A 65,971-nucleotide genomic window follows, 5' to 3' on the forward strand; every position below is an offset into this window, starting at 1 on the left:
TGAGAGTTTTTGATTTTTCAAAGGAACAGCTAATATTTGGTGGAAGAAGTTATTATGGTGCACTGCTGTGTTGCACTTGGAGGTAAGTGTGAATGACTTGTGCAGTTTAATTGTTTGACATCTATACCCACATGCATTTGCCTTATTATTTCACTTCTACTATCACCATGTATCTACATCATTTGCTTCTTGTTGGCTATTTTAAACATGTTAATGAATTTAGTTGCCGTGGCTCTTTCTGATAAAGACTTCCTGAACTATATTACTTTTAGTCTCAAACAAGCACATCAATTGACTAGCATAAAGCAGTGCTGTTAGTGTGACTTACTGTATCATATGTATAAAATTATATTTTTATCTTCTATCTGCTTATTTGATGTTTTGTGGTACTTGCCAATCGTGCCTGTTCTTATTGGTGACTAAATTTGCTGGCTGCTCCTGCTCAGCCTCAATTCTCGCAGCTTGAAATATGTTGCTTCTGGAACATCAAATAATCATTAATTGACTTCCACCAGCCATAGATTGTCCATGCTTGTTGTAACTGGTGTCTTTTTATATGATCTGAAATATGTAGTTTTGGATGTCCACTTTACTTCGTATATGGTCTAATTACAATAATGCACTGTGAATCATAACAATAATTTTCTAGAATAGTTTCTTTCTGCAATTTATTTTTTTCTTGATGCCATGGTTAAATATCCTAGTTTCAGTGAAATTGCATCTTGCTTCATTCTGTTGATTATTTCTGATCACTGATTTTTTATCTGCAAATTGTTTTTATCACTGTTATATGGGTTCATCACACAAAATAACATTTCAGCCTCTGACCTAATTTCATGTTCTGTGTGTCTACAGCTCAGATGGAAAATATCTATTAACAGGTGGTGAAGATGACCTTGTGCAGGTATGGAGCATGGATGATAGAAAGATCGTTGCATGGGGTGAAGGACATAATTCCTGGGTAATGGTTTCACCTGCATTAAATTTTCTCAATGTTCCTTGTCAAACTTGTTTGTTGAGGATTGTGCTATTTTTTATCCTTGTGGCAGGTTAGTGGAGTTGCTTTTGATTCATATTGGTCTCCACCAAGTTCTGATGGAAATGGAGAAAATGTCTATCGCTTTGGTTCTGTTGGTCAGGTATGCCAAGTTTATATAGCTAGTTTAGTTTGGATTTTGAAATGCTACATCACAAACTTTGTGCATCGAAACCACGTTGTAATTGTAACAAACTCTACTTCTAACTAGGTTTACAGAAGGCTAAGATATTGTTTTTAAAATAAAAATAATAATGGACACCTGATATTGGAAAACTTGTCTTTCCATTTTCTTCCATTGCTGGATTACTATGAAACCTTATATTGATGAGCCTGGTCAGATTTGTGTAGTACACTGTTGAAATGTTTTCTCTCAGCTTTTTAAAACCTATGTATTTGGAGCCATTGTTATATTCTTGTTTTGAATATAAAGTTGATTTGGCTAGAACTTTTTTGATTTAATATCATTTCTTGAGCATACTAGGCTACTAGCATATGCTTAAATATAGTCAGTTGGCATTTTTCTTACGGCATGATTTATTCCTGGAGTAAAATTTCCATTGTGACATACTTGTAGGACACCCAGCTTCTTCTATGGGACCTGGCACTTGATGAGATAGTTGTCCCACTGCGTCATCCTTCATGTGCCTCGCCAACATTTAGCGTCGGAAGTCCTTCTGCACATTGGGACAACGCATGCCCTCCAACAGGTGTTCTTCAACCTTCTCCAAGAATGCGAGATGTTCCGAAGCTCTCACCCCTTGTTGCTCACCGAGTACATGCCGATCCCCTCTCTGGTCTGGTGTTCACTAATGAATCAATCCTCACCATCTGCCGTGAGGGCCTCATCAAAATCTGGGCCAGACCGGACCAGAGTGAAAACAACCAGCAATCAAATTCTTCAGAATTTGTTTTAGGCAGCCCTGTTCCAAAGGATAGGGCAATCACATCGTCCAATAAAGCAAGTGGCTCCAGCTTCAAGAAACCATCGTCAGTTCTTGTGACGTGATGAACCGACAGGATGTTTCTTGTGGGTGTTTTCCTCTGATTACCCTGGTCATAGGTGCTCACGCATCTTACTAGCATCGTGGTTAATGGGGGTGAAAGTGAAATTCTCAAAAGGAGGCTGCAGGTGGAGGTTCCCGGGCTTACAGCAATGCTAGTGTTGCCAGTTGTGTGGCGCGGACGAATAATGGAATATGCTCTTGTACAGATACATATACTTCATGATGAAATTGTATAAATTCACTGCGTGTGTTCCATAACGACCATGTATCCATTTTAGCTGGTGGATTGGCGGTATCCTTCCTAAGATTTGTCACTTTCTAGGAGACTTGTAAATTATGAACCATATTACTTAAAGAATGCTTTCGATCTCTCTTGGTGTATTACTATTCATTTTCTGTCTTCTCCAATTATAGAGGAAAACCATCATCGTACTTGCAGGATGTTTCTGTGTGATATCGACGATTGATCTAATCTTGCAAGTATAGTGGATTATAGTTATATTCATTCATTGAATATATACGTGGGCTTTCTATACGAAAGGAATTTAGATTACTGCCTTGGTGCCTTTGAATGAACTGGGCAATTGGTCCACATTTGAACTTTGAAATTCATCTTAGCTTTTCATTTTAGGCTATAAGTTATTTCTAAGAGTTTTGGAAGAGATTCATTGAAGTCACTCTTATCATTTGGTAAATTTTCACTCCACGACACAAAAATTTTGAAATTCACATTTTTGCAAATTCAAACATCTCATAAAAATACGGCATGTTACAATTAGATTTTATCCAATTGTAACCCTAGGTCGTCAGCCTATATAAGTCGGGCAAGGTGCCCCCCGAGGGTAATGCAATTCACCCTATCGCACGTTAACTTTTCACACCTATGATCAGCAATACAATCCACCAGAACACATGATGTAGGGTGTTACTCTCCGAAGGCCTGAACCTATCTAAATCTTGCGTCCCTGTGTTACTATTCGAGTTCTTGATCTTACGATCTCCTCCGCCTACAAATCTACTACCTGGGTAACCCGGTATGAATAAAAAAGAAAAGGCATATCCAAGGGACTAGACTTCCTCTGTTTTTTTTATTAAGTTTCTTTTTGAACGTAACTTTTCCTTGCATTCGATTAAGGGGGTGTTTGGATCCCCGAGCTAAACTTTAGCCTCTATCACATCGAATGTTTGACACTAATTAGGAGTATTAAACATAGGCTAATTACAAAACCAATTTTACAACGTCTAGGCTAAATCGCGAGACGAATCTATTAAGCCTAATTAGTCCATGATTTGATAATATGATACTACAGTAAATATTCGCTAATGGTGGATTAATTAGGTTTAATAGATTCTTCTCGCGATTTAGCCTAGGGCTTCTACAATTAGTTTTGTAATTGACTCATATTTAGTCCTCCTAATTAGCATCCGAATATCCGAAGCTGAGGATCCAAACACCCCTAACTTTTGTATGGTCTTTTGGACTTGGGCTCCACAGGCCCAACTAAAACAGCGCAGGCCCACCACCATGTCAGCAGAATAATATAATGCCACACCCAACCGCACCCGAGACCACCGCGATCCCCCCGCTTCCCCAGCCGCCGTCGCTGCCCAAAACTCCCAAACCCAGCCATCGCCGCCGCCCGCCACCCTTGGCCTCCGAATCTATCACCACAACACGACGGCGACGATCACCGACAGCCGCTACTGCCCCGTGGCATCTGAGATCCCGAGCACGGGGTGCTGGATCTGAATCCCGTCTCGATCCCCCCATCCCGTCACCCATTACCACGGTAGCGACCCCCCGTCTCCGGCGGTAGCCAAAACCTAGCCGGCACCATGCGACGCGGAGGCGGAGGTGGAGGCAGAGGAGGAGGAAGAGCGGCCCGAGGAGGCGGCGGCTATGGCCGCAGGGACACGCGCCCCGGCGGCGGCGCCTCCCGCGACGACCGGGATAGGCGCCCCGACTACCGCCCCCGCCGCACTCCGTCCCCGGACCGCCGCCCGCGCCGCCCTAGGGGCGAGGACGACTACCGCGACCCGCCCCGCAACGGCCGCATCGGCTATGGAGGCGGCGACCGCAGCCCGCTCCGGCGCGAGCGCACGGGCTACGACCACCGGCGCGCGTCGCCTCGCCGCGGGCGCGTGGAATACGAGGACCCCCGCGACCCGCCCGTCCGAGGGCCCAACAGGGACTACGGCGGCGACCGCCACCTCTCGCCCCGCGGGCCCAGGGAATACGGTGGAGATCGCCACGTCTCGCCCCGCGGGGCCAGGGACTACATAAGGGCACCCTACAACGAGGATCGCGACCGCTACGACCGCGATGGCCGGGGTGGGGATCAACGCTACGAGACGCCACCGGCCTACATGCTCCCCGACCATCCGTCCGACCTGGGCCGGCCATCCCTACGAGCCGGGAAGAATGAAAGGAACTACCTTGGCGGCTCTGGTGACCGTAGCCTTCTCAAGGGCGACCACCTTGAGGGCGGCCTGGGTCCCCGGAGCATCGGCAATGAGAGCGAGTTGTTTGGGGACGGTGGTGTGACGCTCAGAATTAGTGCGACTGAAATGGGAAGGACTACCGCCATGTACTCCCAAGACCGCAGGTCTCCCCTGCTCCGGAGGTCGCCGCCACCAAGGGCTGCGTTGTCTGCACCTATGTATCCCACTGTGCTGCCTGAAACTGGATTCTTGATGGGGGGATCTGCCATGAAGGCCAGTGAAGATTATGGTGCTGGAAACACCCAGCTGCTGCATGATGATGGCAGTTTTAAGCACCACAAGCATTCGCGTGACCCGTACATTGAGAGGAGTAAAGATATTGAGAGACATTATTCTGGCAGTAGGGATTTAGTTATTGAGAATGGTGGAGGAACTGAAAGGTTTTATTCTGCTGGGGATGTGACTACAGGGAGGGTTAGAGATACAGATAGGCTTTACTCTAGGGGTACACTTGAGCCTGACTTGGTGCCATGTACACAGTCGAAGTTTCTTGGCGATTCTTCCCCAGCCTTGCTTGCTAAGGACCATCCATACAGGATGCACACTGAACCTGTCTATGAGCCAAGCAACAGATACATTATGGATGGCCTTGGCAGGTCATCTCATGACTCACTAGGGCATGGAAGTGGTCATCGTCATAAGTTATCAGGAAGTCCATTAGAGCATGGCAGTGCTCATGGTGATGAAACATTACTGGATATTGCAAGGCAGTCACACCCTAAGCGTGCAATAAGAGCTGCATCCATGGAGTATGATGCACATGATGAACATGCCAGAAGGGATCCAATAAATGATGCATATGCTGCACCAGAGAACTTACGCGTGAATGCCTCACTGAATTCAAGGCACATATCAGCTGCACCATCTTTGAGAGGCATCAGGGATGAAAGGATTAACCACCATTTGAGGCTATCCCATAGGACTGAAGAGTTTGAGAGTAGTTTTGATGCCATGAATCGAGACACGGAGCACTTAAATAAGCATTCTTATGACGGTGATGCTTCCATACAGTACCCAACAGCAAGGGGCGGTAATGATCGCTACTCCCACTCCCCTGAATCCGAGCCCATTGGAATTGCGAGGCGACCAGCTCGTCATCATGAGTCTGCTTCATTTGAGAACTTAAGTGACCAAGAAGCTTCCCCTCTGGTTTCTAGGAAAAGATACAGAAGTCCCGCATATTTGTATCATGATGTGTATCATGCTGATGATGGGTTTGCAGGATGTGAGCACTATGATGACGATATGGATGCATATGTCCTACCCCCACCAAGAGTGTCAGGATATGACATGGTTGATGATGATGATGAATATGATATACCAGCTAACTGCAATGTTTTCTCAAGGCTTGCTTTGCCACATGAAAACAATGGGGAATGGACTGATGTGGATCAAGGAAACCATCCTCACTCTGACATTTTGACGTATGGGCGTCCAAAACACATTCCTATGTCTCAGAGGCTGTCCAGACCAAGTTCCCACTCACAATTCCAGGGAACTTTCATGCATGGAAGAGGAAGAGGAAGAGGAAGAGGAGGATTGACTAAGAGTGCAAAAAAGAGACTGAAAACTGGTCCTCATCAATTCCATGGTGGATATGTATCAGAGAAAAATGAATTTATTAAGCCAAATAAATTCTCTAAGTTGTCAGAAGATGATCCTAATGGTTCTGGAGTCAAGCATGAAGATGCTCCAGAGAATGATGTTCTTCCTGTGCAGAAAGATCCACCAGAAAGTTCAGACGAATTCAGTAAGCAGGTTCACCAAGCCTTCCTTAACTATGTGAAGATATTAAATGAGAGCCCAGCCATGCAGAAGAAATACCGTGAGGCTGCAAAGGGATCTTTGTCTTGCTGTGTCTGTGGCAGGTTTGTCTTTCTTTGCCTACACTAACGCTCTACGCGTTAAACAGTTCCTCCTATAAATTTGTTAGAAGTTGCCTATTGCTGATTTGGTGACTGAAAGTCTGAAATAGAGAAATCCATGGAAGAAAACGATATCTCGTGTAGTCACGTGAAACCTTGCCTCCATATGGTACAAAACTTTATTGACCCTATAGTCTAAAAGATTAACTTACTTTTTCATATTAATTTACTCTAGGAAACCAGGAGAAGGCTCTTCTTTATCTATAGAGCCCCCTCCTAGTTAAAGCAACTTATATGGTTTACTTAGGGCACTTTATTGCGTATATATATGCTATCATTAGGATGAAGTGGTTGGCAGAATTGAGTGTGCACAATGAGGATTGCGAGGGACCAAGACCCATCATGCGGATGTAATGGACTGTGGCAACTTATTGGTTCAGTTCACTCACATCTCTAATGCATGGTGCTGCTGTTTAAGGATTCCGACATTGAAACATTGGTGCCCAATGGTTTGAGCACTCCAACATTGGTCTGTGATGTGAATTGACGTTCTGTAAGGCGAGATCCAATGGTGATGCAGCTTATATGGAGTAATGCATTGCAGTCTTGCTGATGTATTTGGACAATATGGCTGGAAAAAAGTAAAAGTATAGCATTGTTCTGTTGATGAGACAACAACTCAGAATGTTGTTGCCAGTTTATAGCTAGTAGTGTTGTCAGAACTTCTTGTTGCTAATGTTTTGGTATCAAGAAGATGGCATTATGTGAGGTCAGGTGCACACATTGCCAAACTACTGTTTCTTAATGGACAACATGGACCAAACACATGGCAGACAACATGTGCAAATTTGGAGAACATTGGCTTGTTCAAGTTTCGAGAATACATGTGCGAATTTGGCAATATGTTTGCCTGTTTGGAGTAATAACCTTCATGGGCTCTTGGCTTCTTTATGAAGGCCTTGTTTATGAAGTCCTTAAGTATGCTTACTTCTTTAGATCGTATCTAGCTTACGGTTAAATTAGAAATTGAAAACCATCGTGTGCAAGTTTGTCAAATGAAGATGGCATCGGCTGGCACATATATTAGGTCTGAACTTCGAGGCATAGACCAGCAGCTGGGCTATGCAGGCTGTAAATAAATGGTTATCTTTAACCTTTAAGTAGGGGTGGTGTTCTTTATATAATTATCTGACCTTTTGATCTTTCTGGCCTGGTAAGTTGATCATGAATTCTTCTACTTTTGCATTTGAAATGCATGGAATGTCATTTAGTTTTACTTCGATAACAATACTGGTATAGTACCTATCAGCTCCATGTAGAATTGTAGATTACTGTACTTATTTCAAGTCTAAGGTTTTATATAATGTTTGTAGGGGTGCCAGAATACTCTGTACCACCTATAGAGATATATTCACAGAGCTATAGCTATCTATTGAAAACCATCTTTGTATTAGTCATTACCATGATCTTTCTAGGATTAAACAATTAACTACAACTGATTACTAAGTATGCTATAAATTTGATTATTCTTGCCCAAACCAGAGGTAGCTTATCTTTTCTTTCTTGAAAATTACATCAAATTTAATCTTCAGGGTGATGGCCAAATATTTTTTTCTTGAAGCAGCAGTATTGTTCTTTAAGTTAGTGCGGTAGAGATTTGGTTTGGTTATGGTCCTGAAGCATTTTAGTATGTTTCTGGATTACCTAAGCATTTTTTGGGACCAACTTGCTTACAAACTCTATCTTCAGATGATTTAGATTGCTACTAACCCTTTTTCTTCCACTTGATTTTGTGTGTAATTTTGTGGGCTATACCCTTGTGAATAATTTCAATTCTGCCAATGATTATAATGTGTCCAGAAGGATTGTCAAAACATATTTTCTCTTATCTGCGTAGTTTGATTGACTGAACATTTATGTGGAATCTCTAACCTGAAGAAATGCTCTGTTTATTTTGCTTTTTGTTTATTTCCTACACAGTGTTGCGAGGAAGTTCCCAGATCTTGATGCCTTGCTATCACATGCTTATGATACATCCAAAGCGGGGTTGAAGACAAAACACTTAGGGTTTCACAAAGCACTCTGTGTTTTGATGGGGTGGAATTGGCTTGTTGCTCCAGACACATCTAAAGCCCATCACTCCATTTCATCTGAGGAAGTAAATGTCATGAGGGGAGATCTCATGTTGTGGCCTCCAGTAGTTGTGATACATAACAGCTCAATCGTGAACAAGGCAAAGGATACTGAAGCAAAGGTTGTGTCCATGGAAGAAATTGAAGGCGTACTGGCAGGTTAGTTTCTGCTGAGCCTCAGAAGAACATACCTGTGCACTTGTTAACTTTTTGTTTATCAATATGGATACCTTAGGAATTATGATTGTGGCTAAATATGTTCTTATGTTGTCTTCTGTAGTATTTCCTTAAGATGTTATGAATTGACTGATACATTGGCTTATTTAGGCATACTTGTTTGTTCCTTTGTGATTATGGTAGTATTTTTGTAGCAAAATGAATGCATTTGTAATAATGCAGCTTTCTGAGAGGTTAATCTTTAGTTGTTAATAGCAGCCTTGTGCTATTGACTCCAATAGTTGTTCATGTTGTTTTGTTTATCCAGATATAGGGGTACCACGTGAGAAGGTGAAGGTTAGCCATGGAAGACCTGCTAATCAGAGTGTCTTCCTGGTGAAGTTCCAGCCAACAATATCTGGGTTTCAGGAAGCCATGAGAATCAACGACTATTTCTCCAGCAGAAACCACGGTAAGGAAGAGTTCCAGCAGATGAGAGATGGCAAAGGTAAGAAGGCTGCTCCTGTTGACAACCTGGAAGAGCTGCTGTATGCGCACATTGCGGTCGTCGAAGACCTGGTCTACCTAGATGAGGAAGCAAAGAGGAGATGCAAGATCAGGAGCAAGAAGGAAGTCGAGACCAGTGCAGACGCCACACTGAACTTAGAACCATGAAGTATCACGGATAAACTAGATTAGGTTATTACCAGGTTTACTAGGATCTGAACTGATCACGTGATCCACCTTTTGCTTAATCCTACGGCTGCTTGTACAACCAAGTGGCTGCAGTGTAAGAGCGCGCAAATTCTGCTTTTGCCATCAAGTGATGAAATCCCAGATGCATTTTGGTTTTTGACTTTTTGCCACTGGGACCCTTCACGTGGTAAAAACAAACCTTGGGAGTGTCCATTGGCAAAATGGTAGGATTACAGACCTTAATGGCAAAGGCAGAATTGCCTCGGTGAAGAATCTGTGGTTCTAAGATACATTGTACCGACTGGATGTTTGTGTTATTAAGTCCTTTTCATTTGTCGTTGATCTTTGCTTTTAGTCTCCTAAATTAAAGTTACTTTGTCGATTTATTGTTGTGATAATTTTACCATAAAAGGCTGTCAACTGGCTGAAACTCCCCTGAGGATGGATGGAATCCCAAGTCAGATTCCGTCCCAGCCCTCCAGTTGGCTGTGTTTTGAGAAATACCAACTTTGTCCCCACCCGAAACAGTGTTTGGCTCATTGATCGATAAATTACGCCAAGTAGAATATTTTCTCGATCTTTTAGGTTGCAAAACAAAATCACGCCAATCCAAACAAGAGAAGTTGCAGGGCCTGGCACTGGCAGCCGGAGCTAAACCCCGGTGTTCATGGAAGACGAGCTTGTGCGGCTGCGGTGGTTCGGTCCTCCTTTGTTCCTCTGCTTGTCGACACGATGTCGTTAGACGCTGAAGCCCCGAGATTGGTGTATGTGTATATGGCGCCAGCCGCAATGGATGGGAACGCCGACGTGCTCGACGCCTCTCCGTACCGCACCACCAGGTAGACCGAACCTTCCGGCGAGCTGACGTAGCAGTGGCACCACGGTCCAGCGCGCGTCACCGGGCTTGGCGAAGACGATGCTGGCCATCCCGTCCCTGAGGCAGAGCACGCGCGTGGAGTCGTCGAAGCCCGCGCCGTTGACCTCCGCGTGCGGATAATCGACGACGCCCGAGGGCCCGCTCCGGAGCGCCGGGGAGAGGCTAGGTGATCCGGCCTGCAGGGGGGCTTTTGCTATTGTCTTGTGCAGCGAGCAGGCAGGCCTTAGAGAGCACAATGGAATCTAGGTCAATTGCAAGTCCCAACTGCACTTGTTGAGAATCTTTTCTGTTGGTCTTCAAGATTGGTTTGTTTGTCCTGGAAAGCCGCTGTGATACGCATTTTTCATCTGCCTTGGTTAATTACTTAATTTTCGCCTTAGCTTTTTTCTGTCACCTGTCGGTGAAAATTATACGGGAGTCGTCGAAATATCTGTAGGTTGGCTGGGAAGTTTTTGGTGCAATCATGTTGGGCACATCACATACGCGTGCATAACACACTGAATCAGAAACTACCACCGGAAGGAATGTCACGTGCGTGCATCCAGAGACGGTGCTTGTGCTGCAGCTGATGATCAAGCCCCTTTTGCACTCCAAAGCAACTGGCAGCTCCAAGGATGGTGTAGCGGAAACGAGACGATGAGCCGCGAACAGGTTTTCGTTTCGTTTCGTTTTGAGCACGAAGTCCATGGCACGAGGGAGCCACATGCTGACGACCTCGTCTCTGTTCAGCTCTGGCCTTCCCGGCTTTTGGGCAGAAGCGCAGCAGCGGCCAGGGACAGAACAGTGGCTTTGGCTTGGCTTGCCGAGCCAACGGTCGGCACCTCACCCAAGAGGACAATGCACGGTGATTTAGGCCGCATAAATGCTTGCACAGCGTGCAAGAAACCCTCTTCTCCTTTGGGAACTCGAGACATATCCATGACGCAGTTATCTCCCCAAGACTCCAAACCAAATTATCAAAAAAGAAAACCCTCCAAACCAGAAAGCATATTTTACTACTACTCCATATGAAAAAAAATCAGTAGAGTTTAGCATCTGTCACATCGGATGTTTGGATGCTAATTAGGAGTATTAAATATAGTCTAATTATAAAATTAATTGCACAGATAGAGTCTAATTCGCGAGACGAATCTATTAAGCCTAATTAGTTCATGATTTGATAATGTGGTGCTACAGTAACCATTTGCTAATGACAGATTAATTAGGCTTAATAGATTCGTCTCGCGAATTAGCACAGAGTTATGCAATTAGTTTTATAATTAGCTCATATTTAGTCCTCCTAATTAGCATCCGAATATCCGATGTGATACTGCTAAAGTTTAGCACCTAGTATCCAAATACCCTTGTAATTCTTAAGAAAATCCATGCGCCGTCTCCATCCACCACCAGAGCCAAGAGAATTGCTTGGACGAAATATTGTTTCAGTAATCAGCAAATATGCCTAGTCCTAAAGGCTAAACCACTAGAGCCACCCCATCCAGGTGTGCGCTGCGAACTACCATCAGGTGTTGGTACTTGGTATTTTTTTTCCGCCTTGTTTAGTTACCTCAAAATCCTAACTTTGACACTATGTAAAAAGAAGATTTCCCATCACATCAAACTTACGGTACATGCATGTAGTACTGAATGTAGACGAAATCAAAAACTAATTGCACAGTTTGGTTGTACTTTGCGAGACGAATCTTTTGAGCCTAATTAGTCAATATTTGAACAATAATTCACAAATACAAACGAAACGCTACAGTATGCTACAGTGTTGGTGCAGTGATTTTAGTTGTCCAAAATCGGGCAACTAAACAGGACCTTAGTGTCAGGGGGTGTTTGGATAGGAGGGCTTAAAGTTTAGCCCTATCACATCAGATGTTCGGATGCTAATTAGGAGGACTAAATATGAGCTAATTATAAAAATAATAGCAGAACCCTAGGCTAAATCGCGAGATGAATCTATTAAGCCTAATTAATCCATCATTAGCGAATGGTTACTGTAGCACCACATTATCAAATCATGGACTAATTAGACTTAATAGATTCGTCTCGCGATTTAGCCTAGGGGTTGTACAATTAGTTTTATAATTAGTCTATGTTTAATACTCCTAATTAGTGTCAAAACATCCGATGTGATGGGTGCTAAAATTTAGCCCATACCTCCCAAACACCCCCTCACTGTCAGATGAATAACACCACTAGTTTGACGAGGAGACAGCAACAGGCAGAGCCAGAAGCAGAAGCACTCTCTCTTGGCAGTGGCTTCCACGGAGAGAGAGCAGCTGGTTTTGATTTGACGGTTTGCGCGCTAAACACCAACCAAAGCCTGCCCTCACAGTCCCAGGTCCACGCCCCCATCCGAGGACCGTTGAAAGTTTGCATCACCCACAAGGGAGCTCCGTCGAATCCTTGGATTCTCTGTGCCTGCGATCTTCAGGTGCACGCTTGTTTTCAAGGTTCTTGTCGGATGTCATATTTTCGTGAGAGCGTTCAACCGCAACCGGAAAAAGGCTATTTTATTCATGTATTGCTAAAAAAAAGGCTATTTCGTTTAAGTTGCCACCAAAATAAAAGACAGGAGCCACGAATTTCAAAATAGTTGGATAGTTAGTTATGAACGTCCCACGAAACTATCTGATCCGTATCTAAGGTTATGGTTTATGAGTAGTACGGAAGTCTAAACTTTGTTACCCAGCAGCATATAGAAAGAAAGAAATGTTGAACTGGAGTTATATTAGGTTACATGTCTTTATTATTCCAACGACTCGACCAGAACACTACAAGTACTCTAATAGACAATAGCAAAACATGTGACGTCAACATAGTTAACGGTCCCTTGCTCCACGTCGCTAAGCGCGAGAGAGCTAGATTTGCAATACGATGGTAGGATCTGTTTCACCTAACGTTTCTATTCAGAAAATTTTCTTTTCAAATCCATGATATGTTATTCATTTCAAATCCACGATATGTTATTCCTAGTTACGTCGGTCGCAGAACGTAATATCATATGAAACTGAAGTGTAGATTCTATACAGTCAAGATGAAGCACCAAAGTGCGCTACACGCAGCGAGGGCGCAAGCAATCAGGCTAGTGCCGCACAAGGCGATCCGAGGTCGTCGCACGACGCCACGTACGCGCACCGCCATTTGGCCACGCTGATTCCGGCGGTTACACACTACTAATTCCTGCGCACACGTTTTCCTTCCGCGTTTCTTCCCTTTTCGGCTTCCATCCTTCCAATCTGCTTCTCCCTCCCTCCTCTCGCCTCACCATCCCCTGCAGCTCCATTAATCCCTGCGCCCGTTTCCGCCCAACCTCCCCCCACCCCAGCTGAGCGAGCGGAGCTCACATGATCCCCACGCGCCGCCGCTGAGGGTCCCCCGCCCCCATGTCTCTCGCGGCGTCAATGCGCAAGCCCGCCGCCGCGTGGCGCCGCCCGGGCGCCCGCGGCGGCGGCGGACCGCGGGGGCGCGGCGTGGTCGTCCTGCTCCTCGCCCTCGCCTACGCCGCGGGGACGCTCATGTTCCTGCTCGCCGGGAGGCTTTCCGGCGGGGGTCCGGGCGTCGAGGTGGCCTCATCCTCCCCGCTCCAGCGGCCGCGGCGCCACGCGGCCCCGCCGCCCTCGCCGCCACAGCCCGGGTCGGTGTACCGCAGCCACCTCGTCTTCGAGCGGCTCTGGCCGTCCATGCGCGACGACGCCACGCTCGTCGCGTCCGCCTCCTCCCTCTCCTCCTCGGCCTCGTGGCGCCGCAGCATGGTGAGGCGCTGCTCCCCTTCCTATCTAGCGAGTAGCGACCACCCCTGTTTCTTCTTTGCTACGGGTATCATCGGTGCTCGCCGGCTTTTCTTGTGGGGGGGCGAAGCTTCAGTTCTCGCGTGCTTCTTTGCTCCGTCTCTTCCTGGGTTTTGCTGCAAGGATTAGTCCAACTATTCCGCGAATTTCGGCGTCCTTTACATGTTCCTGCTCGGAAAATAATAACGGGAGGGATGCGCATTGTTTTTCTTGTTTCGTCAGGTGGTGTTCTTGTTGTGAGTTCAGGGCCGAAGTAAATATAGGATGGTTCTTGGTTTCTTGGGCTTCGCCTTGTTTACTTCACCTTCGGTTCTGAGTGATCGATTCTACTGAGCATTTATTTACTAGTATATCATGTCTTTTTTCTTCTTTGCTTATGAACTAGATGTACTCTGAGTAACAACCTGTTGCATAGCTGTATGCTTTGCTAAACAAGGAACAGAATGTTTGTAGTTTAAGCCTCCTAAGATTCCAAAGGAAGAAATAATCTTTAGATCACAATACTGTGCCTCTTGAGAGCTTCAATTTTGGATGCAATTGGTTATCTGTCATTCAAATTTAACTGTTAAATCAATCTGGGAATGTGCCAAAAATGAACCCCTATTGGTAGGGAATGGACAATGTGGACTTCCCTGTAACGTCTGTACATGTAGAATAACTTGCTATTTTGCCTATTTTTTCCTCTTGTCGGAACCAATCTGTGCCCATCTTTAGACACGTTTGCTCTTATCAAATTCATGTTATATAACACTTTTATGTTGGTATTGTGCAGTTAATGACATCACAATATCAAAATTCTGGGGAGCCATGGATGCCTTGTGTCAACAGCAGGCTGATTCGATCAGGTTCCATTTTGAAAATCTTTGCTATGATTTCGTACATCATATGTACCCATTGAAATGATATACCTTATGGAATTCTTGGGCCACATAATCATGAGGAAACTGGATGACCTTTAAGTCAACACTGATAGTCTACATCACATTTTGGTTCTTTGCAGAGTTGCCGCCCTCAAATGGCTATCTCATGATTGAAGCAAATGGTGGTCTGAATCAACAACGACTTTCTGTAAGTACCAGGATTATTACTTTTTGAATAGATGTGTGCTCATTGTTCTGAGTAAGATATACCATGCCATTGCCTTAAATGAAAGTCCAGTGCCTTATAAATCTTTGATGCACCAATAAGTGGTTTTGGATGCACTTTATTCTACTGTGCTGGCATTCTTTAATAGTTGTATTATGAAAAATGAGTGAATTGGCAACAGCCTAGAATTTTTTCCATAAAAAGAAAGTTACTACCACCTTGCTTCTATATATGAGTGATTATGGACATCAGGGTGCACCAATGAGTGATTTTTGACAGTCATGTTATTGTCACATTTTACTTAACTGCGTTGGCTTTCTTCAATAGTTTTATTATGAAAATGAGGGAATTGGCAACAGCGTAGAGTTTCTTCCAGAAAAAGAAGTCACTCCTTCCTTTTATATATGGAGTTGGATAGTTCAATTAAGTTTTTGACATAAATGTGGCAAATCAGTGGTTTTAGATATTCTTATGTAAAAAAGGTCCTGCTATCTAGGACCCCCCCCCCCACCCCCCAAAAAAAAAAAAAAACAGTCTGAAGTACCCTCTTGGTTATCACATTAATGCTTATATGTCTGTTGTCATATATTTCTTCTCTCCATTTCTTAAAATCCTGCTGTGATCCGTACCCATTAGCTGTGATGCTAATCTATTATATTTCTGAAGTTCTTGGAGTCTTCACCCTAAGTTGCATAATAATTAACTCAGATTTTGCAATGCAGATCTGTGATGCTGTTGCTGTGGCCAGCTTGCTTAATGCAACTCTTGTGATCCCAACATTTCATCTGAATAGCGTTTGGCGTGATGCGAGGTAACTATTTGTCTGATTATCACATTGTTTCCTTACATATAAAATGCCCTTTTTATTTGTGACTTCCTATAATTTTGTTGGGAAATACTAGTTTAAGAGTCTGAAGTGAAAGGTTGTTAACATACAACATAAACTACAAACTTTAACATTTTGATTTGAGAATGATCATTGGTATTACTTCTGTACCTCTTGGTAAGCAGTTTCATGAGGATATGGAATCTGACCTGGTGTATTTCTTCCAGCAAATTTGGTGATATATTTGACGAAGATCATTTCATTGAGACACTCAGAGAACATGTAAGAGTTGTGAAGAAACTTCCTGAAGATGTTTTGCTGCGCTTCAATCATAATATCAGCAGCATACCAAATATGAGAACTAAAGCCTACTCATCACCGAACCACTATGTGCAAAAGGTGCTTCCAAAACTGCTGGAGTTAGGGTAAGGAATACATCCCCCCCACTCCACCTGGAATGAAGGAGAGCTTGATTTAACTGGGACAAAGCCAAGGCGCATGTTTCATTTTATTGTCTGTTCTGTGCAGGGTTGTGCGCATAGCCCCATTCTCAAATAGATTAGCCCAGTCAGTTCCATCGAACATCCAGGCCTTGAGGTGTTTGGTAAACTACCACGCACTGAGGTTTGCTGAACCAATAAGAAATCTTGCAGAGGATTTGGTTGGCCGAATGATGAAAAAGAGTTCTTTGACTGGTGGGAACTATGTTTCGGTGCATCTTCGCTTTGAAGAGGTTATTAATTCTCTCGTACATGTTCGCAATACGGTATTTTCTTCCATCCTACTGATACTGTGTACTTTTAGGATATGGTAGCCTTTTCGTGCTGTACATATGACGGTGGCTTGAAGGAGAAAACTGAAATGGACAATGCTCGTGAAAGGAGCTGGAGAGGCAAGTTTCGTCGACATGGTCGAGTGATAAATCCAGAGGCAAATAGAAGGGATGGAAAATGTCCTCTTACTCCTCTAGAGGTTAGACCTCCTTTTTTCTTTTTGTCTCCTTGTATTGTCCACTGTAAACACTTTCTATATCTACGCTGCTGTATGTGGATCATCTGATGGGAGTGCAGCATTTTATGTTGGACAGACAGTTGCATTTGTGTGCTGAATCATGTAGTCAGTATTTCAAAGTGTCCTAAAAATTGCTATAGGCTTGGTTTATCGCTTTTTTTTCCTGCTTTTCTGTATTCCGTTACCAAGCCAGTTTAGTCGGTTAAGCTTCAGTTTATTACTAAGTTGCCTTCTAAAATCATTTAAAAGGGTTTACTGGAGATGATGTCCTCACTGAATGGATTCTTGCAGGTTGGTATGATGCTACGAGGCATGGGATTTGACAATACCACCTCCCTGTACGTTGCTTCTGGTAAAATATACAATTCTGAAAAATACATGGCTCCGCTTCGCCAGATGTTCCCTCTTTTAGCGACAAAGGATTCTCTTGCTATACCTGTAGAGCTTGCTCAGTTCAAGGTATTACTTGCGCCAGCACTCTGTTTGTTTACTTGAATACACTGGAGAGCTGCATATCATTTCGTTAAAGAAGAGATGGAGTTATTTTTAACACTGAACGAGTATGCATGCATGCTTCTGTTCACCTTTACCACATACAAATTTGGAACAATATGTTAGTCTGAAGTATCTGTCTTGGTTGAGAACAGAAGTTAGATTGGGACCCCGCTCACCAACCTATTCTCTGCAGGGACACTCATCTCGTCTAGCAGCGTTAGATTACACTGTTTGCGTTCAGAGTGAAGTGTTTGTGACAACTCAAGGAGGAAACTTCCCTCACTTTCTGATGGGGCACAGGCGTTACCTGTTTAGAGGGAATTCAAAGACAATAAAACCTGACAAACGGAAGCTAGTTTTATCATTTGACGATCCCAATATCAGGTCAGTTGTTTGGAGCACTCACCATACGTTTCGATCAGTAACTATCAATCATTCACTTAATCCATAATTATAAGTGGTTAGCTCATCACTGGCTGCCAGTAGCTGTCAGATCACAGCAATTCGGTTTTCAACTTTGGCCATCTAGATGATAATTCTTTGATAAAACAATTGTTGAAGACTATGTTTTGACCAAAAAGTGGTCCGTTCTTGCTGTTGTTCTGGTTTTTACCTAATCAACTTCTTTAATTAGTATGCCTTCCCAACGGCCCATTGAACTAATCCCTGAATTTTTTTTTACACCAGAAGCCTTTCCTAGGTTTTACATTTCTGAATATATTGGTCCAGCCCACAATTTTGTAGCACACCTAAATTTTAATTCAGGCATAATTTTTTTAGGACTGTATTATTAAGATGAGTTGTTTTAATTTCCCTCGTGCAATTTCAGATGGGATCGCTTTAAGCAGAACATGCAGGAAATACTGCAGCACAGCGACGTAAGGAGCATTGCATTCAGGAAACCTAACGATTCCATATACACCTTCCCGATGCCTGATTGCATGTGTCAGCAAGATGGGTTGATATAGGTTTAGCATACATACGGATAGTATACCACACAAATTGGTGCAGGCAGGCATTTTGTACACTTTGTAACCTCTAGGGTAGTCACCATATAGCAAGATTGACTGGAAATTCGTTGAGTTTTGTTAGTACTAGGGAGGTAGATGAGCTGGGGAGTTAGTTTGGCTGTGGATGTTGAAATATTCCGTTGAATGTATATGTAAAGAGGACTACTAACTACAAAGAAAAGAGAGCTTCCTTCCTTAGCACAGTATTACTACTACTAGAGCCATTTTCCCGGTCTAGTTTGTAATTTTTTCCTGCCGGGATTGTATTTTTATCATCATGTTTCCTCAATTAGGTGCACACAATTGGGAAATTCGGTGCACACAATTTGTTATAAAGAAACTTGCGGTAGGTAATCAGATGCAAGGTCAGCCATGAAACGGCGAACTGCTAGAACATTGTATACTGCATGATCATTTGTACATACACACCAGGCAGCGTACATTTTGAAAAAAACGCAACAGGAGTCGGTTTACATCAAACTGCATTCTGCCATACCAATATTATACATGTGAGAAAGCAGAAAGCACACCACACCACACCACAAAGCCGCCCAATCTCAATAGCATCCTGATGCACTGTCAAACTGCCATGACTATCACATATAAAAACAATAATTCAGGCTGACTTCAGCAAGTTACACCTCCGGTGTCTACATGCTATTTGAATCTTCAGAAGATGGTGAGCTCAACCTTCTATCAGGCTATGCTGGTTCTGTTAGTTCTCCATTATTTTTCATTGGGCCTGTGTTGGGATGTTGGCTGTAGGCCTTAAAATAACCTGAAGCAACATCATATCATAAATGGTTGTAAACGATCCCAACCTGCATGAAGGGCAGAAGGAGTAGATTGTTGTGGGGCCGACACACTGGAACCCTCAGCGCATCAGGTCCTTGCTTATAGCTTCAACTTTCGGAGTCTTTGTAGATATTTGGCGAGCATAGAAGAAACAGTTTGTGATGGGCTTGTGGTTCACAAAGCTCCAATAGTAGTTGTTGAATGATCCGAATTCCCGAACTACCTACAGGTAAGCATTTCGAAAGTTAAACACAATAAATATAGAATAGACTCTTTATGTACTGATGCTCCAACAGCAGGGCTCTAGTTGACAAAATCCACTGCTATGGAATAAACCCTCAAGAATGATATTCTTGAGGGTTTATTGAATCTGCTAACCTGTACTGGGGCTAACAGGGTGAAGGCACATTCTAACTGTTAAGCCCCATCACCCACTCTTAATCTCTTATCCTAGTAAACTGAACTTCCAAACCCATTGTTTTGTAAACGTGAATTGTCCAACAAATGTTTGTTCTTGGATAGATGACACATAAATTGCCGAACACAAACAACGCATAATAAAAAAAATAGGCACACTGACATTCCTCCATCATAAGTACCTGATGCACTGATTGCATATTTGTAGGCATAGATAGAAGTATTTGGTAAATTTTCTCAGTAGTAGAAAAGGCGAGCAATTTATCATGTGCTACAAATTGCTATCCTCTAAAAACATAAAGCAAAAAAAAATGACAGCAGCTTAAATCCGAAGGTGAAAAGTGCCAAAAGATGAGAGGATAAGCCAGCGAGTACCTGGAGTTCCTTGTGATAGACTCCATTCTGACTGCAATATCTAATAGCATCCATTAACTAATGAATATGAATATTGTTTGCTAATGCCGAAGATTCAGATTAAGTGGTCACTGACATCATAAGAAAAAAAAATATCAGGATCCTTCTTCTATAAGGATAATTAGAGTGTGCACTCATTCATGGTTTAGGTATTTGGGAAACATGGGGATCAAGAATTACCTCAATAAAAATCGTCAACATGCAAGATCAACTGGGTAAAATTGAATACAAACGGCTAAGATATGAATCAGGTGTAACAGCCCATGGGCCGGGCCACTTGGGCCAAAAGTGGTGTGCGTGCGTGCTAGCAGTGCTAGCAGCAGCACAGGCTTTAGTGCCATACTACTAGATGTGAGTGGGTTAGACCAGCTTAAATAGCCGATGGTAGGAAACTGTGTAACTCCGGTTGCAACTTTTACGTGAAGCTAGGACTATCACAAGAAAGAAGAGATAATGTTCTACAAACCCGTATACAAAAGAAATTTAGACTCAACAAAAAACATCTGAGAACTGATGCATATCTGCCTAGTTGGTGCATCAGAAATGTTTTTGTCCATGAGTTGGTGTTTATAGTTTCTGCTTTCCTATTAGTCAAATGAGGCAAAGCTCCTTCAATGCACCAAAAAAAAAGGAAAGAATGAGAAATAAACCTGAGTGAAAAAAATGAAGTATAGCAAAACAATCCATCTAATATTTTCATTTTTAAGTGCTGTACAACAATATGAAGACAAAATTTACCAATTTTAATAAAAATGAAGCCTGGTTCAGATCAAGTTTGCCTGATCTTCAGCGTTCAAAACTACCTAAACCACATACAACACCACTAACTGATATGATAGATATGTTGACGAGGAAAGGTACCATAAGAGCAAATGCACTTTCAATTTCAGAGAAACTACATGCCTCATGCAAGAAACTGAACTGTTGGGAGCAAATTTCATATTAAGGCTTTTGCGTTTTCATACTTGAAATTAGCATTAGATATCTTCTCAACCAATCGGACCGACTCAACTCTAGTGTGGCACAATAGCAGGGTTGGAGGAATTTGGCACATATGGGATGTCATATCAATAATAGCTGAAAGAAGGGTTTAGAGGTTAATTTAATCCCATGAATGGACCTGCATTTTTCTTGATACCACTAATGCTGAGTACAGAAAAAGATTATGCCTACAATTTATATGAAAGATAAATGGAAAAATAGTTTTGTGTTCAACATCAAATGGATGGGAACAAAAATATAATCAAGAAGCTTACGGCATCACCATAACACCAAGTAATGAGATAGCAAGACCTGTAGCTCCATTTCCTTTTAAGTTCAGGAACAAAAAGGTCCCTTATGACTCCTGAAGCGTCTGGTTCAGAATACCAGAGTTCAACTAAGAATAAAAATAGGATAATGCATTTGGTTCATGACTAATGTAGGTTCATGATATGAATAAGATAACCTTAAAAACATGTGCCTGTGGTTTGGATTTTGGAATAAAAAAGCAGCTACTGTTCTCCAGTAGCGGACAGTTAAGCAAATCAATCAAGAGATATACAGCATTTCAGACATGCATAGTTAAGTTCTTTCTCTCCTACTTTAACTATAAACATAGTAAAAGCGTATCAAAGAAATTAGTCTGGCAATTAGAGAGAGCAATACTCAGATTCCATGATAAGGAATCAATTGGGACAAATACTCATTCATTGTTCCAAAGTATATTAGATGATCCTGCATTTCTTTAAGGAGCCATCACACAGAGTATGAGCTAGCTAACACGTAGTGATAAGATGGTAACTGATTCAAAAACAAATACATACATCTGTTAGGATTGATCTCATCCGACTCAATCCAACGATTGAGTCGGACCCCTTGACCGCGTCCTGATCGGGGACGCTCAACCGACCACCGGTCGGCGGGCCCCCGTCACACAGCGCTATAAAAGGAGAAAGGTGGGGCCGAGGCGCAACACATGAATTTGACCACCGCCACTAACCCACCAAAAAACCCTAGAAGACCCCTCCGATCATGGGCACGCTGCAGTGACGGGAAGCACCGCCGGCCGTGTCGCCATCCTCTGGACTCTACCGGCCCGTACTGCGTCGCTGCTCCCACGGTTACTTTTTCCTACTCTTCCTCTCCTGCCAAGCCCGAAGGTATGGGCGTTTACTCCTCTCTCTCTCCCTAGATTCTCAAGTTTATACAATGCTAAACCGAAATCACCCGAAGATCCACACCTAGATGATCCTAATGAGTCTATCAACATCAGATCAGCTGTACCACACATCAATTTCAAGTATGCAGCGCTAAAATTTCAGTGAACCATCGTAAACCAAACAAGAACAGAACAGCGTTAAAATGTTGGGGGAAGAAAAGGGGTTTGTGGGGTTAGTGATTAGAGAACTTATTTGTGAATCCAAGTACAGCAATTGGTGCTAGATCATGAATGAACTCAATTTGGGGAAAATCAGAGATAGCAAAAGAGAAACGAGAGGCAGTAGGAAAGATGACAGGAGGAGATATTTGACCTGAAGAACGGAGACCCATACAGTATAGCAGAGCAGCAGGGACGGATCACCGTGGAGTCACGCGCTGCAGCTGCGTCGTCGCGAACCCCCGGCGCCGCGGCATTCGCACCGCCGCCCAGCGTCAGGTACCCCAAGGTGGACGGCTTCGTCGGGAAGCAGTAGGAGAAGGCCCCGCCGTACGCGCCCGCCGCCTGCCCCACCAGCGACACCGGCAGGCGGCCGAGGCCGAGGAGCTCATCGATGCCGGTGAACAGACCCTCTGCGCGTGGCCGCACCCGAAGAGGAATCCGAGCACCGCGCCACCGCGTCCGTCGCCATCAGCGTCAGCGTGTCGGAGCTGTACTGTACACGCCCGTTGTGTTGGGCCCGTCGCCGTAGCTGACCACGTACCCGCACTGCGCGCGCGTCTGCGCCGCCAAGCACCCGGACGCGTAGATGCCCAGCCCCGAGCACGCGGACCCGCCGCACAGCACGGCGGCGTACGACGAGGACTGGGAAGGGGTCGAAGAGCGGGTCCTTCTTTCTGAAGCACGACGACGCCGCGCGCGCCCGGCTTGCACTGCACACACGACAGGTCGCTGCCGGTGTCCACCTCCAGCATCTGCGCCACGCCCGGCGTGCCGAGGCTCGCCGTCACCACGTAGTTGAGATCGTGCCGATCTCCTAGCCCCAGTTCACCGGCACCGCCGCCGCCTTGGATTCCAACAGCTGCTGCGCGCCGGCGCCCGACACCCTCCTCAGGATGTACTCCGCCCACCGCTGGTCCCCACGCAGCGTCTCGGCGACTGACGGCGTCGCTAGCGAGGACGTCCGCGAGGGGGCGCACGGCCCGTGCCTCACGCCGCCGGGGACGGCGGGCTGATTGGTCCCATCCGAGCCGAACCGAGGCTCGCGCCATGAGCTCCTCCCCGTGGCGCGCCGCGCGCGCCTCCTCTTGCCATTTGCCACTGCTCCTGCGAGCCGGCGCACTCGGTTTCTTGCCCCACTGCCATGGCGCCGCCGCGGAGGCGCCCGGATACATCACCGTCTCCACCGCCAGCTTCAAGGTGGGTTCTACGTGCAACGCCCCCGACCTAGGTACGCGGATGCTGCCAAACTGCTTGGCACTGCGGAGGCTCGGCCGTAGAGGGACAGCGCGGACTCCGTGCGCCCGCCTGCTCCTTCTTGTCGACACGGCACAGCCACCTCCAAGGACACCCCAATGGCTAGGGTTAGGACCGGGCCGTAGGTCGAAGGCCAGGGCAGCCTGGGGGCGGCGGCGGGGCGGGGGGTCCTAGCAGGGGCGACGCCGCGCAAGGAGGTACCGACGAGAGGGAAGCCAGGAGAGACGAAAGTAGCGGACAGATGCACATCAAATGGATGGAGTAACTATTGCCTGTACTTCATCGCACAGAAGTCCACGGGTACTGCTGTTTTCTAGCTTTCAGACAAGTTGATGACTGAGGTTTCCTCTCCATTCGTATAGGGCAGATTTGATCAAATGGCACTATGGCAGGTTGGTTAGGTATTGAAAAATCCGACCAAAAGTGGTTTAGCCTACTCCTTCCCTTCCAAATTTAAAGTCATTTTAGTTTTGTCCTAAGTCAAATTTCTTTAATTTTAACTAGTTTCATTAAAAAAACCATGGAATATGTTTTTTATAATGCATTTATTTGATATTGTATGTTGTATATTTTTCAATAAATTTGGTCAAAGCTATACGAGTTTGGTAAGGTAAAATAATGTTAGAACCGGGGAGTATATTGCAAGTGCAGGCGGGCCAAATGTTGAAGCACGAGCTCAGGCAATGCACTAGTGGGTTCGTGCATGTCTCGTATCTAAAACACGGTGCACTTGTTTTCCAAAAATAAAAATATAAATAAAAGAACAGCAGAAACATGCATAGCAGTGAGAAAAAAAATCCATGCTTCATGCAGTGGTTGGCCAGTAGTCCGTAGTCCGTACCAGTACTTCCGTGGTCTCATGTGTTTTTTCAAAAGGTTTTTGCAGGAGCTCCAGCAACTAGTGTTCCGATGGCGACGAGCTCCATGTGGTCGCCGCAGTACTTTGGTCTTGGTCTGTTTGGTGTGGGGGCTCCTGTACAGCTAGATAAGCACCATGGTTTTAAAAGTTCATTAGGTCTAATTAGAGATCAGAGCTACCGGTATCAGCTCTATTACACGTTTTGTGTTTCAGCTCCATGAACAAACAGCGTGGAAGAGTGATTTCCCACTGATTTTGTAGGAAATCATCGATGTCAGCTAATATCAACAAAGAGATCTGGCTCCGCCCCTATATGGATTCAACCTTTCAAAGATTTCAATATTTTCCGAATAATAGATCAACATATCAAAAATTGCAGATTCAACAATTTTGAAAAAGCTAGATCAACATTTAAAAAAATACTACCTACAACATTTTTAGCGAGTTGATTCAACATTAGTCAAATGCGAGATCAACATTTTGAAAAAAAATGGATTGCATCATGTCGGTGTTTCGTACCACCGACTAGTGAATGTACGTCGCGCTCTCCTTACTTCCGATGGCTAGCACACGAGGGACAGAGAATTATACTGGTTCGGGAATGTCCTTACGTCCAGTTTCAGCAGGAGTCTTGTTCCTTGGATCGTGTGCACAGGGCTTTACAATGGGGTGCTTGCAAGCAGGTGTTCGTGCGGTGTGGGAATGTGTGTTGTGCGAGTGAGTGCGAGAGAGTGAGAAGAAGGCCCGGTTCCCTTTATATAGACCAGGGACCGAGCAACAATGTTTTTTAGAAATGGAGGGGGTCCCCGACTTGAGGTCAGGGGCGGTGCTGTGGTCGGGGTCTTCCTTGTCCTGTCCTCCTAGCCTGGCAGTGGGCTTTGCACGCCTTGTACGGTGACTCCTGTGCGGCGTGGGCCGCCTACGCGAGGCCTGGCCTATGGCGTGCTCCCGTCCCATCTGCCAACCCCGTGGCAGTGAACAGGACGGGAGTCATAGCTATCAGTCGTACTGGTGATGAGCGGATAGGCCTGAGCTCGAGGCGGGGGCGGGGCGTGCGGCCTGTTCCGGCTTTCCCCAACCTCCTCGGTGACTCATGGCCATCTCACACCGTCACCCAGCGCTAGGTCCCACCCCCCTTAGGGTCGTACAGGATCTAGCGCTGGGTCAGATCCTTGACCTTGACGAGTCGCCCTGACAGGGGTGGTGATGACATCGGGGCGCATAGGCTCGTACGTTCGCGCGTGCCTTCCCCTGACAAGCGTTCTGGACGGTCTGAGGGGTGTAGCCTCACCCTTGGACCCCTCGGCCAAAGATCGGTTCCTTCAGTCGGGTCTTGTCACCGGCGTGGGACAGCCAGTGTGGCCGTGCCCTGCATTGAATGCTCGTCTACATGGAGCCGATCCTCCCGTGTCAACGGTGGCGAACGGGCGAGGTGCTGTGGGACCTACGCGGGCCCTTCTCCAACCTGTGTGGCTCCAGTGGCCGCGGTCTTCACTCCAGACCTGGGGTGGTCGGAAGGTGGGCCACATCGTGATCTGGGCCGATCTAGCGCGCACTTGGCCTTGTGTTGGTATTTATTAACGTTCACGAATAAATACGCAGGCACACGGATATACCGCTGTAGCATTTCACCCATGAGTATTCCCAAGGGTATCGTATTTCCCAAAGGAAGGCGGATAGGTCAAAAGAGTTTACTATTGCATATGAGTATATCATGTATGGGTAGTGTCAATACTCAAGGCAGGGGTAAGATAGATAAATAGATAGTGTGACACACACATGATTCATCTCAAGATAACTAAGCTAATGAGAAGGACTAAGAGTTAGCTCTATATTCATATGAAATTCCTATATAATGTACAGATTATACAAGCAAACCATACATACACATTGTATAGACTACTAGTCTATCACCCAGGCGCACGCGGGGAGATAGTTCCCGCACTGGTTACGCCCTGTGAAGTTACTATTGATTTACGAACTCCTACAGCGTACCCGAACGTGGAGGAGTACAAAGGACCGGCAGGGCTGTCACCACCTGTGGCCTACCTCTAACTATCTGTGGGGCAAACTCATAGGCAATGAAGTTATGCAACCTAAGCACCATGCTTGCATTGTTAACAACACTCCAGACACCTCAAGCTATTGCATAGAAGGCTAAAGCCATCATAGAAATGGCCATTGAACTGCTGCCGTAGCATAGCACATCAACACTATATAAGGTATATAAGCACACAAGATATAAACTATGGTATGGTCTATAGACACATGTAAGAGCATGTGATCATATGCTATGAGAGCAAGGGTATACGACTAACATACGAGCGTATAAGCCTAGCACATGAACATGGCACGAACACATAAGCAACTCATGCATATGAGAACCAAGCACAACAGTATATAAAGAAGATATATCTTTGAAGTAGAATAAAGTCAACCTAAGAATAAAAGATACAAGAGCCATACCCTAGACTCCAAGGAGATCTAGAACCTGAAGCAGAGCTACTCTAGCCTAACTCCACTAACTTGGAAACTAAGAGGAAGAGAGTGAATCACTAGTTGTGTGTGTGTCTCTAAATGGAGCACCTCCCCTCATATATATAATCCCCTCATATATATAAGCACCAAGAGGCAGCATCTCCAAAGGAATCTTTAGGGAATCTCCTACCACTGCCTTTAGGACATCACCACAGGCTGCCACATGGAGGGTGGAGATGAAATGGCACAAGGGCGGTTCGGCCAACCCCCATGTGGCGCCTTTCTCCACCGCCTTCATGTGGGAGGCTGACATGTGGACCCCTATGACGGTTGTGTGCGTTATCCAGTGGATTGAGACGGTTTTGGTAGTTTGTGGGCCCTTCAATCCATGGGATGCACACGTGGTGGACTCTCATTTGTCGGAAGCGTGCTTCTTGGATCCATAGAGGGTGGTTTTCCTTTATTTTGTGCTTATTCACTTTCAACCAAATATTCTTCATGGACAAGTGGAACTACATTATTTGAAACCAAATATACGTGTAAAAAATGCCAATCCTACTTTATTGTTAAATATATTGATGGTCATTTTTGTACTTAACGACCGTCAACACCTTGCTGGGCTGTTTGGCCTTTTTAGCTCCTGATGGCGTCTTTCTCCCTCCCTAAAGGTACCCCTGGTATGGAAACCCGTCACATCAGCGTCTGGCTCTAGCGACAGCATCCGGTAGCGGCGATGATGTCCTAGTCGAGACTGGCGGCCACGGACGGTGGCGGGGCGTGCTGTGCCGGCGGCAGGGCAGACGGTGCGATGATGGCGGCGCTCGCGGGGCAGCGGTGTTGGGTGAGAGAGAGAGAGAGAGAGGGGTAGGGTTGGCGAGAGTTGGCATATCCAATGGATGAAACTATTTGCATGATAATATTGGAAGCCACGTAATATATGGGCTTCCGGAAGCTATATAGGAATACCGGTTTGGTGTAGCAGCAGTAGCCCGCAACCCGCCAGGAGGTCCATCTAATTGCAATGGTACTTGGTACTTTACTTGAGTCTCCCGTCACCTGGGCCTTACTAATGTGTGTGACAAGAAACCGAAACGGGCTAGCTCTTTGAAAATCTAGGACCTATTACTTTGAGTTGCAGATTTTGAGTTTTTTTAAAAGCTGTTGCTGGCCTTTTGCTTCTAAAAAAGCTAACATTAGCTTGTAGAAGATGTAGTTAGTTTTCTGAGTAAAAAAGCTACAAAAAGCGTACGAAACTGAGCTTTCCATCTTTCCATATAAACTCAACTTTTTTAGGCTTCCAGTTTTTCTGAAACTACATGAGAATATCGCTGTTTATTTGAGCTTCCGATTTTTCACGCTGAAAAACTGCCACGTAACTCAAACAGGGCCCTAATCATCAAGCTCTAGCTTTGGGCCATCCCTGTGTCATCCAAGACGGGCCGGGAGAAATGTACAGGCCCTTTAGGCTGTCCGCACCGGGGACCGCTACACCATCCTCCAGTATCGCGGTAGCGGAAAAAACCCCGCACCGCGGTACTGGTTGGCGTCCGCTACGCAAGCAGACGGCCCCCGGTCTGCTACTTCTAGCGGACGTGCAGGCCTCCCGCCACCCGCCGCCAGCGCCAACGAACACCCGCTCGCGCCTCCGCTCGGACCGCCCGCTGCCTCCATACCGCTGCCGCCGCCGCCGCCGTCGGGGAGGAGGATGAGGCCGATGGGGGGGAAGGATGCGGGCGCCGACGGGGAGGAGGAGGGCGCCGGCGGGGAGGAGGAGGAGGGCGCCGAGGGGGAGGAAGAGGAGGGGGTGGCGGGGAGGAAGGCCAGCGGGGAGGGGAGGAGCGCGCCGGCAGGAAGGGGAGGAGGTGGGCGGCGGGGAGGGCGAGGCGTCGGGCGGGGAGGGCGAGGCGTCGGGGGAAGGGGAGAGTAACGGTTGGGGAGGAGGGGGGAAGGGGAATAAAATATGGAACTGTTGGTATAGAGTACGGGATACAGAGAAACATGGTGCGGGAGGAATTGGTATGGAGGAGAGAATCTCAATAACTAGGATAGAATATTCCTTTTAGAGTATGGAAATAGAGTACGATGAGTGCAGACAGCCGAATATTCCTTTTAGAGGATGGAAATAGAGTATGACGAGTGCGGACAGCCTTAGGATCCCGTTATTTCACACTCTCCGGATGCCCTTAAGGGGTGTTTAGTATCGGGTGTTTGATACTAAAGTTTAGCACCTATCACATCGGATGTTTGGATGCTAATTAGGAGTATTAAACATAGGCTAATTACAAAACTAATTGCACAGATGGAGTCTAATTCGCAAGACAAATCTATTAAGCCTAATTAGTCCATGATTTGATAATGTGGTGCTACAGTAATCATTTGCTAATGACGGATTAATTAGGCTTGATAAATTTGTCTCGCGAATTAGCATAGGGTTTTGCAATTAGTTTTATAAGTAGTTCATGTTTAGTCCTCCTAATTAGCATCCGAACATCCAATATACACTTTTAAAGTTTAGCACCTACTGTCCAAACACCCCTTAAGAGTTGTCTTCTCGGCCTGGTAGGGCGCAAAACCTTCTTTGCATACGAGTGGAGTCGTCTTCTTGGCCTGGTAGGCGCAAAACCTTCTTTGCATACGAGTGTAGTGATGTGAGTGTACCACAGGATTTCACTTGGTGATCAATTGCGTGTTTGCTTTCAGACACGTTATGCTTCCAGCTAGCATTGCTTTGCCAATTTTATGCTATCTTGGTTGTTTGCAGAGTCATGTTGCCTGCCCCTAAGAGTGCGGTGGCAACTGGCAACACTGCAAGCTCATAGTTTTTCTTTAGTGTATTGACTAACATTCTCACAGGCGAAGTCTTTTACTCTTGTGGTATCACCATTGCTTCAAAAGTGGATATTCATGAGTAAACATCTTGATTACGCTTGCTACATTTACTTCCTCAGATTTGCATTTAGAAAAACAATGGACCGGGCGCTAAAAGATCGTACATAGAAAATGATACAGATGTCCCAGGTTTGCTTTGGTTTAATAGAAGTACTTACAAAAAGGTAGGTTGCCTATCATGATGCTTTGACCAGTAGTGTAGTGGGAATAGAGCTTCCTGTTGAAAGAACTCATGATTTCATTTTCTCCAAAAAATGGACTTATTCAAATATGACAATATCATTGTCATGTTAGATAGTACTACAGAAAGGAAAATTTCTAGTCAAAGTTCGACTAAGCAAATTCAGTGACAATTATCAATTGGTCAACTACCCAACTCAATCGACGAAAATTTATCCTACGCCAGAAGAAAACTAAAATGATGAAATAGAGGGACTAGAACCCAAAGAAACAAAATCCCAAAGATAGCCTTTAGGCAACGCAATTAGCTAGGCTGTACTGTGTTAAAAAGGGAAATTAAAGGTATTCATGCTTTATGGTGCAGCGATAAGGTTGCCAAGCAAATCTCTCTTTATTACTCTGACTTCATGGTTCAGCCAAACTTGTCAAGCGTTTCTTCATTAGTGAACACTAATAAATGTTGAATTTGCTTGATCGAACTCGCACTGTTTATCTTCCATCTGGTAGGGCACTAGGGCGTCAAACCTTCTCTGCATACGGTTGTAGTGATGTGACTACATATAAGTATTATTTCAGTCGATGTGCAAGATCCATTTATTCAATATTCATGGGATTTGCATGTTTCCTATCAGACACGCTTTCTTTGATTTCCAGCTAGCATTGTTCTGCCATCTTCATGCTAACTCCTAAGAGTGCAGTGGCAACACCGTACCAAAAAGCTCATATTTTTCCTAGTGGACAAATCAATTTTTATTGACTAGAATTCTCTCAGAGGCAAAATCTTACAGTACTGATTGATATCATTTCGAGTTAACATTCTTGAGTAAACAACTTTGTTACGAGCTTGATACATTTAATTGCTTACTAGATTAGCATATAAAAAAAATATCGAGTGAGCGGTGAAGGATCGTACTTAGAATATGAGAAAGATACGATATGATGTCTCTAATGTGCTTTGCTTATGAATAGTATAATAAACAAAAGTACATTACCTGATATGATGCCTTTTGAGCACCAGGAACCAGTGTACCTATTGAAGACAAGCATGTAATTTCATTTTCTCAACAAATACTCAGTGACAGAAAGACGCATGCTAACCAAAGTTTGACTAGTCAAGTTCAGTGACAAGTACTCTGTTAAGCAAATACTCAGCTCCGTCGGAAATCAAAGAAAAGAGTTTCACTTAGGCCCCGTTTGGATCATTGGAATTGAATTCCATCCTAATAATCATAATTTAGACACAAATTAATTAAGCTAATATAATTGTATGTGGAATATAGTTGTATATTATAGTTGGTGATATGGGAGAGATACTTGTATGCTGCACTTCTACTATAGAGAAGCGAGTCTAAGAGCGTGCTATAAGAATTAAATTCCATCTAATAACCATAATCTATAGAATCAATTTCCATCTCCCACCCCATGAATTTAAGATAGGCTTATATCTAAACTTTGGAAAGTTGTGGAATGCCACATTCCAACATAAATTAGCCTACTCCATTAAATAGATTCCAATTCCTTGGACCCAAACGGGGCCTTAATGATTTGTAGCTGTCATGATAAATTGGTAGTGGCATACCATACTTCTCTAAAATATAGCACTAGTGTATACACGGAAAGAGAAAAAAAAATGATGAAAGCGGAGGACTATAGAACACAAAGCGACTGAATCCAAAAGACAGCCTTTTGGTTGTACAGGTTAAAAACGAAAAATTATACAAGCTTTACGGTGAAGCGATAAGATTCACTAGCGAACACCAGTACTCTGTGTATTTGCTTTGACCAAACTTTGATGACAACTCTTGCAGATAAACTCGGCGAAAAAACTGTAGATGTACTCCAAAACTAAGAGGAAATCCAAAACTCTTCCATTTAAGCTAGTCAAATATAAAAATCTGCCGACCAAATTTCAATCATCGTCCAGGTGGCCGGGTCTTCATGAATCGAGCTAGCAACCCACAGCACGTTTCTACGAAATAAAATCCAAAAAAATATCCCACACCAAGGCTTATAGGGCGTGATTGGTTGCCCGCGTCCCACCGTCCGCTGCATGACCCCGAAGCATCCCGTGCACTCTCGCGTGTTCGGTAAGGCTCCCGGAACCGAAACGGCGCATGCGCCCGTTCATTTCCCTCACTCCGTCCCGCATCGCCCCATCCGCCCAGAGGGCACCTTCTCTCGCGAGCCGGGATGGCGCGGTGCTGGCGGGAAGATTTCGGCGGAGGGCGGGAGATGGCGCCGTATCGGGGCTAAAGGCGCGGGAGGTTACGGTGACCTCCCATCCTCGCGCCATTTTCTTCTCGCTCCCCTCCTCCCCGGTGCGCCTTCTCCTCTTCCTCCTCCTGTTCGCTCTCGGTTCGCCGGTGGCTCGAGGTACTCCGGCGGCGCCCTGTGCCCCCGGCGGTGCTGCGACGGTACATCTCCCCCTCCTTTTTACGCTGCTTGATCCCCTCTCCCCCGCTGATCTGTCGATTCGTCTTTTTTTGGTTGTTGTCGATGAACCCTAGGCTATTCTTCTGTCAGATCCGTGCGCTCCTTTTGTGGATTTAAGGTTGTGATGAACCGTAGGTACTTTTTGTGATGCAGATCTATGGTTCTCACATGTGTAGAGGTCGATCTGTTTTTTTGTTCGGTTCTTGTGTGGGTCGGGGTCCGGCGGCGGCACCCTGTGCCTCCGCCGGTCCTGCGACGGTACATCTTGGTTGGTTTTCATCCACCCTATGTTGTTTGTGCATCTGGCATATATGGTTTTGATGAACCCTATGTTCGTTCTTATGCGCATCTAAGGTTGTCGTGTATATTTGTGGATCTGATTTCTTGAATCCTGAAATTGGGTAACTGCTTTGCAACCAATGAGCCCCTAGTTAGCTGAGCAAAGTGCCTAGGTCGATGATGATTCCTTGCCGCCGGAGGAGCACCTTCGGGTGTGGCAGCCGCGTCTAGGATATAATGTAGTTCAGAATGTTTGCTTGGTTAACAACATGACCCCAAGTTTTTGTATACTGAGCTCTAATGAACACTGCATTGTATTGTTAGACATGGACTTCCAAGGTAGGCGCCGGGCTGCGGCTGCTCTTGTTGCTGCTGTTGCTGCTTGGTTTTTCTTGTGGTTTAGAAGGAGAAGTGCTGATGCTCGATCTATTACCTATGGTCCCATGGCAGAGAGGGACAGAGAGAGGAATAGCAACCTCAGATTCATTTATGAATCTGATGATGTGCATTGTGTCAACCTGCTAAGAATGAGAAGGGCACCTTTTTTCCAACTGTGTGACCTGTTTAGGTCTAGAGAGTTGGTTGTGGATAGCATCCATGCCACTGTTGAAGAACAGGTAGCAATGTTCTTGCATGTAGTTGGACACAACCAAAGGTTCAGGGTCATTAACATGACATTTAGGAGGTCAATTGAAACTATTAGTAGGTTCTTTCATCAAGTCTTGTATGCAGTTGGTGAGTTGAGAAATGAGTTGATTGTTCCACCATCCACTAGTGTCCATCCTAGGATCCTTGGCAGCAGGAGATGGAACCCATATTTCAAGGTTGGTGGCCCTTTCCTAATTGCAACCCAATTGACCTGACCAATATGGTACCAACCTGTTAATATGGCTTTTTATTTTTAGGATTGCATAGGAGCAATTGATGGGACACATGTCTTAGCTAGAGTGCCTTTGAAGATGCAAGCTGCCTTTAGAGGCAGGAAGCACACCATCACTCAGAATGTACTTGCAGCAGTGGACTTTGATCTAAGGTTCACATATGTGCTTGCTGGTTGGGAGGGATCTGCACATGATGCTCTGATTTTATCAGATGCTCTTGAAAGGGCAGATGGTCTTACAGTCCCACAAGGTACCATAACTCACATACACACATGGCAACAATACTTAGGCATGGAGTAAACTGATAAACCATCTCCATTTGTTACATTGTCTAGGGAAATTCTATCTTGTGGATGCTGGATATGCAGCCAGGCCTGGGTTCCTGCCACCATATCGTGGTACAAGGTACCACCTGAGGGAGTTTGGTTCAAATAGGCCACAAAATCAAAGGGAGTTGTTTAACCTGAGGCATTCTTCCCTTAGGGTGACAGTAGAGAGGGCCTTTGGTGCTTTAAAGAATAGGTTCAGAATCCTTGATAACAAGCCTTTCCATCCTTACAAAACCCAAGTTAAGTTGGTTCTTGCCTGTTGTATTCTGCACAATTGGATACTTAGGCATGGAGAAGATGAACATGTTCCCACTGAAGCAATTTGGACTCCTAACTCAACTGATACCCCCCCTGAGCCAGAACTTAGTGCTGATAATGGAACCTGGGCACAGCAAAGGGATGAATGGGCTGCACAAATGTGGCAGAATAGGGGATCTTCTAGAGTTTAATTGCACTTAACTATTTGGGGTCATGTACTGTTAACTAGCATTGATGAATTTGTAATATGGTCTGAGACCTTGGTACTTTGCTATGATGTGTAACTGCAATCATGAACAATACAACTTGGTATGATATTTGAATGCAGTACTTACTTTCATGTTTGATTTCTAAGTGCTTTGGTGTTTGTTTTTGTTATGGTATGATGGTTAGGACATGGCTGTGATGGGTGAGGATGTGGTTGGTGTTGTCAATGAGGCAGGGGCCGAGGGTGGGGTGGCTGCTGTGGAGGAAGTGTTCCCAGCAGCCCCTCCACCCAATGGACCCCAGCCTGGGGGGCCAATGCAATGGACCAGTGTTCAGTCAGCCTTCATGCTTAGGAGGTTTCATGATCTGGTTGGGCAAGGGGTCAAAACTGACAAAGGCTTCAAGGAAGTGCATGTTAGGCAAGTTGCTAGGATGGTTTCTGATTTTGCTGAGGTGAATGTTACCACCAACCAAATTTATAACCACCTACGCAAATGGAGACAGAGGTGGGTTAAGATTGCTAGGCTCAAGGACCTCAGTGGTGCTCTCTGGAATGAGGACCTTCATATGATAGTCCTTGAGGAGGAGCATCTGTTATGATTAATAGCTACCCTTATCTCTAACTGTTGCACAACCTTTTGCCCAACTAGGATCATCCTGCTGATGCCAAGTTCTTGAACACCCCAATTGAGAACTATGTCCAAATGGAGGCCATTTTTGGGTCTAGTCAGGCTACTGGTAGGTTTGCCATGGGTTCCAATGAACCTTTAGGTGTACCTACTGACCTTGGACACCTTGAGGGGGAGGATCTTGCAACAGAGACAATTACTTTAGATGGGAATGAGGGTGACTCTGGTAAGAAAAATGTAGGTTCCAATGGCCTGGACACCTCTAAGAGTTCTGATGATAAAGAAGGGAGAGGTGGTAAAAGGAGGAAGTTGGGTGAGGAAGAATACCAGCTGATGCATGGTATGACTGTTGCTGTTGCCTCTGTTGCAGAAGCCCTCAAAGCTCCCCAGCACAATGAGGTCCATGCAGATCTCTATGGTTGTGTCATGTCCTGTCCTGGGTACACACAGGAGGCCTTGATGTTTGCTCTTGTGTACTTGCTCAAGAACAAAGCAGAAGGCCTATGCTTTGTTCAGATGAGTGAAGCCCATAGGATCCTTTGGCTTAGGACCTACCTGAGCCAATCTAACTTCCTCTAGGTGGATGTGGACTGTTATGTGTTATTTTGCTTGCCTATGCTGTAGTCTGACATTTTGGGTGAGCACTAACCACTGATGGTGAGGGTAGGGACACCATTTGGGATATTTCCATTGCTGCAAATATTTTTGTATAGCATAGGCTACATGCTTCCATCTGCTAAAGGTGGTTTGGAGGGATCTGTTGGGTGTGTAAACATGAACACCTACACCTGGTCAATGTGATGGATGCCAAGTCTTTCATCTTGGATACATGATCTGATTTCATGGATGCATATGTTGTTCTTGTTCTTCTTATTAAGAACTGCTACATGGTAAGTCCATCTTATTTTCATCCTTTCCTGTATGATGGTTGCTTCCTTCTGCCTTGATGGTTACTTTTGTTATTTAAGGTAAGAAAAAATGCCTATGATGACAAACTTATTTGCCCAATTAGAAGTATATGGATATCATCAGATGACCTTGAGCTTGTGAGGGACTATGACATTGATCTTGTGATTCTTGTTCCTTATGGTTGTGTTATTCCTGAGCTGTTGTCCATGTTGTGCTACTGCTGTTTTTTGTGTTCTCTGTGCTATATTTCCTGTTGCCATTGTGCTACTGTTTTTGGTCTTATTTTGGTCTTGTGTCACTGATGCTCCAAGCTCAGGGTCAAGGGAAGATGAAAATAACATTTTGTTCCTCTTTGGTACTGCTTGATCTTGGTTTTTTCTGGTTGTGCTGTTGTCTTACTATTTGTGGTCTGCAATTCATCTAGTGTCACTGATGCTCCAAGCTCAAGGTTAAGAGAAGATGCAAATAACATCTGAGGCCAATAGTTTAATTTCCACCTTTTGTTTTCTCATTCATCTGTTGCTGCAATTGAATCAAGTTTCATTTTGTTCCTAAGGCACAATGGCTTGGTACGTTGTGTACCGTGGTAGGAAACCTAGAGTCTATGCAACTTGGGTAACCTGTCATCAGCAGGTCACCGGTTATCCAAACTGTTGCTACAAGAGTTTTAGTTCGAAAGAGGAGGCAATTGCATCTTTTCTAGAGTGCACTGGTGACGGAGATGTCGATATCAAAGAAGCAACTGACGGTTCAAAAAACACGGCAACTGAAGTTAGTTGGGTCCATATCGTAGCCGGGCTACAATTTATAATTATTATTGTACTCCTACTACTAGTCTATTATCTTTGGAAGTAGTCAAGCACGAGATTAGCCTTTGTAATATTAAAACATCTCATGTTCATCTCATTGTTGGTAACCTCACCAATATGGTGCTAGGGTGCTCCGACCTCATCCTGTTCTCTGTACCAAACACAAGCTAGTGACTCCTGTCGTACACGAGAGCGATACAACCAGAACAACCAAACACAACCTCGCATGATTCAGGACGACAACAAAATGCAACCAAACAAACCTCCCTGTATCACTCTATTCCGTCTCCCACGATCCAGAACAACCGGTCCATTCTGGACGGTCCGGACCGGAGCAACCAATCACGCCCTTACAGTTTCCGCTTGGTATGCTATCATCTTGCATGAGGCATCACATTTCTTTGACTGAATTTACATATAATTTTTTCGCATCACGTCTAATTTTAAGTATGCTGAACTCTTTCATATGGCTTAACTGCCCTTTTTTTAAGACTAGTGTCAATCAAGATCGTGAATGGATTCAGTATCTAGAATATTAAATAAATAGATATATTTTCATCTATGGCATTTGAGGTGAACTTTTCATCTATACCGCCTGCCCGTGCCAATGACATGTAGAACCAAACCCCTCATGGCATTGGCTAGCTTGGTGGTTTGGATGAAAAATGACCCTAAGCGGTGGTGTGGATGAAAATCCCTCAAATAAATAAGTACAAGAAGAGTGGACCCACCAAATCGAAAGTTTGGATGTTCCAGTCTCTAGCAGGCCCCTCCCCCTCTAAAAGAAACTTGATGTATCTTGATACCTGTTTTTTCTTGAGTACACATTTATCCTGTTACTTTGGTTATGGCAGTTGTTAATTGTGTTCTGTTTTGTTGTTAGGTGGGTCTGTGCCTGTAGCCAGTACTAACCCAAGTGAGACGGCTGGTGCACAAGCGAATAGGACAGGAGAGGCTTCGCATGCAAATATTGGTGAAGCATCTGCAGGGGTTGCAGGTGGCACTCCTTTTTCTGTTGAGTCTGGAGTTAGACTATTGCCACTTAGAACAGTGGTTGCCATGCCTGCTGGTATCAGTCGTGCTCCATCAGGGTCTTCTAGTGGAGGTGTTGGTATTATCTATCCACTGATCACCAGAGTTCGACAAAGAGCAAACACTATTGGTAACGATGAACGAAATGGTCAATCTCCAAATGAACCTGCTCGTAGTAGCACCCATCCTAATCAACAATCAATTCCTCAGTCATCTCAAGCTCATGAAGCAGGTGAGTTTTCCTCACTTCCATCTTTTCCTACCTTGTTTTATTGTGTTGCATTTATTCAATATAAACAAACTAGGGCTCAATAGGGTTGGACTGCTCCTAGTTGAGTTGATACTGAATCTGATCTGGCAGTGACTTATTTAGTTAGCAGACTAATCAAATTGAGCTAATATTAAAGATTTTCTTTCAAAGAAACTTCAATTAACTGATAACTCGAGTCAAATTATTGGCAGCCATTACATAGACAATCTAGCATGTGATCCTATCATAGCATGGGATTATGTGACCGTGAGTTTCCTCCTAAGGCAGTTAAGGAGTCGTACAGAATTAAAAATGCGAGGACCAGCTGAACAGGATAGAAATCAGATACAATTATGCCCCGTTTTGGACTCAGGATAGCTAGCCATCTGATTTAATATTACCTGAGTACTCAAGAGATGTGCTGAGGCAGTGCAATAGTCTTTATGATATTCCATTTTTTCTTTTTAAAATTTAAATAATTTGTATACTAATATGCGTTGATTAGTACTTAAATATTACATATGTATATTATTATTTTTACTCCGAATCTGATAAATTAGCTATTAATTTATGATATTATGGAAGCTAACATCCAAGTACTCAATCTGATTGCACCCGCGGTTCTAGATGAATGTGCACTACCTTTTCTTGGTCATACTTTGTTTTCTAGATGCTTTTCTGAATGAATGTCATGGTATTATTGAACTATTCCTTATTCTGGTGTTTGATATTTTTGGTTCACTTCCTGGTCTTATATGCTTTGTTTTACTTTTCTAGATCATCAATTGATTTTTTTTGCAGGTAATCTGGAATCTGTAGCTGATGTCAATGTGGGAAATGGCTCTGAGACCTCACCTGGGCAGCAGAATGGCCTGGTCACTCTCTCTCAGATAATGAACCTTCTTGGATCAATGCTCCCTGGAGAAAATGTTAGAGGAAATAGCTCGAGTCAGCAAGCACCAACGTCTTCTGCTGAGCAGGTAGATGGTAGAAATAGTGCAACAACACAAGTGTCAGGAGCCAGTGAGGAGGCGCTACACTTTGCTAGCATGGTCAGACAAATTATGCCATTTATCTCCCAAGTTGAAACACAGAATCAAAGTGCTCCACCAGACACTAGCAGCACACATGCACAGGCAAGTGCTGCTTCTGCTTCTGCTTATTATGTTTGATAGAACATTTAATCTCTTAATTGGTCTGTGACTTTGGTACTGGATTCAGGCTGCATCTGGGAGTGCAAACAGAGCAAGGGATGACCCAAGAGATTCTACGAGTTCCCATCAACATAACCGCGACCAAATTGATGAGCCTAATTCTAAAAGACAAAGGTGTGACACTGACTAGTCATTATAAATCAACTGTAATGCTTTTCTTGGATTTTTTTTCTTGAACACGCTTTTCTTGGATATATTTGTCTGATCTTTGAACTTTCATTTATATGGGATCAAATGGTACCCCTAGATAGTCTTGGAGCCTTTATATTCTTTAGTGGTCTAGTAGGAAAAACACCTCCTATGCAATATTGGGATACTACTGTAGTTTTCAGTTATTGATCCAAAGTGGAGCTTGACCTAATTGGATAATTGTTTCACTGCATCATTGTCCCCTCAGAGCTGTGATTGGCTGCTTTCATTTCCTTAGAGCCCCAGCTGCTTTCAGTTCTTTAGAAGACCTCAAGACTTGTCACTTGTTATTTGTGGACTAATCATTTTTCCTCTTAACATTTTTGCAGATTCAGCGACTGATTCAAATTTGCTTGAGAGATGAGAATCTTGCCAGTTCTTGCTTAACCCATCAAATTGTCAAATCGGGAGTTGAGGCAAATGGTGACGGTATTGAGACAAATGGATCTAGCTGTAGTATATAGTTGGCATTGAGGACACTGGACGAGGCACCTATGCTTATCTTTTTGCGCATCTTATAAGCTGTTATTTTTGAGTGCACAACCGTACATGCCGGCATCCGATCTCCAATATGTAGAAGCTTAATCTATCCGGGATGGAATTATTTATGCGATAAATCAAGCCTCTTCTCTGGTGGTTCTAGCCGGAGCATGTGGAGGACTTTTGCAATCAATAATATCGTTATGAGAATGTATAGTTTAAGTTTGTATGGTTTATTAAACATATTGTTGTCGCCTGCTATTGCTTACACACAGAATAGCTCGTTTTGGTATTGTTCATAATTCAGTGCAACTCCGTTTGAATACGCAGGGCATGTTTTGATATTTCAGGTTATGTTGCCTTTGCTTGTGGGCGCTAGCAAGGTGAGTAGTTGAATTTCGTTTCCTCGAGCAGTCGGTCCAATCAGGCGAGGGATCTTAACAAGAAATTTTGGGGAGCTTGCAGGTTGCAGTTGCAGCGCATCCTCGAAATTCAGGTGAATTTGAACATATTAGACTGGTTAGCCGAAGCAATTGCTCGGGCTGTTGTAGTATTTGCGTTAAAAGCTCAAATTTATTGCTAGTTGCACCGTCATTTTTAGCAAAATTGTCTGTCCAAATATGTGCTTAATTGATCCTCCCTCCGTTTTTATTTATAAGGTGCACACGCATATCAAGATTCAAACTTTGCAATCTTTGATCAATAATTTGACTATTTTTTATTTTTATAATGTAAATTTTATATGGTTGGATTTGTAATCAAATATACTCTATAATGCATAAATAATATAATATAAGATAAATGAATCGTGGTAGTGTTATTTGGAAGATTATGCTAAGTCACACCATGCTTTATAAAAATAGACGAGGGATTATAAAAATAGATGGAGTGAGTATGAGACAACGATAGTACATTATACGGTTTCTTGGTTTCCTGGTGGTAATGATACGACACTTTACGTCCCTTATTCTCTTATTACAGTTGTTTGTTGATGTGTACTCTGATCAGTGACACGAGGGATGAACAAAGAAAAGAAGACGCATGGTTGTAGATGTGTCATTGTATCCATGGCTGCAATTATTTTCCAGGTTTTGGACCTGAAGGAACGAGAATGCTTCTCATCCGTAAGGACAGAAACGTCGCAGAATAAGCTCAACAAAAAATAAAGCATGCACGGAAACTAAAGCAAGCTTTAATTTATTCGTTCAGTTCATGTGCTAGGAAAGCTGCTTGAAATGGAGTTCAGAAACAGGCCACTAGAACCACGCCGACGCCGGCGCCGGCGCTGGCACCAGTGCGCCGTCCTCGACGTCGATGACGAGCTTCATGCCGTTGGCGCAGTGGCCGGGAACGCTGCAGAAGAACCACATCTTCCCGGGCTTGTCGAGGGTGACGACGTCGTTGCCGGAGTTCCACGTCGCGATCGCATTGGCCATCAGGTTGCACGCCACGAAGTCGTCCTTGTTGCCGACCTGGACCACCGTGTGCTTCCCCTGGGGGTACATGAACACTGCGAGAGGGAGGACAGGTAGAGCCGCCAATCAGCTACTATGCAACGATTTCTGAGAGGAAACAACTGAGCGCGCCGTGCTCTTACTGAGGGCGTCGCCGACCGTGAACGTCTTGCCGTCGGCCCAGCCGGTCGTGTTGAACTTGGCCCTCCAGCCGCCGTTGTCCCCTACCATCCATTCCGTGGCGGAGGCCGGCGCCGGGAGGCAGGCGGCGGCGGCGACAGCCGCGGCGGCCACGAGCAACACTAGCCTGGACGCCATTGCTGGTCTTGGGGTTCTTAATTATAAGTCGGAGCCTGCTTCCCTCGACACTCTCGTTCGCTGTTTATATAGGAGTTCATAAGGGTCGAAGAGAACTTCACGAGTTCAGCTGGCTCGTGCCGGCCGCAGTGGACCGTTTCTCCGGCACCTGGTGACGAGAGAGGGGGTGAGGTTTTGCTTTGGTATTGTCAGTGGACAAGGACGTGGATATACCGTCGTATCACACTTCGATCATCGTTGATGTTCTCGCGTTTAACGTAGCTGCGTTGACGAAGCCTTCTCGAATATAATCTCGATGCAACGAAAAAAAATGCATGGTGCATATCGATCGTTTTGGCTGCTACCGATCACAGATACAATGGAAGACCTGATCAGAGATGGGCAGTTCGATCGTAGTGTGGTGTGGTACGTAAGCAGAGTGCTTTCAGCCGTTTTACTTGTAGAAACAATCGTACAATCGTCAATCGTGTGGGTCCATGCGCAGTAGTCTGTATGCGTGTTCTTTTTTCCCAGAGGTACTTGAACTTGTTGTGACTTTGTAAATGAACAACAAACCGAACGAAATCCCAGCGACATGCCTGAAATCTCGTGGGCCCGGGCCTTATCTCTCACCGCAAGGCGCTCGGCCCAGCCCAGATAAATCTTGGGCCAGGACAGCAGCCCGTACCGGGCCGGGTCAGAACGCGGACGGCTGGGCGCAGCCAGCAGGACCGAGTGAGAATTCTGTCCGCATACAATTCTGTCCGCATACCGCGGCCTATAACACCCCCCCGCAGCCCACGACTAGTTCTAGGGTTTTCTCGTCTCCGCCGCCGACGCATCCAAATCAAACCCTTCCCCATCCACCACCCTCCCCACTTCCGGCGGCGGCGAGCGGCGGCACCACCACCACCACCACGCCACGATGAGGCCGATCCTGATGAAGGGGCACGAGCGCCCGCTCACGTTCCTGCGCTACAACCGCGACGGCGACCTCCTCTTCTCCTGCGCCAAGGACCACACCCCGACGGTCTGGTACGCCGACAACGGCGACCGCCTGGGGACCTACCGCGGCCACAACGGCGCCGTCTGGTCCTGCGACGTCTCCCGCGACTCGGCGCGCCTCATCACGGGCTCCGCCGACCAGACCGCCAAGCTCTGGGACGTCAGCACGGGGCGGGAGCTCTTCAGCTTCCGCTTCGACGCGCCTGCGAGGTCCGTTGAGTTCGCCATCGGGGACGCGCTCGCCGTCATCACCACCGACAACTTCATGGACCACGTCCCCACCGTCCAGGTCAAGCACATCGCCGAGGACCTCGACGACCGTGAGTGCTTGTTTCATTCGACGCTTTGCGCTTCCTCTGTTGTCTGAATGTCCAGCCCTGAGATCCTGTGCACATTAGTGGATTTTAAACTGAAGCATGTGTTGGTGGATGCAGAGACTGATGAATCCGCGCTCGTGATCACCGGCATCAAGGGGAGGATCAACAGGGCGGTTTGGGGCCCGCTCAACAGGACCATCATCACTGCCGGCGAGGACGCCACCATTCGCATCTGGGACACGGAGGTTAGCATGCTGTTTCATGCCTGCAAGTAATCCTGATGATCTAAGGGATGCGTCAATTGCTTACCTCATGAGTCTGTCAGGATAATATAGTACAGCGCACCCCATTGCGTGCGCCGAGCAATAACCCTCGAGGAACAGTACACCATGGTCGACAGGGACAGCGAAAGCGACGAAAGGGAGGGACCGAAACGCAAAACAGCCAGAGGTGGACGACGTATTTTGGTTTTTTTGCCCCTTTGCCCCCTCGTCTCGCTTTGCCTGGTTGCTTAGCTTCGCCTACTTCCCAACTCCCCCCATCCCCCCCGAAAAACCGAGGAGGATTGGACTCGCTCCACCACCCCCCGAAGCTTGTGTACGCACGCGCGCCCTCCCCCGCAATGCCGCCGCCGTTTCCTCCCCATCCTCATCCACAAACCCTAGGTAGCACGGGAGCCTCCCGCCGCCAGATCCCAGAGTCCCGCCGCACCCGCGCCGATCTGAGCTCGCTAGCTAGATTTCCGCTGCGGAAAGGGCGCGTTTTTTCGGCAGTTTCGGGAGTAATGGAGCCCAGGGTCGGGAACATGTTCCGGCTCGGCCGCAAGATCGGGAGCGGCTCCTTCGGTGAGATCTACCTTGGTGCGTAGTCGCGGCTCGTGCTCGGAAGAGATTTTTTTTTTTTGGTTCCGTGCTCTCTTTTCGTTAAGGAGTGATAAGGAGTGATGATGAGTATTTGTATATAAAATCCTAGCTCCTTATAAGTTTTACTTGTTTAGCTATTTTTTTAACCGTGCGTCTTGACTATGCTTTTCCTAACCGTAAAATAACACCTGCTCTTGTCATATACTCTTTGTTTTTGAGTTTTTGGTGCTGTTCTCTGTCGACCGATTATAATTCTACTCTAATGGTTTGGTGACCGATTATAATTCTACTCTAATGATTTGATCGGAAAATGATAAATCTTGGTCTTTTTATGCAATATGCAGTGGATTCCTTTAGTGGATATCGACGCAATGGATCCGTCCCTCTAGGAGTACGAGCACGTGATGCATTGGCTGGTGCAGCAGGATTTGGATCGTGCCGGCTCGGGGCAGGACAATCTCTTCCACGATGTTTCCCTCACTTTTGCGACGGAAGGGTGGCGTCGTGTCAACTTTATGTTCCCTGATAGGCCGACGGTCTCGATACTCATCGACGAGAAAGATTTCTACCTTCTGTTCATATGAAGAGGGATGGGAAGTGGCTCAAGTTCTCCGACCGCCGTATTCCACTTTCAGCAGACCATCCTGCAGTTGAGAGTATGGACGTAGAGTCATCTTACATTGATCTGATCCGTAGCTTCCACAGGTACTACATTCGATCTAATAATTCTACAATTGGCATTAAATTTTTTTTTCAATTAGAGTAAATTATACTAACTATACAATAATTATTGGTATAGTTCTATAACTTTGATCTAATAAGTTTGCAAAACGTATAAACGGACGTGTAAACTCGTCAAATGTGTGCATGAGGTGCTACATATGAGCCTGAGCGTATCTTACAACGATGGCTTAGAAGTGTAGTTTAGATCATTAAATATACATACAAGATGTGTGCATTATCGACAGTGGTCACAAATTAAATAAATACAAAATGTATGTTGTTTGAAATTTGGTATACAACTTTACACGAATTCAAACTAAAATTTGGTATATTATTTTTTTCTCTGAATATCCTCTTAATCCTTACTCATCCTCTGGTATTGCTTAAAATACTTATGACTCAAACTACAATTCATATGTCATGCTAGATATCCCTTTGGAACAAAGGATTAACGGAAAAAATTTGTAGGATTTATTTTCTATAAGAATTTTTTCTATGTACACTTTAAAATAAAAGATTAAATATCGAAAAAAATCTTACAAATTTCTATAAAATACTTTAATTTATAGGAATTTCGAGAAATTCTAACACGAGTTCCAATCCCTTAGAAACTTTCCTTCGTGTTTATTTTTCTACTGAAATATTTGTATTTACTATGTTGAGTGTGATTTACTCTTTTTAATTATTAATTGCTGCATAACTTATGAATCCTAACTATCAGGGCTATAGTTAGGTTAAGTATTAAATAAAAAAAGTGTAAGTCTTTTCACCGTAATGCTTTTGTAACAATCAACCTTATTTGTCACAAATTATAATATCAACCTCAGTTATATCTCTGTAATCAATTAATATGGGTGATCATAGTTAAATTTTTTAGAAACGACTTGTAATCTGAGTGTGTGAGAAGCACCACGATTTTTTTTAATTGCATTGGAGGTGGGTAAAAATGATTAATTTTTTCTTTGTAAAAGGTTGGTTACTTCTTTTCTTTTTTTAGGAGAATAATATTATTACTCAATACTCACTACTGGAAAACTGAAAGCGCATTCCCTATCAGTGACTAGTGTTTTTCATGTTGAGTTAGCAAGAAACACTAGGTGTTCGGAATTCCAGTGTTGATTAATTTCTACCATGTGTATTTTCATTTCAATCCAAAACTTGGATTAATGAATTCAGAAATGACAAGGCAAAGGAAGATGCTGGTTCAGTTGATAGTTCTATTCTGTGAAGCTGTCCGCTTCAAGCGTCTGCGAGCAAAGCTTCTGGAGATTATGGAGGATGGTCGGAGTTTCACTTTACCTCAGAAAATGTGGTCATGGCTTCAGGATTGGTCCACAACGTCAATGTTTGCCCTGAGCTGCAAGCAAAGAGAGGGAGGTGGTAATATGCAGGACGACCCTCGTGTGTTGCGAAGCGTTGAGGGTCTTGAAATCAACAGCAGAGAAGACGTACCTGGTTTCCTTAGTCTCAATTTGCACAAGGTTGTTGTAGTATGACAGGGAGGATGTAGTTGGTTTCTTTAGCCTCAATATTTGTTCCTGAAATATAAACAGGGAGGATGTGCTGGTTTCCTTAGCCTCATTTTGCACACGGGTATTTTTGTTTCTAACGACGCTTAAGTTTTAATAGTACGCTTAACTTTGCGTCGATAGGAACAACTGTCGTGTGCAAAATGAGGTCAAGGAAGTCAGTAACATTCTCCCTGTTTAAGTTTCAGGAATAAATATTGAGGCTAAAGAATTCAGCCATATCCTCCCTGTTGTACTACAACTTAAGCAAAAGGAACAACGACTTTGTGCAAAATGAGACTAATGAAACCAGGTACGTCATCTCTGCTGTTGATTTCAAGACCCTCAACGTTTCGCAACAGACGAGAGTCGTTCTGCATATTACGACGTCCCTCTCTTTGCTTGCAGCTCAGGGTAAACATTGACGTTGTGGACCATTCCTGAAGCTATGGCCACATCTTCTGAGATAAAGTGATGCTCCGACCATCCTCCATGATCTCTAGAAGATTTACTCGCAAACGCCTGAAGCGGACAGTTTCACAGAATAGAACTATCAACTGAACCAGCGCCTTCCTTTGCCTTGTCACTCCTGGATTCATTAATCCAAGTTTTGGATTGAAATGAAAAATGCACATGGTAGAAATTAGTCAACACTGGAGTTCCGAACATCTAGTGCTTCTTGCTAACTCAACATGAAAAACACTAGTCACTAATAGGGAATGCGCCTTCAGTTTTCCAGTAGTGAGTGTTGAGTAATAATATTATTTTTCTATAAAAAGAAAATAAGTAACAAACCTTTTATAAAGAAAAGAGCAATCATTTTTACCCACCTCCAATGCAAATAAAATTTAATGGTGCTTCTCACACACTCAGATTACAAGTCGTTTCTAAAAAAATTTAACTATGACCACCCATATTAATTTATTACAGAGATATAACTAAGGTTGACATTACAATTTGTGACAAATAAGGTTGATTGTTACAAAAGTATTACGGTGAAAAGACTTACACTTTTTTTATTTAATACTTAATCTAACTATGGCCCTGATAGTTAGGATTCATAAGTTATGCAGCAATTAATAATTAAAAAGAGTAAATCACACTCAACATAGTAAATACAAATATTTCAGTAGAAAAATAGACACGAAGGAAAGTTTCCAAGGGATTGGAACTCGTGTTAGAATTTCTCAAAATTCTATGAATTGAAGCATTTCATAGGAATTTGTATGATTTTTTTCGATGTCCAATCTTTTATTTTAAAGGGTACATAGGAAAAATTCCTATAGAAAACAAATCATACAAAATTTTTTCCGCTAATCCTTTGTTCCAAAGGGATATCTAACATGACATATGGATTGTAGCTTGGGTCATAAGTATTTTGAGCAATAACAGAATATGAGTAAGGATCAAGAGGATATTCAGAGAAAAAAATTGTATACCAAATTTCAGTTTGGATTCGTGTAAAGTTGTATACCAAATTTCAAACAATATACATCTTGTATTTGTTTAATTTGTGGCTACTATCGACAATGCACACATCTTGTATGTATATTTAATGATCTAAACTACACTTCTAAGCCATCGTTGTAAGATACGCTCAGGCCCATATGTAGCACCTCATGCACACATTGGACGAGTTCAGACGTCCGTTTATACGTTTTGCAAACTTGTTGGATCAAAGTTATAGAACCATACCAATAATTATTGTATAGTCAGTATAATTTACTCTAATTAAATAAAGAAAATTTGGTGCCAATTGTAGGATTATTGGATCGAGTGTAGTACCTGTGGAAGCCACGGATCATGTCAATGTAAGATGACTCTACGTCCATATTCTCAACTGCAGGGTGGTCTGCTGGAAGTGAAATACGGCGGTCGGAGAACTTGAGCCACTTCCCATCCCCCCTTCGTATGGCCACAAGGTAGGAATCTTTCTCGTCGATGAGTATCGAGACCGTCGGCCTGTCAAGGAACAAAAAGTTGACACGACACCCTTCCGTCGCAGAAGTGAGGGGACATCGCGGAAGAGATTGTCCTACCCCGGACCGGTACGATCCAAATCCCGCTGCACCAGCCAATTCATCACGTGCTCATACGGATCATTGTGTCGATATCCACTGAAGGAATCAAATGCATATTGCATAAAAAGACCAACGATTTATCATTTTCCGACCTAATCGTTAGAGCAGAATTATAATCGGTTGACAGAGAACAGCACCAAAAACTCAAAAACAAAGAGTATACGACAAGAGCAGGTGTTATTCTAAGGTGAGGAAAAGAATAGCCTATGGTAGTTCTGCCAACTTCAAGACCCACTGTTAAAAAAATAGTTAAACAAGTAAAACTTATAAGGTGCTAGTGTTTGATGTGGGTGAAATTGATTTGGATGCATAAAAATGTTTCTGATTCTATCAATTTTGGATTTGTGTCACACGAATGTTGCTGGGGCATGCGTGGCCGTATCTGGTCAATTATGCTGGAAGGCATCCATGATGGCATGCTGCTGAGACTGCATGAGGTCAGGAATTCTTCTGATGAAATTGATCTTGCCTGGATTTTTGTTCAATTAATCCTATTTCCAATTTTAATTTATGCTCTTTTGTGTAGATCTAACACCACTGGAGAGGTGGATCTTATTTCCTCCGATAATCCTTCTGCATGGTAATTGTTGTTTTGTAACCATATTGCCTCTCTGTTGTTTTTCTGTAGATTCTTGCATGCATGCTAATCCCCTTTTCCTTGTGATGCAGTCGTGCTGACAGTTCATGTTTGCAATACAAATTATCCCAGATATAACATTGAAAAATCAAGGCAAAAGGGGATACAGCCCAGCAGTACATCTAGAATAAAGGTTTTTTTTTACCTTACCATCTCACATGTCCCTCAGTGTGATTATGTGTAATAGCCAATAGGTATAGCTGCTAGTGCCAATTTAATCAAGTTACAAGTAGTGACTATATGCTTTCCAGAGTCATCTCATATTGATCCAATCAAATCTTTCAGCCCCTGGACCAGTTGATAATTATTTCAGATGAAGAACTGAGTGATATCTATCGTTAATTTAAATGACATTGTTTCTTTCCATGGTGATAGAAGTGTGATGTTTTCAGCAGATAGAAGATGTGATTGTTTTCTCTGTTATCTGTCATGAAGAATTTAGTTTTGTTTTCTTGTTTTTTTTTTTGCAAAGACCAGTCATTTGGTGACGTTTCTTGTTTTTTTTAAAAAAGGCATATTCTTTTGTAGTTGGTGCTGTGCAGTTAAATCCATAATTAGAATGCTTGCAACTATCTGTTGGTTTTCTCTCCCACTATATAGAATTTTCACTTGGTATGCGCCATGGCCTATTGGCCTGAAGGTGGAAGTTTCATTTGCTTCATTTGTCAGTATGCTCCCATTTGGCTTTTGGTTAGTATCTCTTCTAAGATTGCACCTATTAAACAGTGGGCATAATATGCGGTATCAATATATCTACCCTTATCTTTATATGTAGCTGCTGATATTTCAATTTTTAGGTTTCTGATTCTTACAATTTATGGTATGCTTAGTACAACTGCTTGTGTGACATGTCAGTTGCTCATAAATCCCAGATCTGATGAAAATTACTGTCCATATACGTACTTATGTATTCTGAAATGTCAGTATCCGCTTATGCATGCCACTTTGCTTGCTGCAAGACCATTTATCTATTGCTCAGATGTTTATCTCCAAATGTAGAAAGCCACTTTATCTTGTCAATTTGATGCACAGTTGCATACTTCATCATTCCAACCTGCTGCCTTACTTTTCAATTTGATGCACATTGTCCGGCATTTAGACCGTGCACTAATGTCCAACCTTCTGCTTTATCTTTGTTCGTTTGTTTCTAGGATTGATCATTTTTCTCTAATTTTGAGTTAGGGATGCGGAACCTGTTGAGTTAATTGGTCAATCTTTGCTCACGTTGTACGTTTCTGCTGTGTGAAATTATTTACAATTACACAGAAGCTTTTCTATCCACATGTGACATTGTTATACGCAACCTTTTGCTATCGTGTTCTATTGCAGGCTCGGACGGCACTGAGTACAATGAGATCACAAGCAAACTTCAGGAACGAATACACTAACAGAGATTGTGACAAGCTCACTATGGTCTGCTTCTGATTAAGACACCAGGAATTAGTAGTGCAATGCATAAAAAAGTTGTACTATTGTTTAGATGCCCACATGTTTCAATATGTTATTTTCACGGTCTGACTTCAGTCTTTTTGTGTGCAAGTAGGTTACAAGCAATGTGACTACGAGGCAGATGACATTGGCCACAGAGAGGACAGAGAACAAAGATTCATTAACCAATTAGTATTCTTGGGACACCTGACTGCTCAGTCTATTGCGAAATTCCGTCTCATGAAATTGAGACACCTGGTCGCCAATTTGTATGGCTAGATTTATCACGAATGTAAAGATCACTCAGTCGTTGAATATTTACTGTACTGGCTCACATTTCAATTAATAAAAAAAGATAAGTTGGACCTTAAAGACCCTTTGATATGATGAACAACAGTTTGATTAAGGAAACATGACAATTTCGATGGTTCAATCTAAACATTGGTCCGTTTGATCATACAAACTGAATTCTTGAACCAACAATTATACAATTTTAAATACTTTTTTAACCAATGAATGTTCTATGGAGCGAATTTTACAATTTTTTTTTAAATTCTGTTATGTAGGGCCTGTTTGGTAGAGCTCCAGCTCTGAAAAAATAGCTCCAAATCCATAGATCCAGCTAGCTCCACCATAGAGCTGCTCCACCGTGGATCTAATATCTCAAAAAACGTTTGGTATAGCTCCATTCTTATCTTTATCTCATTGGCAATTTGGGCCCATTCATCAGAATAAAAAAATATCTCCTTCCTGGCGCTGTTGCACGCATGGTTGAGGTGCTGGCGGGCACGGCCTCGCCGGCGGCCTCGCGCGCGCTGGCGGGCTGGCGGGCGCGGCTACGCCGGCGGCCAGGCGGCCAGGTGCGGGGCGGGGCTTCGGCGGGCGGGGCGGTGCTCCGACGGGCGGAGCGGGGCGGCGGGCGGGCGCGGCCTCACCGGCGGCCGGGTGTGGGGCAGGGCTCCGGCGGGCGGGACGGCGCTCCGGCGGGCGGCGTGCTGGCAGGCGCGGCCCCGCCGGTGGCCAGGCGAGCGGGTGCGGGATGGGGCGCCGGCGGGCGGGACGGCGCTCGAGCGGGCGGGGCGCGCGGGCCGCCGGCGAAGTGAGACGGCGCTCCGGCGGGCGGGGCGGTGCTCCGGCGGGTACGGGGCGGCGGTCCGGCGGGCGGGGCGCGGCGGGGCTGCGGCGAGCGGGGCGCGGCCATGGCAGCGCGAGAGGAAGCTGTGAAGAAATAGAATGAACCGGTCATTTTCCACTAATGAGTGGCAGTGGTGGGTAATTTCCTCCAACTCCACCAAATCCATGGATCTGGGGGTAGATCCACCATTTTCGTGGAGATCCGTGGTGGAGTTGCTGGATCTAAAACCGTTTGGCTGAAAAAATCTAGAGCAGAGCTGTTTTTGAGGATCTGGAGCTGCGTGGAGCTCTACCAAACAGGCCTGTAGTGTGTGCAAACAAAAAACAATGCATGTTCTAGGGAGCAAATTTTGTAATTTTTACAATTCTATTTTATAGAATTTCCAAATAATCAGAAGGCTTGCCATTTAGTGCGTCCTTTTCCAATACGTGTTTTTTCTCGGAATAGTTTGTAGACCAAGAAAAAAAAAGATCCGTACTTCTAGGTGTAAGGATATTTGGACCTTAACTAATTGCAACCCTTCTGTGATCCAGCTGTCTTCAACGAATGAACATGCATAAACCTGCAAACACTTGGGCAAACTAAGCTGGGTAGTGGGCCAGGGGCGGCTGTTTTTTTCTTTGTGAGGAAACTGGCCAATACAAAAACTGCAGACAGATGTGGTTCAGCGCGTGGAGAAAAACGGGAAAACGGACCGCACACACGCACAGTACGTCGAGCGGGGCGATGCGCGGGAAAAAAAAATCAGGACCCTGTGGGTTGCGAGAGACCGAAGGAGCGCTCGGACGGACGCGGAGGTGGCCTATTCTGTACCCGAGCCCCGTCCCAGCACCCGCAGCACCCCGCAGCGACGCCACGAAGCGGAGAACCCCGCAGGACGTCCGGTTTTTTTTTTGACGGGCACCAACAACCCCGCATCGCTCGCAGGACGTTTGCATATGTTGGAACCGCTCAGCAGTATTCTCCGCCCTCGCATCGCTCGGGTTGAATACGACGGCGCGACCAGCCGTACCCGTATTCAACCCCGCCGCCGTCTCCCCGAGCAGGACACAGCGACGCCCAGAGGAGGACGACGCCCCGACCAGCCGGACCCTGCCGCCGCTGTTCCGCCGGCAGCGATGCCCAGAGGAGGATGACGCCGCGGCCCCGGAATTGACGCACTCGTATTCAACCCTGCCTCCGTCTTCCCGAGCAGGACGCCGCTGATTCGCCCTCAAGGTTGTGTACTTGATTTTTTTTACAAACTCTGAATCAGCAAGCTGCAGTTCTCTAATGGATATGCATTGTGATGTTACTTTTCAGACAACCTTAACGCACCTGAATGATGCATTTGCTATGTCTGTTGTGTCAAGATCGGCACCCCGTTCTTGGGTAGCACCGGATTGCAGCTGAAGTAGTGGTAGCTCGATTTGTTCAGATCATAGTGTGTTCTTGCCGTTCTATTGCTAAAGCTGGCTCCTTCTGCTGTCAACTTGTATGCCCAGCAGTTATTGTTCATCATTCAGTCTTCTGTTTTGCGTTGTAAATTGATGCTCAGTTTCGTTAGACTCTTAGGCTGTAATTTTAGGTAGTTAGCAATGGTTCAGATCATTCAAGAGTGTGCATGCAGTAACTAAGTTTGGCCAACACTTTTTGTCAGATCTTGGTCTGTAGCTCTTCTAAGAAATGGCTTGGATCATTGAATTTGACCGGCTGTAGTGCGGAAAGAAGCATGTTTCACCTATGTTTTCTTTCTTCCTTTTTATCCCTGGACAATATTTAATGTTTCTTATCAACTGATAAATGTATTAATCCCATCGCTGAATTGTGTGCTCAATTTGCATGCAGTCCAACTTTGCTACATTGGATGAGGGCACAGGGGTTATTGTCAGCAGGAGGGCAGATCGTCATTTTGAGGAGGAAGGCCCTATCCTCTGTGCTGTGTTGGATGGACTGACTATGGATTCAAATCATCAACTTGCATATTGTCAAATAACAACGATAAGATGACAACACACTCCACATGTATAAACATTAATCAGTCATACAGTAGGTAATATTTATGAAGAAACTGTATAGACTGCATGTTGTTTCTAAGAAAATAAGGGAAAGCGGATGATCTGGACAATTGTAGAGGCACTGAAGCCAGGCAGACAGTTGAATCCGCTGAGCAGCCTGCAGAAGCACAGATACCCCATTGTAGCTTCTATCTTCTGCTTTCTAACCATGTAACCATCAAACAGGCCCTTGGCTCCGCCAAATTCTTGCAGAGCAGACAATGATATAGGGAGCTCAAATGTGTGCAGCACATTTGATTCTGTTCCCAGATCCACTGGTGCATTGATATCAATCAGCTTCCCAGCATCAGCCGCTGCCACTTGAGCTGCTGCTGTGGCTGCTGTACCAGTGTGAGTTTTGTTCTTGCCATCTTCATTGCCAGCCACTGCATTACCACTGGACCCGTTGGCTGCTTCTTCAGCATTATCTCCTCCTGGCTTAGCTGCATAATAGTTTAGTGGAGCGCACTTATCTGAAAGCATGTTAAAAGACATTACAGGTTCAAGCATCCACATGATTCTGCAAGACCACAGCTATTACTTAGTACTACTTTATTAGTTGAGAGCAACAACAGAAAAATGTGGCATGCCAACAAATGAATTTATGAATAAAATATTCTTCCCACCTCCAGGTCAAATATACTAAATAAAAAATCAGTATAGTCGGAGAGATAACCAATAGATAGTTATACATGGCGGCATCCTACAATGAGAACAGCTCAGTGCTCATATTTGGAGTAAATTTAATCAAAAGCTACCAGGCACATATCTCTTTTGTTACAGATTTCAGATACCAAATTCCACTATATTGGTCAAGATAAAATTGTAGAAAAAACTGCTGACAATGGGCTATTCTGCCATATAAAGCAGATTTAGAAAAAAAATGACAGAAGATGTAAGGTTTGATTAAAAAAATTTAAAAGCATTTAATCCAACACATTCCGTGGCAAAAAAGGTACACACTTCATGCCTATCAATCTCCAAGTTCAATTGAATGAAGGTTGCAATCATAGGAGAAACTCAAAATTCAAGTTCACTATATGTAGAACTCTATGCATGAGCAGATAAAGCCAATACATGCCTCACACGCTACACTAGGAATCCGGCACAACTTCTGGTAGGTGAATTTGCCACAACAAACTGAACAATTGGCTACATTAAGTTAAATGGAAATCTTGGCTCCTCGTGGGGAAATTTCATGAGCATTTTGCGCACTAATAAAAGTCAAGGCATGATTTGTAAACTATTTTAGGTGTCATGGAAAGTCCATGGGAGGCACTACAGCTGTCCACCCCAACTACTTAGGGAAGTAGCCATCATCGTATACTAGCCATTTATGGCTTGGTTATACGTCGAAATTTACTACAGGGAAGCAAAGGATGGGATATACAAGTTCCTTTCGGATACATGTCAGCCACAATACTTTTTTAAGACACTGAAATGTTCAATTTCAGTATATGATTGAAACTATAAAGATTAACTCTAATAGTCAGCTTCTGAAAGGGGAGTACACTGATGATGAGATTAAGATTATATTCATGTGTTTGGATTAAAAAAAATCAGGCTAATACCACATGAGCAGCTAATCCACCAATCCAGAGAGAAGAGGGACACAGCTAGTAATTCAGCACAGGTGCATTCCCTCTGGTAATGGAAGAAGACGTCCTGTGTGAGCTGAACCTTGGCATACAGCTAATTATACGACCAAAAGGCCATGAAATGAAACATGAAGTATATGTTTGATGCCACTATGACACATTTGAAATTAAATTCCATGACAGCAGAACCATAAGAAAGGAGAACAGACAGAATACTGCAATACTAAGGTCAATCTATCACACGTGTGCAGTGTTCTTTCACCAACATCCAATCTGCGAGAACCTGGGTAATTAGGACTGTGTACTGACTAATCACTCAGCAAATAAGGGAGATTAGGAAATGAAAAATCAGAACCTGCTGTGATTTGTCCAATACGGATTCGATATCCATGTGCTTTATCTTGCACAGACAGACCCGCCACCGGCATCCAAACGGATACCAGTCGCTCGACCTGGCCGTTGCTCTGGTCCACATCGCTCGCGGGATTGAATAGCGGAGCCCTATATATAGTTTCCAAGTTGCAAATAATTAGATACATGAGTGGAAAATCTCAACCTTACAACCATTTCATGTTGCTGGTGTAAGAATGAAGGTAATGAACCATAAAAATCTCAACTCTTTACAATAACAGTATCCTATCCTATGCATTTCAAAAACAACACATGCATGTCAACATGTGAAGCATGTAAAGCTGGGTTTGGAGCAGCTGGACTCAACATTGCCGGCTTCACTGCTGGCCACCTCCATCATTGAATGTATTTGATTCTCAAGGTGGCTGTTACAAAATTTGAAACTGACAAGAAAAACTTGGTAGTAACTAGTAAATAAATATTTTGTTGTAATAATCTTATATCACCTTCCAGATCCTGTTTGTAGATAAGGAATCATGAGCACAATTTCGAGCAGCAATTTCAGAAAGACATATATTTCATAAAGCTGGTTCAAGGAACGAAAAGTTTAGTTGTATTCATATGAGATAATACTGAAATGCATATACTGATTTCTGGATACAAAAGATAAGCACTTCTAGTTCTCAAACAAGTTTTTGTGTGCCTCTGTTAGCATATTTTCTGACCAGCATTCCAAATTCAAAATTAGAGAAAAATGTTTAATCCTGAAAACAAATAGCAGGTCTACAGGGTGATGGAGGTGCATTACACCAGGTGGCGAATTCTTTCACTGAATGAACTAGCATCTTTATTAATGGTATAAAAACTCTACTTTGAGGGGTACGTATGGCAGATATAATATCCTAATAGAATGTTCTGAGTCTAATACTCACACAACCCAATAATTCTAGTTTCAATTCTAATGGCGTAAGAAAATTAACATGCCTTGTGTAGGGAGCTCATACTTTTGCTACCATGTGAAACAAAAGATTCAGTTCAGTATTGTGGCTTACGTGATGCCTGCAGTTGGTCGCCAGTCATGGTAACCTGCTGCAAACACACCCTAGAAAACAAAGCTAACAATCTAAACTGGTTGTTGAAATATTAAAATATTATTGGCCATAGAAAACAAAGCTAGTCTGATTGCTTCTGCATCTAGCCATCACTAAATCTGGAACTGTTGTTGACTGAGAGCACTATTAGGTTTGCACACTTCTCAATTTAATTCTTTGATCTCTATTCATTATCATAATATCCTAAAGAATACAAAAGGCACACATCCATGTGCAAGCATCAAAGGTGCTAGCCTGGTACTATCAGCTCATACAAAATAATAAAAAACACTTCAAGCTAAAGCTTCAGGTCCAGGCACCAAAACAACTCTACTGATTTATCCAATCCATCGTATTACCATTCTATGTTTTTCTTTAGGCAGGGAACCTTCACTCCACCTCTCCATCCCACACCCGTTACCACAGTTTATGCGGAGTGTGATGAACTAGATAAAAACATGAGCAGAAAAGGGAAAGACAGGGACGTGGACAGGGTTTGGCGGACGTTGGGTCAAGACACCCTAAATGCATCCTTCAGGAGTAATAGACTCTGATTTATATGGACAAGTTCGTGGAGGTCCATGAGCAACTGGTAGAGGTGCCACTAAAGATTCTCGTAGGGACCTCCCATACCCTCAGATGATGGACATTAATGGCTGATGATGGCTCTGGGCCTCTGGCAATAAGCTCCATGATCTTCATGGGAGCTCACGCTGTAAATTGACATAATCCAGCTCACTCATCCGCTCCTTGTATACAGGTGAGAGATAAACTGAGAGGAGAGGAAGCAAGTTATACCAAATCAGGTATTAAATGCAGAAAACAAAGCAGGAGTGAGTAGTCAACTAGCGCCAACACTAGCTGTACATATCAACTACATAAGTTCCAACATAGACATTCTCCTCTAAACCCATTTGTACCACATTTCAAAAATATAATTAAGAGGAAGCTACTTCAATTTCATAAACACTGAACAGAAGGAACTGCATAGCGCAATTCTATGATTAAAAGGCATGGAAACTATGAAAAAAAGGTGAACAGTTGATTCAATCAAATGATCAATATCCTTCCTACAACACCAGAAGAAAGTTGCTTGAGCTTAGAATAATTTGACTAGTAAATTAATGTAAATGACATAGTATCAAATGATTTCTAGATCCATAAAAACAAATAACTTATTGGTAAGGCTTAAACATAGTGACAAACAATTTAATCAAAATTCTCAAACACAGAAGTGTACAATTCGTCCAAATCCAATCTATTGGAACTGAAAAATTGCTCACCATCATGGCGTCATGAATACTGTTTATCGAAAACTCAAAAATTTGTTGATAAACAAATTTTGAAGAACATGCTAAAGATCTCCAAAACCAAAGCAATTAGTAAGCAATGGTTATCCAGGATAATGCATATAGGTATAGTTGGTACTGTAAAGCCATCTCACTCAAAAGATGGCTCGTGAGGTCAGACTTTCTTCAAGGATAGAACTGGAAGCCATGCCCTTGACAGCTACTGTAGGACCTCTAACAGTTGCAATAAGCTCCCTTTGTTCAACAAAATAATGTAGACTGATGTTTTAATGGTGACATAGTCATAGTGTTTGATCCTAAGAATTAATTCAAGTGGTCAATCAACATCTACATGTAGACAAGGAGCAAGTAATTCACCTGATTATGAATGCGCTTTCCAGTCTGTATTGCCCCAGCATGTGCGCAAGCCAGTAGCACGGCTGACGAAGTCACGGCATTTCACCTAATACCACCACCAGCTAGGCGTGAGCTCACCGGCGGCATCGGGCGGTCGAGGGGATCGAACCTAGCTCCGGCGGGCTATTGCGGCGTCCGGCGTGGCATCGATGCGGAGGAGGAGAGGGGCGCTGCGGGGTCGACGTGAGGGGCGGCGCGGTGTCGATGCGGAGGAGGAGAGGGGCGGCGAGGGGTCGACGCGAGGGGCGCGAGGCGTCGATGCGGAGGAGAGAGGCGGCACGGGGTCGACGCGAGGGGCGGCGCAGCGTTGATGCGGAGGAGGAGAGGGGCGGTGCGGCAGCTGCGGGCGAGCGGCGGCGGCGGATGCGGATGGCGAGTGGCGATTGGCGGCGGAGGCTACGGATGGGGAGTGGCGGCGACGGTTGCGGAAGGCGGGCGGCGGCGGATGCGGTTGGCGAGTGGCGGAGGCGGAAGCGAATGGCGACTGGCGGCGACGGCTACGGGTGGGGAGTGGCGGCGGCGGCTGCGGAAGGCGGGCGGCGGCGAGAACGAAATAAGGAACTGGAGCGAAAAAAGCACCGGCATGCGCCGGCGGCGGCAGTTGGCGAGCTGCGGCATGAGCGAATGGCGAGGGGCAGGGAGAGCAGCAGGAGAACGGGATGGGAACTGAAGGGACCTCCCACGACGGAAGACCCACGATAGGGAAAAAAAAAGATGGAAAAAAAAACGGGAGAGCGGGAAGAGAAAAAAAAAACCAGCGGGGATGGTGCTAGCCTGATCGGCGGATGAGCTCATATCATGAAGTTTTGATGATTGGTGCTCGAGTGTTTTGTTTGCCTTAGATGATTCTAATGTAAGTTTCTTTGTTTGCTCTGCTTCTTATATCATTAAGCCGTTCTTTTTTTCAATGTAGTTGACATTGCATCTTGGATTTGAGTTGTAGTGTGATCTACGACTTTGAGTTTGGCTGCCACATGTTTAGGGTCATGGTAGCCGATGTTTTGATGTGGGAATCAACTGGCGGAACAAGCATGATCATAACCACAAGAGATACAAAATTATATGAAAACTTCTTGGAAGCAAGGCACGAATACACAAAGACGATCTTCACTATTTGATATATCTGGAGGTCTACAAATGCTAGGGATTTACGACGAGTGGTTAACTCAACCTAAGCAGACTACAAGAGGAATAGAAACGCAAAATGACTCTGCTAACTGTGTTACTCTTCACCGTACAACATCGTCCAGTTTACATAGGCGCAATAGTCATGCATGTAGCCAGACAATAAGAATGGCTAAGAAGAAAACTACGCATGCAATCAGTGAACATGCATGTATGCATGCAATCATGAAACGCCTCACCAATTTAGGACAGACTAAGTTAGATGTCCAATGGTTGGTGCATGTAGAAGCCCTACCAAAGGGGGCCTAAGTTTAGTCCGGGGTACCCCCTAGAGGCATCTCGCTAACCTTCTCTTCGGTGGCGGGGCAAAAACCCTAACCTTCTCGGCGGCGGAATATGGAGGCGATGGATCTGGAGGCGAAGCTGGGTGAGAACGGCCACGGCCACAAGGGGTCTGATCTGGATCCGGAGAAGGCCGCGGGTCAAGTGCTTCAGGGCGGCGATGCTAAAAGGCCCCGCGAGGCCGACAACGGCGACCACCGCAGCGCCATGGAGACGGATGAGGAGGAGGACGAGGAGCTGGGGCCGGAACGTTGCTTTGAGTTGCACCGCAAGAGTTGGCTCTCCATGTTCGGCAGAAACGGCGCCATCCCCTTCGAGGCCGAGAGTACGTATTCACCTGCACATCTCTCTTGCTTTTCCTCGTCTTGATCAAGCATTCGTTTCTTTTCTAATATCAAGGAGGCATATATAATTAGACGCGTGAACTTGCTGGGGACTGGTGCTTGAGATCAATGGTAGGAGGTCGATCTGTCTAGCCAGACGGGGTGTAGGTCTACATTCTTTAATTTAGAAGAACGCCATGATGTGGGTCATCCGTTTTAGATCCTGTTGTTTACAAAACCTACTGATTTTATTTTAGAAAGAATAAAAGATAATATTAAATGTTAATATGAACCCCGTTTCAATCCGATATTGGCTTGAGATCTATGTGAGTTACCCATATGTTTGCTCCTAATTACATTGTTTGTCAAATAAATCCCCTTTCCAAACCATTTTATCATATACAGCTACGAGTAACAGTTTTTCCTTATGCACGGCATTTGTTTGCTTCATCATCAATCAATTGTGATGTCTAGGTATAGATGACTGGACTAACAAATAACCCCCTTCCTTTTTCAGCTCAGTACCCTCCCATGTGCTACACGGACATACCGATGCTGCCAGCAACTGCTGGACCTGGTGATACCATGGAGGTCTTCTTCGTCAAGGTGAATCAGATCACCAGCGACCTCCAATGGCCACTAGATGTCTATGGCATCGTCGCTGTGCGCGATTCCCTAGACTGGAAGCGCAACTACCTTTTCAGTCGCGGCAGAGATAATTGCCAGACCCTCACCTCTCAGGCATGTACAAGCATCTGTGTTTCAACTTCTGTCCTATTCCATCTCCCATTTAATCTACCATATAAGCATCTCAATGCATGTATATGGTGTAATCTGCTTGGTAGTACTGGTAATATCAGATTTTTTATGGCGTTTAACTCAAAGCTAGCATTCGGAAGAAATATTTATACAGGTTGATACTGTGAATTAGGATCAGAACCTTTCCATCAGAGATACTTTATGCATGTTGCTGCTGGCTCTTAAAACGTAAATAGTAAAACTTGGTTGTATTTTTAAAAGTATATCAAATGTAGTTTTTATAGTTGGTATCCACTTCACTTCTTGGTTGGCTGGCCCTAACATGCAAGATTTCAGTAGGTGGGCACATTCCTGATCCTTAAATCTTCATTTTAGAGAATGCTATTAAGTGGTTTTGTATGTGCATCACTGGTGAAATAAATTGCTGGCTGCTGATTCACCTTTAGTGATGGTGTTCCCAAAGGCAATTGAAATTTGCTGGCCTTTAATTTGTCTGGCTGCTGATGCACCTTTAGTGATGGTGTTCCTAAAGGCAATTGAAATTTGCTGGCCTTGAATTTGTGTCACTGTATGCAGGATTCTCTTTTGGAACTTACAGGTCCTAGCCGAGCTATCCTGCTGTGGGATGAGCCTATTTTTGAGATTGACCTGAAAGTGAAGGACAAAGGGAGTTCATCGTCTGAAGATGACAAGATTTTATGCTTGGATTTCTTTGGATACAACAACATCTCTTACAAAGGCAGTCTCAGTTACACCAGAACAGAGGTGCTTTCAAGCAAGCATAGCACAGTGGAGGTCAGGTACGCTCATCTCAAACGCTCCGTGGAGGCGACCATCACTGCCCGCATCAGCAAGGGATCAGGCAACTTTAGTGCACGCCTCACTGCCTGCAACACGAGCATTGGTGAGGATGTAGTGCTGCTGGACACCAGGGGCAAGGAGGTGTTCGTCAACAAGGATGGGGAGGTCACACTGCAGCGCCGAGTAGTCGTCGTGGAGGAGAGGGCTGAACTGATCCTTGGCATCAAGGCTGAACAGCTAGGTGACGCTGGCGTGAGCAGCACTAAGCTTGAGAAGAAGTTTGGTTTTGTAGCTAGTCAGCCCTGAGAAATCAAGGCTATTTTCACATTGGATCCTCGAGCCTGCACATGGTGGTTGCATGGTCTCTTCTTCCTTAGATTACTTCAGAACTGTGTGTCATCGTACCACGACATGACTCGGCCACTGACTTGGTGATGCTATTACCTGGCAAACTAATGTTGCTTCCTCTTCAGGTGGTTTAAGTTATTATGTAGTTGTTTTGTAGTCAGTGTACCTAGTGTTATAACATATGTATGTAAGATGTTTGTGAACTGATGTCTGGTACTTGTTGTGGTTATGCTGCCATGCAGATTTAATTTATGTAAGCCTCTAGCCCTGATTATATCTATTTCTTTGTCGAGTCCGTATGCATTTTGATTTATATGTTACATAAACAACTACTACCTCCATCCATAAATATATGAAGTTTAGGACAAACAAATTAGTTCAAAAATGGACTAATTTACTTGTCCTAAGCATCAGATATTTGAGGACGGAGGGTATAATTCATCCAACTGATGAGTGTGTGCGATGAACATTTCTGCCACCTGGTTACTCTCTATTTACATTTCGCGAGAAAATAATAAGATATTTACCACCTGCTCTGTTGGGCTTCGTCAAGCTGCCATGTTCAACATGAGCCCCTCGTACACTGGTTTCGTGGCCATCTTGATTATTTACCCTCTCCACCACTTTCGTTTCATTCATTTACATTTTCTGTTCATATTCACTGGCACAGGAATTGATCAGACTGCACTCGTGGCCAGGAAATAAAAAGTTCCTTCAGTTCATCCAAAGCAACCGCTGGAACCTGGCACCATGAATCTTTCTCTTTGAAAAAAGTATCTTGTATGCCACTAAACATTATACCATTCCCTTATGTGATATATAAAGTTTTGAGTTTACTTACGTCATTACGTGCCAGTACTTAAATTTCCATTCTCTTCCGTGCTATCTCGGTTACTTACTCAAAATCCAATGAAGAAGGACGTTTTTGTCCAATTTTCTTACGTACCGCTGAAATGCAAAGGGTGAAACCTCCGGCCATGACCCTACGTCGACAGGGAACCTGGTAGAAACAAACTGCACCACATCGAGAAAGCTACCGCCATGCGGGACCCTCCGCCGAAGTATCGCTGCAAACACCACACTCCACCTGACAGAGTAATACCATCGAATTCGGACCTCTCGCAGGCTGTCTTGCAGTCGCCACCACGAAAACACAACGTGCGAGGGCCTCGCCACATCTGTCGTTGGACGCAACAACTTCACCTCGTTGTTGGGGGGAAATATTAACGATCTCCCCAAGCCCATGAAAACAACAAAACGTAAAGGTCCAAGCCCACTTAAGGTAACAAGACTGCCGCCGCCCAGCACGGGGGGCAAGAATCACGCTCCACCTCACCCGACCCCGCATCCCGGGGTCAGGCATCCCCGACCTCCGGAAGACCAAGATCCGCCTCGCCCGACCGCAGGTCTGGGGTCAGGAGCGTCCGACCCCCCGCCGCAGGTCTCCGCCTCGCCCGACCCCAAGCGTAGGGGGTCGGGCTGACTCGGGCCCGCCAGAAAAGTTCCGCATCGGGCGCAGATCTTGTGGGTCCCCCTGTCGATCTCGCCATAAATGCGCCGCAGGTCTGTCAGGAAGAAGGATGCCCGCGCCCCTCACGCAACCTGCTGCAAGTACCCATACGCGGCCGCACTGTACAAGCTACAGTAGCTGCGGCCTCCTCCCATTCGCCACAAGGCACTCATGGCCTGCGCCGCCCGAAGCAGAGGGGAGCCTCGCCCGTTCTCGCGTCCCGCGCCCCCGGCGGCAGGGATGTGACGCCCGCCTCCGCAAGCCGTCAGCAGGATGGCGGAATCCGCCGCCTCCCCCGACGGACACCAGAGTCATGACGAAACGCCCTCATCATGACCCGGCGGCTACAGCCACCGAGGAGGCCATCGACAGGGTGCGACGGCGGCCACCCTCCTCCGGCATACGCGCCGGCAGAAGTCGAAGGCCGGCGAGGACGCCGGGAACCTGGGAACTCGGTTCCTCCCTTCGTGTTGTATTTTTACCCAGCTACGTTTATCTCTTTACTGCTCCCCATACTCGCTCTCGCCTGTAACCCCGGTGGTCTCCTTACGCTATAAAAGGAGGATCGGGGGCCTGAGACGAGAGGCTCGACAGATAACTAAAAGCACCACAACGCTTCCAAGCCAACAGAACACACGCAGACACCCTCCTAGAGCATCAGTGCACACCCAAGAGACCTGGGACCAGTTCCCTCTCTCGCACTTCTGTAACCCCTACTACAGAACCCCGCATGGATAACACGAGCAGCTCCCGATACTGGGCGTAGGGTGTTCCTTTGCCCGAACTAGTCTAAACCCCGTGTCTCTCACGCCACCATCTCAAGCCTTACGCGCATAAAATAAATTTACTAGTCTAAGTCTTGATCCGCTAATCTTGACAACGACACTCGTTCTCGTCGCCTCGAAGAAACACCGCGCGCGGGGGCCTCACCACGCTCGCCACGGTACTCCACGTTATGGATCCATTTTTTTGTTGCCATCAGGGTGGTGAGCAATGTTGCCCTACTTCCCCAGATCTCCATCAATCAGCTGAGCCGCCGCCGCAGGTCGGCCTCGCCTCGTTGCTTCACCCGCGCACATAGCCTCTGCTGCCGCGTCAGCGAGCCAAATAAGTCGCTTGCGTCGTCTTTCGACAATGTACTGCACCGGATGGCCCAACCAAGCTGAGGAACCTGCCGCGGTCCGTTGCAAGCCTAGTCGTCCCATGATGCCGTTGCCACAAGCGTCGTCCTCCGACGCAGTCCCACGCTGCACTGACCATTGCCAAGCAACACCAGCCGCCGCGGTCCGCTGCAAGCAGTCAATTCCAACAACCATGCGACAACCGCTGGCCGCCACCATAACTACGATCACCTCCACGTGGGCCGGCAACACCCGTCCAGCTTGCCACGTGGCGGGATTGCCACCACCGGCTACTACCACCCACGACCAATGGGCTAGCAATGCCTCGAACTGAGTTGGGTATTTAGAGATGACGCCTCCAAGGAGGGCACGACGCCAATGGCGCCGCCGTCGCTCGTCCAGAATCTGGACAGGATATTCACCTAGAGAAATCCCGTGTAGCAGGGTTGTAGTTCCAACATGACGCCCCCAACGGGAAAAACGACGCCCTAGGGCGCCACCGTCATCTCCACTAGCATGAACATCGGCGAGGGCTTTCGCCGGGAGCATCCTAACCCCTTGCTGCACGCTCACGGCTCGTCACTCCCAGACCACAGCCACGACAGTCCAGCAGGGGCACCGCTACTGCCACGCCTCCACGCACCATGCCGCCATACCTCCACCTTCACTGCAGTCGCCGCGCAGAGGCGCCACCACTCGACCTCTGCTCCCCGCACATGGCCATTGCCCTAGCATCATCGGGCATCTACTCGGGGCATCACAACACCGCGCCACCAAGCCTCCTCCACGCCGCAAGCCCGCCATCGGACCACCGCTGCCCACGCGTAGTGCCTCCACGTGCAACCTCCACTGCTCATTGCTCACGCGCAGCGCCTCTGCGCGCCGCCTCCAGCCCACCATTGCGCCTGTGAGCTGCCACGCCCCAAATCTAGCGTGCAGGGCTTCTTCCGTTGTTGTCACCTGGTTCCGTGGCCTCCTCCTCGCTCGCGCACAGTGCTATTGCGGTTGCGTGCCACCACCTCCACGCCATCGTCGGCCTTAGCCTGCCATCTCAGATCCTGCGTGTCGCGCTCGGCGGCCGCCGGCGCACAGCCACCACACCCCGCACGGGCCGCCGTCTCACTCCTCACTGCCGTCCCGCGGCCACCACCTCGCTCGCCCAGATGCCGCGCCGCCCCCGCACACGAGGCATGGCCACCCCAACGGCAGCCCTTGCCACGCCAGGGGAAGGCCTTGTAGGGGAGGCGCCGCCACCGCGCCAGACGGCAGATCCCGCACCGTAGGTACCGGATCTGACCTCGCCAGCCCTGCCACGTGCCTTTCACGATGGCTTCCTCCGGCAGCCATGGAGGTTGCGCCCACCAAGGGATGAAGGAGGAGACGAAGG

General features: G+C 45.2%; 6 protein-coding genes and 1 long non-coding RNA gene across 15 annotated transcripts in view; 5 read left to right on the forward strand and 2 right to left on the reverse strand.

Moving 5' to 3' along the window:
• LOC101761827 (dystrophia myotonica WD repeat-containing protein) overlaps positions 1-2,424 on the forward strand; it is a 6,291-nt gene extending 3,867 nt beyond the window's left edge. Inside the window, exons 8-11 of the mRNA XM_004977216.2 lie at positions 1-82; positions 856-961; positions 1,050-1,139; positions 1,614-2,424. The exon at positions 1-82 is cut by the window's left edge and continues 6 nt beyond it. Of these exons, the coding sequence (XP_004977273.1) occupies positions 1-82; positions 856-961; positions 1,050-1,139; positions 1,614-2,045 (710 nt within the window). The 3' untranslated portion in view covers positions 2,046-2,424. The remainder of the gene's footprint in view (positions 83-855; positions 962-1,049; positions 1,140-1,613) is intronic.
• A 1,196-nt stretch (positions 2,425-3,620) lies between these two features.
• Positions 3,621-9,738, forward strand: LOC101761434. The gene is made up of 3 exons (XM_004977215.3): positions 3,621-6,413; positions 8,391-8,701; positions 9,027-9,738. Exons 1-3 carry the CDS (start codon positions 3,880-3,882, stop codon positions 9,371-9,373), a joined length of 3,192 nt encoding a protein of 1,063 aa, XP_004977272.1. The 5' UTR covers positions 3,621-3,879; the 3' UTR covers positions 9,374-9,738.
• A 3,722-nt stretch (positions 9,739-13,460) lies between these two features.
• LOC101762246 (uncharacterized protein At1g04910) lies at positions 13,461-18,676 on the forward strand. The gene is made up of 10 exons (XM_004977217.4): positions 13,461-14,014; positions 14,823-14,895; positions 15,051-15,118; positions 15,859-15,947; positions 16,190-16,387; positions 16,491-16,695; positions 16,767-16,934; positions 17,265-17,432; positions 17,662-17,852; positions 18,298-18,676. The coding sequence occupies exons 1-10, from the start codon at positions 13,646-13,648 to the stop codon at positions 18,434-18,436; spliced, it is 1,668 nt and encodes a 555-aa protein (XP_004977274.2). The 5' UTR covers positions 13,461-13,645; the 3' UTR covers positions 18,437-18,676.
• Positions 18,677-18,825: 149 nt separating this feature from the next.
• LOC105914859 lies at positions 18,826-24,097 on the reverse strand. Of its 2 annotated transcripts, none has more exons than XR_002678587.1 (3): positions 22,618-24,097; positions 20,066-21,458; positions 18,826-19,496 (listed from the first exon to the last, which is right to left on the reverse strand). It is a non-coding gene; the product is annotated as an uncharacterized LOC105914859 (long non-coding RNA). The 2 variants fall into 2 exon arrangements; XR_002678586.1 differs by having other exon boundaries at positions 20,066-20,175; positions 21,361-24,097.
• A 17,184-nt stretch (positions 24,098-41,281) lies between these two features.
• On the reverse strand, positions 41,282-41,866 carry LOC101783594 (basic blue protein). The gene is made up of 2 exons (XM_004978257.2): positions 41,623-41,866; positions 41,282-41,535 (listed from the first exon to the last, which is right to left on the reverse strand). The coding sequence occupies exons 1-2, from the start codon at positions 41,795-41,797 to the stop codon at positions 41,282-41,284; spliced, it is 429 nt and encodes a 142-aa protein (XP_004978314.2). The 5' UTR covers positions 41,798-41,866.
• A 715-nt stretch (positions 41,867-42,581) lies between these two features.
• Positions 42,582-50,710, forward strand: LOC101762646 (eukaryotic translation initiation factor 3 subunit I). 8 transcript variants are annotated; one of them, XR_002678524.1, is made up of 10 exons: positions 42,582-43,101; positions 43,216-43,343; positions 43,424-43,958; positions 44,306-44,666; positions 48,039-48,114; positions 48,198-48,710; positions 48,800-48,853; positions 48,943-49,043; positions 50,240-50,323; positions 50,454-50,710. XR_002678524.1 is itself a non-coding variant. In XM_012847859.2 (3 exons), the coding sequence occupies exons 1-3, from the start codon at positions 42,702-42,704 to the stop codon at positions 44,348-44,350; spliced, it is 573 nt and encodes a 190-aa protein (XP_012703313.1). In that variant the 5' UTR covers positions 42,590-42,701; the 3' UTR covers positions 44,351-44,451. The 8 variants fall into 8 exon arrangements, 1 of the variants encoding a protein (XP_012703313.1); XR_002678526.1 differs by having other exon boundaries at positions 44,306-48,460; positions 48,676-48,710; XR_002678522.1 differs by having other exon boundaries at positions 44,306-46,505; positions 46,601-48,710.
• An 8,960-nt stretch (positions 50,711-59,670) lies between these two features.
• On the forward strand, positions 59,671-62,252 carry LOC101764269. The gene is made up of 3 exons (XM_004977219.2): positions 59,671-60,047; positions 60,563-60,786; positions 61,381-62,252. The coding sequence occupies exons 1-3, from the start codon at positions 59,777-59,779 to the stop codon at positions 61,909-61,911; spliced, it is 1,026 nt and encodes a 341-aa protein (XP_004977276.1). The 5' UTR covers positions 59,671-59,776; the 3' UTR covers positions 61,912-62,252.
• Positions 62,253-65,971: the final 3,719 nt, after the last annotated feature.

The sequence above is a fragment of the Setaria italica genome, chromosome VII (genome assembly GCF_000263155.2).
Source record: "Setaria italica strain Yugu1 chromosome VII, Setaria_italica_v2.0, whole genome shotgun sequence".
NCBI lineage: Eukaryota > Viridiplantae > Streptophyta > Magnoliopsida > Poales > Poaceae > Setaria > Setaria italica.

Coding starts and splice junctions, on each gene's coding strand:
- LOC101761434 (XM_004977215.3), top strand. CDS start 3,880: ATGCGACGCGGAGGCGGAGGTGGAGGCAGAGGAGGAGGAAGAGCGGCC. Junction 6,414..8,390: donor TCTTGCTGTGTCTGTGGCAG/GTTTGTCTTTCT, acceptor TTTCCTACACAG/TGTTGCGAGGAAGTTCCCAG. Junction 8,702..9,026: donor AATTGAAGGCGTACTGGCAG/GTTAGTTTCTGC, acceptor TTGTTTATCCAG/ATATAGGGGTACCACGTGAG.
- LOC101764269 (XM_004977219.2), top strand. CDS start 59,777: ATGGAGGCGATGGATCTGGAGGCGAAGCTGGGTGAGAACGGCCACGGC. Junction 60,048..60,562: donor CATCCCCTTCGAGGCCGAGA/GTACGTATTCAC, acceptor TTCCTTTTTCAG/CTCAGTACCCTCCCATGTGC. Junction 60,787..61,380: donor GCCAGACCCTCACCTCTCAG/GCATGTACAAGC, acceptor CACTGTATGCAG/GATTCTCTTTTGGAACTTAC.
- LOC101762646 (XM_012847859.2), top strand. CDS start 42,702: ATGAGGCCGATCCTGATGAAGGGGCACGAGCGCCCGCTCACGTTCCTG. Junction 43,102..43,215: donor CGCCGAGGACCTCGACGACC/GTGAGTGCTTGT, acceptor TGGTGGATGCAG/AGACTGATGAATCCGCGCTC. Junction 43,344..44,305: donor TTCGCATCTGGGACACGGAG/GTTAGCATGCTG, acceptor TGCAATATGCAG/TGGATTCCTTTAGTGGATAT.
- LOC101762246 (XM_004977217.4), top strand. CDS start 13,646: ATGTCTCTCGCGGCGTCAATGCGCAAGCCCGCCGCCGCGTGGCGCCGC. Junction 15,948..16,189: donor AGCGTTTGGCGTGATGCGAG/GTAACTATTTGT, acceptor TATTTCTTCCAG/CAAATTTGGTGATATATTTG. Junction 17,853..18,297: donor TTTGACGATCCCAATATCAG/GTCAGTTGTTTG, acceptor GTGCAATTTCAG/ATGGGATCGCTTTAAGCAGA.
- LOC101783594 (XM_004978257.2), bottom strand. CDS start 41,797: ATGGCGTCCAGGCTAGTGTTGCTCGTGGCCGCCGCGGCTGTCGCCGCC. Junction 41,536..41,622: donor CACGGTCGGCGACGCCCTCA/GTAAGAGCACGG, acceptor TCCCTCTCGCAG/TGTTCATGTACCCCCAGGGG.